Source organism: Terrapene carolina, unplaced genomic scaffold, assembly GCF_002925995.2.
Source record: "Terrapene carolina triunguis isolate 2854851 unplaced genomic scaffold, T_m_triunguis-2.0 Scaffold97, whole genome shotgun sequence".
NCBI classification, from domain to species: Eukaryota; Metazoa; Chordata; order Testudines; family Emydidae; genus Terrapene; species Terrapene triunguis.
Window position 1 is genome coordinate 3,030,344 of NW_020664448.1, and position 72,089 is coordinate 3,102,432.

Sequence of the window (72,089 nt, forward strand, 5' to 3'; positions counted from 1 at the left end):
ACAATGGGGAAGATTGTGGCAGACCTGACATGGGTATGCTGGCGCCCCCCACCCGCACATCTTTGTGTAGCTCGTGCAAGGTTCTGTCACAATTGCAGTCCCTGTGGTTGGTGGGGAGCACAGGGACTTCTTCCTGGGGGTGACCAGGTGTACAGTGCCCCCAGGAGGCAGGGATGAGCTAGTCATGGGCCCATTCCCCTCTGCACCATCTCATGGAGCACTGATCAGTGAGACTATGGCAGTACAATTCCTAGAGCTGTGTGAAAGTGACATTTCAGCAGGATTTGTTCACATTGTTCTGGGCCATTTTGCCCTCTGGAACTCTTGTTCTTCATGTTATGTCTCCAGAATGGCTGCTTCCACGGTGAAAATGTGAGAAAACTTGACATTTTGCACATTGTTGACGCAAACCGATGGTCGTCCATAATAAAACTTCGAATTCCAAACATCAGATGTTGGAAATTGAATTTGGTTTTTGCTCAGAATTAGGCTCCGTTGTTAGTGGAAACAGGCGACTTTTCCCCCAAAGTCTGGTTTCAAAGTGGAAACTACAAAAGTCATTCTTGAAATTGACCCGTTTTTGAAACCTGGAATTGAAATGCAAGGTTTTCAAATTCCATTACACATTTCTCCTCACTTCACCTCCAGCACCCGAAACCCCCAAGGCTGGAAACCTTTTGGCTTGAAAAACAATCAGATTATATTTTAAAACACAATCTTGAGAAGCAATCTGTAACTCCATCCCCCTTTGCCTTGATTGTTGAACTTTCTTCTCTGGGGTCTCCTCAATTACCAACCCTCCTTACTCCAGCATGTACATAAGGCTACTACCTCCCGTCTCACACAGACAGAGCAATCCAGTCCAATCTGCATCACTCCATCTTCAGATAACTCTGTTGGCGTCCCATTCATTTCAAGATTCAGGTCAAAACTGCTTACCTTGGTTTTAAAACCCTGCTTGGACTTGCTTCAGTCTATGTCACAAACTCAAATCAACTCTATGGGCCTGATATTCTTTTTAGTCACTTACATTGGTGCAAAGCAAGGGGAGAGAGGCTGTAAAATGCCACCAGTCTAACTTGATGCCATTTTATAACCCCTTTGTATTCCTGACCGCACACAGTCCAAGGAAGTGGAGAATCAGGCCCAATCTATCTTCCTTTCATCTAGGTATTTATAGCTCTACCACCCCCTTCAGCGCTATCTGAGCGTTTCTCTTCTTTGTACTGAGGCCCACAGCTGCATTACAATGGGCACTTCAGCCCGCTTGCAGCTTGGGGGCAGATCCAGTCCTGTCATTTGCTGGCAGCTCCCCAGCACAGTGCCCCTCCGGGCTCCTGTCCTGGGGCATGCCCAGTTGACCACTCTGTCCCTCCCAGGCTTTGGGCAGGTTCTTCACTCTGTAGAGTCAGGACTAGAACTTGGGTCTCCTAAGTCACTGTCCAGTGCTCTAGACACCCAGAGGGCCACCTCATTAGTTCCTCTGCTCACCTTTGCACCATGGCAGATAATCCTCCATGTTGGGCTCCCCTGCTCACCTCACAGAGTGCCGTGTGGCAGATCAGTGCTGAAAAGACTAGGCCATAGATGTGTTGATTCCTGAAGGGGTGTGTATACACACACTCCCAGAAAGCAACTTCTTCCTCTGTAGGTGAGGAAGGCCAGCTGCCCAAATCACTTAAAAAAGAAGAAGAAAGACAGACTCTTCCAGGCAAGAGAATACTGAGGATTGTGAAAGGATTCTGCAGCTGCTCTTGACAAGCTATAACTATACATCCCTCCTCCTGCTCCCTGAGATGTTGTAATGGAGGGATATGGGCTTCCTGCCATGCCTAAAAGACTGGGAAAGTAGTGGGTTGTCCTCCTCAGCCATTGCTGCAGGTCATCATGCCCTTGTCCAGGTTTATTATTCCCAGCTTCTGTTGCAGGTCACCAAGCCTTGCCTCCACCTCCTCCCCCCGGGAGACGGCTATAGTGACCCAGACATGGAAAACAGTAAGGGGCCTCTTGACTCTCCATTTATTTATTTCTACCTCACCCTTCCCCCAGTCCCAGTGCACTGCAGTCTCTGCCCCACCTTCCCTATATCTCTCCATCTTTTCCACCGCTCTCCAGGACAATACAAAAGATAGGAACAGGAGAGCAACAGTGAGACTGGCTGAAGAGTGTGTGGCTCTCAGGCCTGATTAACCTAGCATTAGATCGGCATAGGTCCCTGTCTCCCAGAGGAGATCTGGTATGGCAAACCAGTCCTGCTCCAGACACATTTAAAATCAACACCTGGTTGAGGGGATTGTGGCTCTCATGGACCCCAAAAGAGAATTCAACAAATAGACCTTATTCTGCTGGCTGATACAAAGTCCATAGTCCACTGTTAAACCAGTGAAACATAGGCTGGAGTTCCTGCAGGAGGGCTTTGTGGTGGGTGTATAAGAGTGCCCAAGCACAACGGGCAAGTCTCTATTGTATAACGTTCTCAGCATGGTCAAGAAAAGGATTTTTTTGAACAAATCCCAGCATGGAACACTTCCATAGGGCATCCACGCTATTGCCACCACACACAGACATACTGGACGACCTTGGAACCTCATCCTGCTTGTTCTAGCCCTGCCCAGATTGAACCCCCATAGGAGGTGTCATTCTACGCCCTATCCATTTGAATGGCATCCAGATGGCTACTATCTCATCTGCACAATTGCCATAGCATTCATTCCCTAAGTAAATCTGGTAGATAGTCCTCCTTTCATTAAGCATCAAAGTCCAATTCTTAGGAGCACTGACAATCTCAGGGCAGAGTAATCCTGTCTTCTGGATATAGTTCACCAAATTCTGCATATCGGTCATCCAGTCTTAGCCAATGCCTTAGTGGAAAAGTCTTTTCCATGCCTTAGTCTCCAGGGGAAGATGGACAAGATATTAATATATCATATACCTAATTTTGAATGCCCATATTTCAAGGATGATCCTGCTGCCCAGCCTGGAGGCACATTGCTATGAAAATCTCATTGTAGTGGATCTCATTGAAGTTAGCATGAAGAATAGGAAACATTTCCTGTGCTTACCTGAAAATGTCCTTTCTTTGAGGAATAAAGTCCACAGATCCAGCCCACCCTGGAGACAAATGGGTCATCCAGAACAGAGATGGAAATGGACATCCAAGGATTCGGGTTTGTTGTCATCAGGTGGAATTTACCATGCTCTGCAGTAGGAGAAATTTTCATGTTTTTCCTCAAAGAATATCTAACACCATCTCTAATTTTGGAAAGCAGATTTGTATCATCCTGGCTGTAAAAATACCTCAGCTGGAGGAAATTTCAGGAGGCAGGTTTTCCCCTGCTGCCAGTACCTGATATATCAGGTTCTCTAATAGGCAGGTTGACGCATCCATTGTCATGGATCTGTGGACCTTATTGCTCAAAGAAAGCAAATTTTCAGGTAAGCCCGGATACATTTTCCGGTTCTCCACGCATCTAGCACTGAGCTCCTCTCTGCACAATCTCACCTTGGGTGGTTAGAGACTTATCTCCAACTCCTGCCACTTTGACCTCCCTACCTGTGGCCCAGTCCTGCCAGGTTTTGAGTGCCTCCTCGGGCTCATTAGGTGCCCTTATCTACCACTGCCTTCTACGGGATTTGAGCTGTCAGTATGTCATAAGAAGCATTCAGCACCTCAAAGTTAAATGACTTGCCCATGGCTCAACAGGGAGCTTGAACCAATATTGCCGGCCAGTGTTTCAACCACAGAACCATCCTTCCTCCCATGTTGCTTAGTTATGTGAAGGAGTTTAGGATATAGTATGTATGAAACATGCTCCATAAAATAAAACTGTATTGATATTGTTTAAAAAAAATTGTCTGTGGCTAATATAGTATCTCAGCTGTGTGCACGTCACAAGACAGACATACTAAAAACACCAAGGGTCAGATCCTTAACAGCTATAAATCTCTCTGCTGATTCTCACCAGCTGAGGGCTGGGCACCAGTTTCCTAATGAAATAGAGTCCTTTGAACAAAACATCCTGAAAAAATAGAGCTCAGAATAATTATCCATCATTAGATTAAGTGTTTCCAAAACAAAGTATTTTTTTATTCAATTTGGGAGTTTGGCTTCTTTCATTTCAGTTTGTGAAGCACAAACTAAATCACTCGGGATGATAACAGGGTGATAAGGAGAGCAGTAAAATTAATTTATTGGGCTGAGTTTATCTGATTCTGGGGAAAGTGAATATTGTTGAATGCAGCTCAGACGGCACTGTTCCTGACAAGACACCCAGTTCAAACGCAAAATTACATTAAGCAGATGTAGCCCATTAAGAAGCGGAGTCTGAAAATGTACTTTAATCTGTCATGGCAAATCCTAGTTGAAAACTTCGGCCCTTTAAAAAAACGTCGTGGGAAGATGTTCTTCCTCTGTTTTTATGACTTTAATCTATTTTCCTGTCAGTCCCAGCTACAGGATGATGATAAATATGGGCTGGATCACTAACATATTGTAGCTGTGTTACCTACCACTGGCTAAAGCTATGCAAAACTCTGCTTGTGAAACCCAGCAGAACTGGTTCTGGATTTCATTGCAATCCAAAGCCTAGGTCAGGTTGCAGTCCAAAATTTGGCCAATGTTTTGAATAAAAACCAGGTGAAACTTTTACGATGTTTCAGCTCTAGACCAGGTGAAATTCAACTTCATTAGGAATTATGGCACAAAAAAGGGCAGCACATCCAACCCATACAATGATGTGTTTCTTTTCCAGTGTAGTATTCAGCCACTGGGAATATTTGCATGCTATATAGCTAGGTTTGGAAAGATTAGGTTTGTATCTGTAACCCTTCTGCCAGGTGGAGCCGGCAGCAACCAGGGCCGGGTTCAATACCCAGGCGTTCCTTTCCAACAACACAACACTGAACGGGCTCGAGCCCCCACTCAGTAACCTGGGGAAATTACACACCACCCTTGGGCACCTCTGAGATGCAATACTTCCCCACTCACCAGCACAGGAACTTTTAATGACAGGAGGGAAGTCACCTGACATTAGCTAGGGAAAATGCCACAAGCAGGATTCATAAACCTAAAACTGTGAGCAGGACACCCACCCCAGAGTGCGTGGGGCAGAGTCTTCTGCCTCATTTTTTTGAGTTCTACAACCAAAAGTTCCTCTACTGTGCCCCCCTCTGCTTGCCCACTCACAGTGGTTGCCCTCAGTCAGCGAGGACCCATGTTTCAGAAGTGTATCTGTGTGAGTTCACGTCCCACCTGGGGAAGAAGACACTGGGCTTGCTCTGCCATCTGAGCACTTGCTGGGGCCCGGCCTCCTGCCAGCCTGAGTCATTTAGGCACTTTGAGATGCCTTCAATGCCTAAGCTTGCTGCTCCAGACTGTTTCAAACGCATTTTCTTTGTGGTTCCCTAGCTCATTCCTGACTTACACTTGGGCTGGTATAAACAGTGGCTAAAGGAGGAACATAAGTGCTTAAGAGTATTAGAAGGGTTTAAGCAACAAGAATGGAGATGAATTTTGAGACTGGCCCAAGGGATCATAGCAAGGGATAAAAGGATGAAATTAGAGGAACATTTCAGCTGACTTTCAGGAAAGGTTTCCAGCTTGTCAAACAGACTCCCAAGGGAAGTGGGGTAACCCCGTCACTATTCCAAACGAGACCAATTAAAGCTCTAGGAAATGTTCTATAATGAACACTCCTGTGCTGGCAGGACTACATAGCTCAATAGGTCTTTTCCGTCTCAGCTTCTGTTATTCAACACCATCAGTTTTATTCTTTGAAGTTTCTTTTGGCTTTTTACAATTCATCATTTGGAATACGCTCTTTGTCCCAGGAGGTAAATGTTTCCCTACTGATTTTGCTACCAGTGTAAACAACAATACAGGAAGGGTTCAGGTAAGACATGACCGGACCACCAGTGGTGCAGAGGTGACTTTGTAGCACCGCTGATATATGCACTACAGAGCTGACTTCACAGTGTCCTGGCCCACCAGCTCAGCTAGAGTAGCTGCACATAGGCACTGGCAGCGTGGTTCTTTCTCGGCAACCAATGGAGGAAAGCCGCGCCTCAACGACCGCTGAGTCTAGTTGGACCCATGAGTGAAGTTTTAAGTATGTAGGGGTCGTGGTGAGACTAAGAGTTCCAGGCCTCCTGAAATCCGGTGATTGTTTGGAACTGTGGGGGTTGATGCATGGATGTGGGTTGCTCATTTTCTTGTGTGTAAATACATAGAAAGTTAACGTGTTTCTATTGTTTTCCCTTTTCCCCAAATAAAAAAAATACTTCCAGTTCCCTATTCCCAATTGCCTGCTGAGTGCTTGCAAGAGGAAGGTGAACAGGGAGGTTGTATTTTAATTTCTTAGAACGAGAATAAAAGTATGGCTCTGGGTAGGTGCTCGAGCCACACTTTTATTTTAGACAAAGGACCCCTAGACAGTTTGAACCTGGCCTTTGTTACTCCCATTGGCGCCTGCCAGAAAGGTTACATAGATAATGCTTTTGAATGAACTTTATATTATTCAAATAGCAAATTGGGCAACAACACTGTTTGATGGAGAATAGCAATTCTTTAATTGTAAGCAGTCGAGATGGGCCGCAACATTGGTTGTGAAACCATCCCTTCCCTCTGCCCCCAACTTACTGAAATTTTGAAGGTATTTGGGTCCAGATTTGTATTTCGCAATGTAGGGCTTGCTTTACGTTGGACCAAATGGGACGCCCAATCTAAATATCCCCACACTCAGAAAATTCAATTGAATCAGATCTGAACTTTGACTTGGGGCCCGACTCTAACATATAGAATGCTAAAAGTCTAGCAGGTTTCCACTTCCAAAGGACAGCATTTACCAACAGTTTCCACTTAAAGAGATCTGAGATATCAGTAATTTCCCCTTGTAGGACTCAATTCTCCAGGGTGCCGACCATAGGCACTGACTCCGTGGGTGCTCCAGGGCTGGAGCACCCACAGAGAAAAATTAGTGGGTGCTTAGCACCCACTGGCAGCCAGCTCCCTTCCTTCCCCCCACTCCTGGCTGCCGGTGGCCCCCATCGATCAACTCCTCCCCCTCCCTCCTAGCACCTCCTGAATGCTGAGGAACAGCTGTTCTGCGGCATGCAGGAGGTGCTATGGGGAAGGGGGAAGAACGGGGACGGGGCGCACTAGGGGGAGGGGGCGAAAAGAGGCAGGGAAGAGGCAGGGCGAGGTGAGCGAGTGCCTTGGGGGAAGGGCTGGGGTGTGGGCGGGGTGGAGCAGGGGTGGGAAACGGCAGGGAGGGGGTGGGGCATTGGGGGAAGAGGTGGAGTGGGGGCCGGGGGCCAGGACTGAGCAGGGGTTGAGCACTCCCCAGTGAAAATTAGAAGCCAGCACCTATGGTGCTGACCACTCTGGCCCTGATACAGCAAAACATTTAAGCACATGCTTAATTTTAATCATATGAATAGTCCCACTTAAATCAATGCTGTCACAGTTAGAACCAGCATAATATAAAAGCAATTTAATCCATTTATTAAGGATGAAATTCATCCTAGTACAGAGGGCAGTACAAGGTCTTGTGTTGCCAGCTGTCACAATTTTGTCACAAGTGTTGTGCTATTTGGTGTTTTTTCTTAAAGTCCCGGCTCTTAGAGTCATGTGGCTATGTGAGAATCTCATCTATCATTTTTATATGGAATTGGAAATTTCCAGCCCTTATGCGTTGTGGAGAAAAGCTTGAAAATGTGAACCCAAAAGGATGAATAACCAGAAGAATACATCGTCTTTCAGGTCAGAAGGGACCATTAGATCAACTAGTCTGACGGCTCGCAGAACACAGGCCATAAAATTTCATTCACTTATTCTTGCATTGAGTTCATGTACAAGACAAATAAAAAGAACCCAAAATGTACTGTAAAAAAACCTCATGGTATTTAAGCTAATCTGATGATTTGGGGGCCTGACTCCGGATTTTTGAATGCTGGCAGTTGGCAGCAATATATGCACCACATAAGTCCTAACGATAGGACTGGTCTTAAGTGGTGTACATATACCTTGCGTTGTTCCCCCTCGACAGGGTGAATTTCATGCTAAATGAATAAACCATAGTTCTGCTGAGATGTTTAATCAATGCCTTCCGAATAATGAAACTGGTCCTAGGGAAGAAACATGCTGTACCTGTTAAAGTCATTCATTCCACATGGATTTCAAGCTTCCTGTTCCACCTCCTGCTTTTTTTTCTTTCTTTCCTAAGTGTGGCCCTCGTTTTTTGTTCTTTGTCCCATTGTTTCAGAGGCCAATGTTTCACATCCTTTGGATCAGGAGATCACAGTAATAAATCGGCAAGCATAGCTACACCGTTGCATGTCCTTCTTCCCAACCAGTGAAATGCAAATGTTGTGTTTGTGGGTCAAATCTGCAGCAAGCCAGCGTGGGGTTTCGTTCCAGCCTTTTGCGATAAAGAGGAGTGCAGGGTGAGATTTTAAGCTGGAAAAAAATGAATCCAGACAGTGCACGAAAGTTCCACTGCACTAAGCTTCATTTCCTGCTTGGATTTTGTTTGATGCCATGAATGATTCCATTAGAAACATATTTGCAACAAGCTCTGAGAGAAAGCAGGAGAGGAGGAGCTGCCTCCATCTCTGCTTTGTATTGCTGCTGCATCGGAAGGTAAAGAAAAAGCACCTGGGGGGTAATACAGAATTGTATTCACCAGTAGCTGGGTCACCACATACCTCCAGAGCTCCCTTTTCAACCTTTTGCTGAGCAGGTAGCAGCAGCAAGAGCAAAGTGGCTGGATGTGTTTTTCAAGCAAGCACCAAACAGTGGTTAACTCAGAAGACATGAGTGGTTGTCTTCAGGGTCTGTTTTCTAACAGGAAACAGGGATGTTCCCTCTGGGACTCTTTTATCACTTTCCTGACAAAGGCATTGTTAATTGTATTCAGATTTTGCCTTTTTTTCCCCCGTCAAAGGCCTTTTGTATTTGGGTGTGGAACACCCTTGCCCTGTCTGCTGTAGTATGATTAAGGCACTTTCCATCTTGCAGTCTAAAATAAACAAGCGGTTGGGAGTTTTCTATAACAAATGTAATCCATGTAGACAAGGAGAGCAGCCTAAATAACCTAAGATGAAAAGGGAGTTGAAAAAACACCACAAATACAGAGCCAGCTGGATGCATGAAAAGAGCTAAACCCCAGGATTTGCACAATAACGTTAAGGACAAATCATTTTATTAAAGCTTGAATAATATTTCAAACAAATGTTATGAAGCCACTGACAAATTTCTTTCCAAAACAGCTTTTTTCACATTCTGAAATAAAAATGTTTGTGAGACTACACTGGATATAGTTATAGATCACGGGCCAGATTCCCAGCTAGGGTTAATCATCATGGCTCCACAGAAGGCAATGGAATGTGACCAATTTACACCAGCTATGAGGAACTGGCTAAATGAGTTATTAGAGGCAGTGCTGGCGGCACAACCTAAAGTTAAGGTTGCTTAACACTTTCCAGTATAAGTCCCTGTTCTCAATTGCTCATTAGTTTGCTGAGCTTGAACCATTTAGGTTGAAATGCCCCACACTGGGTATCTTTAAAAAAAAAAAAAAAAGAGAGTAGGTAAAAATATGTGTTTTGCATATGTTAAAAAAAAATCTTACCACCATTTTGTTGAGAAGCTCTAGTGCCTTCTGTAATATGGAGCAAGGGATTATAAATTTGTGTAGCTGGGGGGGGGGAGCCCTGTTGACAGGGATGTGCATTTTGCTATGCCTGTGAAAAATCCACTGAGATTTGGCAGAGTTATGAACCTCCAAAAATCTCAAAGAGTCCTGTGGCACCTTATAGACTAACAGATGTATTGGAGCATAAGCTTTCGTGGGTGAATACCCACTTCGTCAGACGCAACACCCACGAAAGCTTATGCTCCAATACATCTGTTAGTCTATAAGGTGCCATAGGACTCTTTGTTGCTTTTTACAGATCCAGACTAACACGGCTACCCCTCTGATACAAAAATCTCAGTTCACACACGTTCAGTAGAGACTTGTGTGGCAGCTAAAGTCTCCAACAATTCCATCTGCACTGAGCATGTGTATCCCACACACCTCCTGGTGTGGTGTTCTGTCCCATCTAGGGTGACCAGATGTCCCGATTTTAGGGTCTTTTTCTTATATAGGCTCCTATTACCCCCCACCCCCCTCCCGATTTTTCACACTTGCTGTCTGGTCACCCTAGTCCCATCTAGTGGCGCCGAGACCACTTAGAGAGAGAGAGAAAATAAGTCTGCTCTACAGCCTTTGCTAACAGCAAGTAGGCTCTTAGCTCATACGGTAGACCAGGGGTCAGCAACCTATGGCTCGCATGCCAAAGGCGGCACGCGAGCTGATTTACTGTGGCACACTGCTGACGGCCTGGGGTCCCCGCTGCCGGCCTGGATGGAACCCCTGGCCGGCCGCAGGCTAAGCGGGGCCAGCGGCCGGGACCCCGGCTGTCAGGGGCTGGCAGACGGAACCCCAGACCGGCAGCGGGCTGAGCCACTCAGCCTGCTGCCGGCCTGGGGTCCCAGCCGCCGGTCCGCTCAGCCTGCTGCCAGTCTGGGGTTCCATCCGCTGGCCCCGTAAATGTAAAATGTATTACTGGCACGCAAAAACTTAAATTACCGTGAATAAATGAAGACTTGGCACACCACTTCTGCGGTAGACACTCATACACTAAGCTCCAAGGATTCCTGGTTCAATCCCACCTGCCGATGACTGGGGTTACACGTGCTCCATCCCAAGGCTGCAGGAGCTGAACATTACTTTCCCTTCAATTGCTCTTCTCAGCAGCTGTAGTGCCAGGTACTAGAACTGAGAATAGAAAGATTGTCTGTCTTGTGCTCTCAGAGTTTCCCTCTTGGTTCCCAGGCAGTGTAGAGGAGAGGAGGTAAGAGAAAGTGGAGACAGGCTGCAGGGGGATAACGGCGGAGACTGGCTGTGCGTGGGGCAGAATGCAGTCAACATGGTTCCACATTATAGAGTTTCTTTTTTCAGTTTGTTTTTTTTAAAAACCAAGGAATTACATACCTAAAAAAACTACTTTAATAGAACATTAAGGTTGCAAAGTCCAGTACTCAGACGTTAGGAAATGCCAAAATTAAGGTTGCCTGTGCAACCCTAATTCAGCCCCCTTGTGCATTTGCATTATGATACAGTCTTTAATTACATGATCACATGCTATTTTTCCCATGTGACCCCCTGCCTCATTCAGTACACATAATGGACGGTGCTCTGTGGCTGCATTAAGACTGTGTAGTGAAGGAGGTTTTAGTATCTAGACCTCTGCCTCATTTGTTGCAAGAGTTGGAAGGTGTGCAGTGAATGAGGCATGAGAGTGCAGGGAAAGAGAGGATGGTCTTGTGGTTTAAATGGTTGAATGCCACCCGGAAGCACTGGATTCTCTCCTTGCCTCTGCTACAGAATTCCTATGGGATGCTGGGCAAGTTAATTAAACCAACCTCTTCCCTAGGGCCACTACTTTCATGGGCGGCGGGTATAATAGGCTTGGGGAGGCTAAGTCTCCCCAAACAAGATGCGGTGCCTTTCCCTTTGGAGGCACGCTGCCGGCCTGCTACCTTTGGAGCGCCACTGCCTGGACCGTGGCCCCACCCGGAGGCCCCGCGCCCGCATCCCGCTCTTCTCCGGCGGCCTTGCCAAAAACTGTTCCTCTTCCCATCACCCCTCTGCCTCTTACCCCAAGACCTCCCCCGCCTGCCGCTCATGCTTCTCTGCCCCTTTCCCCTGCGGCCCCCCACGCCTGCCTCTCACAACTCTTCAGCCCCTCCCCTGTGCCTGCCCCTGCTGCTCATGCCTCGTCGCCCCCTGAGAGGTGTGGGCGGTGGGCAGGGGGCCTTTGAGGGAGGGGGCAGAGAGGCATGACGGCAGGGGATCTCTCGGGGTGGGGGCTGAGCAGGAGCAGGGCCTGGGGGAGAGCAGGGAGCAGGGCCACGGTCTCGGTGCTGGTGGGCCCCCCACACACACACTTCTAAGGAGCTTCCAGCGCTCAGGCCCAGCCTCCCCAAATGTGGGAGTCACGAACCTGCCATGACCACTTTTGTGTTCCTCCTTTTCTGGTTACCTGCCTTGAGACACCTACGTAGGTCTACGCAGTAAAAAAAACCTCTACAGCAGCAAGTCTCAGAGGCCAGGTCAACTGACTCGGACTCTCACTGCAAGGCTGAAATAGCAGTGTAGACATTCAGGCTCGGGCTGAACCCGGGGCTCTGAGACCCTCCTCCATCACTGGGTTTCAGAGCCTGAGCTCCAGCCTAATCCCAAATGTCTACACGGCTCTTTTTAGCCCTGTAGTGTGAGCCCGAGTCAGCTGACCTGGGCTCTGAGACTAACTGTTGCAGGGCTTTTTTTTGCTGTGTAGACGTACTCTTGAGGTCTGCTGGGAAGCCCATACAACTGCAAGTGAAGTCAATGGTAACTGTACTCTGAACATACAGCGTGTGAGAAAAATGCTAAGTACTCTGAAAAGTCAGGCCTTAGGTGTTTGAAATTGGCATCCAAAATTAGTGAATGCTTTTGTCAATTTTGGCTTTAATCTCTATGCCTCTGGCCCCAGGTGTAAAACAGGGGTAATAAGATCTCCCTACCTCACAAGAGCATTGTGATGGTAAATTCTTTACATAGAAAAGCCCACGAAGAAATTAATAATTCTGTATTCAATGCCTGGTTTTCAATAAATAAGGCGGGGGCGGGCCCACATCTTGTGATACAAAGAAATATTGAATAGCTAGCCATTCGGTGAGTCCCATCCATCCTCTGCAGTGATTGAGGCAGGGTCCTGTGGAAAAAAACAATATGTGATCATGTAATTAACGACTGTATCATAATGTATGTGCACAAGAGGGCTGAATAAATCTCTTTGAATGCTTTACTTTGCACTTAATTTTGTGTATGTGTGTATATATATAGTCAAACTCTATTATATCTATCTATAATAGAGAGAATTTGACTATCCACTCATTTACTCCATTTTTCATCAGAATAATTCCACTGAAACTGACTTCTGTGGAATTACACCAAGATAAAATTGATGCAATGGAATGGTGAATCAGGCATGATGTGTAACATGTTGACTAATTCCTTGAAATATGGGGCACCTCTAAATTCCTGAGTAGTATTTTTTGGGATGCAAAAAACTGTATTGATAAATGTGCAAACTGGATTTTACTTAAATCTTGGCAAGCCATAGTACATTGACATTGATTCTTCTGAGATGGGAATTACCATTCTAGAAATCCCAAGCAGGGACTGCTGAATTTGGTTTGTCATTAGAGGTGACCTCCGATGCTCTGTGGATGAAATTCATCCCAGTCAAGAAAGCCTGTACAAGGCCTGGTCTACACTAACCCCCCCAATTCGAACTAAGGTACGCAACTTCAGCTACATGACTAACGTAGCTGAAGTGTGAGACACCTACGTAGTCTTAGTTCGAACTTACCGCGGTCCAGACGTGACAGGCAGGCTCCCCCGTCGACTCCGCGTACTCCTCGCGCCGAGCAGGATTACCGGAGTCAACGGCGAGCACTTCTGGGTTCGATTTATTGAGTCCAGACAAGACGCGATAAATCGAACCCAGAAGTTCGATTGCCTGCCGCCGAACCAGCGCGCAAGTCTCTCTGCCGCCAGTGAGTTTTTTCTTAAAGGGCCACACCATCAACTTGACAATTGCATTTCTGTCTGCAAATTTTGTACATGTAACACCTATGGTAGTGAGCAATGAAAGACATTTAGTGGGGGGGAGAAGTGTGGTTCCTTTGTGCACTTGGTGGCGTTTTGTGCATAGTCATTTTCACCTGTCTAGTCAGCTACTTTTTCCCTTTCTGAAAGCCCCTTATAAACATCAACAGAGGAACAGAAAAGCCCTTCTAGACTAAAATCTAAGCAAATGTGTTTGTCTTAAATCAGGACACCCTGTTCATAGGGACACTCTGAGAAAGTGGAATTTTTAAAAATAACTTTAAAAAGTAGTCGAGTCGCCAGTTTAAATCTCAAGTAATGGGCCAAATTCTGGTCCCAGTGAGGCACTGGGGGTCCTGCCATTAAATGCAGCAGGAGCCACATTTGGACATAAGGGCTTCCATGGTTCACAGAGATTTGCATTGGTCCTCCTCGCTGGGGTGAGTTACACCTTTTGTCAATGGGGCTTTGTAGGATGATAACAAAACAACCCAGGGATCAATTCAGCACTCTTTTTTGCCCAACACTGGACTCAATTCTCTGCTGAGGCTAAGCTCTGCTCAGTGCAGCTGAAAAGCAGAGGGCAAAGGTAGCTCAAATCCACCTTTTTAGCTCCCTGCGTCTGCGACATCCCCCTGCCCCGAAGGCTGCTCTAAGTTACGCCAACTGCAATGGTCCTTAAGGGGTTGTCACACCTGCTGGGGATCAGTGAAATGAAGCAGTGCTCCACACATGCTCCCTTTCCCTCCCAGCCATGGCCCCATCTACATGCATGGGGACTGCAAAGAAGGGGCGTCATGTTGGCTGGGCACCACCCAGGGACTCCCCCATGATGGGTGAATTCTCCGCTAGCTGGCCAAGCTGCCTTTACAGCCCCTTTGCACTCCCACTGTGGTGCAAAGGCATGGTAGCATCAACTGCAATCTGGGCGTGGGGCTTCAAGGCATTTAAGAATCCGAAGCATTCACGGGGTTCCCAAAAGACCTCTGTATGTTATGCGTATGATACAGTATTTGACAGTCAGCGAAATTCTGTTGTCCCTCTAAGGGATTTAGAAATTGCATACCACTCAGTTGCAGTGTCTTCCTGAGTCTGGTTTGTAACAGGAAAGGCTGCTGTTTATAGATTCATAGATTTATTTTAGGGACTGTGTGTGTGGTGTATTAATTGCAGGTAGGAAGCCATCTGGGACACTCATGCTGGTACAAAACATTGCAGCGTCTCCTCCCCAATGTGGGCTGCTGAAAGCGCATTGCGCCCATCTTCTGCTCTCTTCTCTGGCCCCTGACAGAACAAAGAGCCATGTTGACGGCCTTAGTCCTTATCGTCAAGCTCTCAATGGCCTGGGCCCAGGATATCTAAGAGATTGACTGAAGCTCCAGGATGAAGACCATTGTGGACAACTCTGCTTCTCAGGCACAATGGAACTTCCTACCATCAGGGGTGCTGGAACAATTTGTATAGCGGGGTGCTGACAGCCATTGAACCAAACTGTAAACCCTGTGTATAATGGAAACCACTTCAAGTCAGGGGTGCTGCAGCACCCCCCGTGCCTCTAGCTCCAGCACCTATGCCTACCATAGAATCATAGAATTGTAAGACTGGAAGGGACCACAAGAGGTCATGTAGTCCAGGCCCCTGCACTTATGGCAGGATAAGAATTATCTAGACCAGTGGTTCTCAAACTTTCTTTTTCATGGACCACTTGAAAATTGCTGAGGGTCTCGGCGGACCACTGGATCTTTCCAAATGTTGTTTGTACCGTTGGTCTCTCCCCCGCCACAGCAGCCACAGAGCTGAGGCTGGGAAGGAGGACTATCTCTCCCTGGCAGCCGCAACCCTGGAGCTGGGGAAAGTCGCCTCTTTCTCTGGCCGCCGCAGCCCCACATGTCCCAAATTCCCCCCAATCCCTCTTCTCACCCCAAGGCCACCACCTCACCTTACATGTGTGTCTTCTCCAGGGTCCAGGCACCTAATTAGTGGAGCCACGCCTGCGCGGCTCCACTAGTTAGGTGGGTGGTCCTTCATTCTCTCGTGTGCGGCCGCCCAGGCGCGCACCTTAGAGGGAACTATCCACGGACCACCTGAATGGAGCTCATGGACCACTAGTGGTCCGCGGACCACAGTTTGAGAACCTCTGATCTAAATCATCCCTGACAGGTGTTTGTCTAGCCTGCTCTTAAAAATTTCCAATGATGGAGATTCCACAACCTCCCTATGCAATTTATTCCAGTGCTTAACCCCCCTGACAGAAAGTTTTTCCTAATGTCCAACCTTAAATCACTCTTGCTGCAATTTAAGCCCATTGCTTCTTGTACTATACTCAGAGATTAAGGAGAACAATTTTTCTCCTTCCTCCTTGTAACAACCTTTTATGTACTTGAAAACTGTTATCCTGTCCCCTCTCAGTCTTCTCTTCTCCAGACTAAACAAACCCATTTTTTTTCAATCTTCGCTCATAGACCTTTAATCATTTTTGTTGCTCTTCTCTGGACTTTCTCCAATTTGTCCACATCTTTCCTGAAATGTGGTGCTCAGAACTGGTCATAATACTCCAGTTGAGTAATCAGAACGGAGTAGAGCGGAAGAATTTCTTCTCGTGTCTTGCTTACAACATTCCTGCTAATACATCCCAGAATGGTGTTTGCTTTTTTTGCAATAGCGTTACACTGTTGACTCATATTTAGCTTGTGATCCACTATGACCCCCAGATCCCTTTCTGCAGTATTCCTTCCTGGGCAGTCACTTCCCATTCTGTATATGTGCAACTGATTGTTCCTTCCTAAGGGGAGTACTTTGCATTTGTCCTTATTGAATTTCATCCTATTTACTTCAGACCATTTCTCCAGTTTGTCCAGATCATTTTGAATTTTAATCTTATCATACAAAGCACTTGCACCCCCTCCCAGCTTAGTATCATTCACAAACTTTATAAGCATGCTCTCTGTGCTATTATCTAAACCACTGATGAAGATATTGAACAAAACCAGACCAGAACTGATCCCTGCAGGACCCCACTCAACATGCCCTTTCAGCATGACTGTGAACCACTGATAACTACTCTCTGGGAACAGTTTTCCAACCAGTTATGCACCCACTTTATAGTAGTTCCAACTAGGTTGTATTTCCCTAGTTACGGTAGTTTATGAGAAGGTCATGCGAGACAGTATCAAAAGCCTTACTAAAGTCAGATATACCACATCTACCACTTCCACCCCATCCACAAGGCTTGTTACTCTATCAAAGAAAGCTATCAGGTTGGTTTGACACAATTTTTTCTTGACATATCCATGCTGACTGTTACTCATCACCTTATTATCTTCTAGGTGTGTGCAAATTAATTACTTAACAGATACTGAAGTTAAGCTGACTGATTTGTAATCCCCCAGGTTGTATTTATTGTCCTTTTAATAGCTTGGCACTATATTTGCCCTCTTCCAGTCCTCTGGAATCTTTCCCATCATCCACGAGTTTTCGAAGATAATCGCTAATGGCTCAGATACCTCCTCAGTCAGCTCCTTGAGTATTCTAGGATGTATTTCATCAGACCCGGGTGACTTGAAGACATCTAATTTGTCTAAGTAATTTTTAACTTGTTGCTTCTCTATTTTAGCTTCTAATCCTACCTCATTTTCACTGGCATTCACTACATTAGACGCCAATCGCTACTAACCTTTTTGGTGAAAACTGAAACAAAAAAGTCATTTAGCACTTTTGCCATTTTCACAGTTCCTGTTATTGTTTTTCCCCCCTCACTGGATAAGGGTAAAGCTCATCTGTGCTGTCCCCAGACTGTGGAACAAAATCCCGCAGGGACTAAGCACCATCCCAGACTCACCACCGTTCACTCCAAATGCCAGATGCACTTCTTCAATCTTGCCTTCTCTAATATAAACACAGAGCAGTGTGTACAATAAAAAAAAAATCAACCCCCCCCAAACAAAACACTCCACGGCATGCACACAATTGTCCCCCGGGAGAGAGGATGTGAAAGAGAACAAACCAGATGGGAAAGATGTTAGACGTGTCGCGTAATGCACTATGTGAAGGCACTCAGGTATTATGGCAATGAGGGTGGTATAAGAAGCTGTTGAAAACAGCATAGTTTCTCTCTCTTCAATTGTGTATGCATCTGTCTCACTCAACTAAATGTTGGTTACTTCTGCTTCAATTAATCTGTGATTAATCTTTTTTAACTGATCATATGTAGGAGGTAATGGACGGGGGAGACGGGGAATGGTGGAACGGAAAATTAGACATCTGTCCAAGCAGAAGACAATGTTATAGATTTAGATATAATAAAATAATAATAATAATAATAATAATAATAAGCTCTTTTCTTTGCACTGTTGAGTAATTTCAGCATTTATTTCATACTATTGTTAAGCTTGTTTATAATAGATATATTTATATATAAAGTAGACTAGAGAAAAGCACAAGATATATTTTATAAATATTTCTGTATGTTCTGCATACAAAATAAAATATGTACATCCACAGATAGTGGTTCTGTGCTGTTGCCACGGCAGGACCATACATTTCATTCACATACTCCGGCTAGGTCTGCTTAGAATAGCTGACATCTCGCCTTGTCTGGAATTTCTAAAGATGTAAACACACCTCCCGCACTGCTGATGTCTTGGCAATTTCTTGGCTCTGAGTTTATAGCTTTGTTGAGGGAGGAGGGATGGTGCCATATTTATGTTCGGACTGGATGGGACAAGGCATCGGAGTAACAGTGAATTAGGGAGTAACATCCAATGGTCGAGAGAGAGGAAAGGGATACACGAGTCGACTTTCCATTTCCATTTTACTTTGACTTCACTGTGTATTTCGTTACGTCCCATGGCTGCTCTCTGGTCACTCAGCCCCTGTGTCCAATGGGCTCCTCTCACTACACCCGGATCACATTGACACTGGGGTCCAATACATTTTTGTGAATACTTGAATTTGACACCTGGCAGCCTACACTAAGTAGGGACAAGACCTCCGGTCCTTAGGTAAAACAATAACTTTAGTCTCAGCCCTGGACAAAAGAAAAGGGTTAAATTGATTTGCATGTGTTTTCGTTTCAGGGGCAGAACCAGGAATGTTTCTGGCTTTATCATGCTGAGTGGATTCTCCCATCCTAAAAATTTAGTCTTTAGAAACAAATACAATGATTGCTTTGAAGCTATAGTGCATCCCTTGTCAGGGATTGTCCTGTAGGCTACTGGAGAATCTAGGCCCTTTGTGGTAGGATGCATGAGCAGATGTTAGCCTGTATTATTTTCAGCCACAGCTGTTTTTCCTCCCCGGGAAAGTTTCTCTTTGTGTCTTACAGTACTAAAGGCACTTGTTAGCTGGATGTCATTGGCAACCATACGGCATGTTTTTGCAAGAAGGTACGATCCAAAATGAGTTTTGGCTTAAGCCTCTTGTCTTCTCAGGAAGGATTTGATTGGTGGGAAAACCTTCCCCTTTTTACATTTTAAAAAACAATGTTATATTTACTGTTGTAATTGAATTATCTTTATAGCATCTCCAAGTCCATGTCTTTGCAAGATAAACGATATCTAGTCCAGGAAAGGTTTCCTCCTCTATGAATAGTGCTTTGGTGCCATTGGCATCTAAGCTCTTTGATTGAGTGGGAGATGTTTCATTTGCACACGTATCTTTCAACAGTCCTCTCGCATTTTTTACAGGTCACGTAGCAGCACCAGTGGTATTTGCAGTGGCATCGCTCCACCACTTTGTCCATGTACGGGTTGTAGCCTCGGCCACAGCACATCAGGTCGCAGCTGTCGCTGCCGTTGGAGGTTTTGTTGCATTGCCTGGAATAAAGGAGATGGGGGAATTAGTGCAAATCATCACAAAGTCTGTTTAGAAATGAAGTAATCGTCTGTGTCTGCAATTGTGGCTTGGCTTGTGCAGATGTGCCAGGCATGGAGGAGGGGCCGTGGGACTGATCTTCAGCTGGGCTAACTGAATGCTTAAGCCACCTGGGGATCTGCCCAAGGAGCACGCCGCACCTGCAAAGAAGCCAGATAAATTCTCAGTCCCTGTGTTCTGGGGCCTGATCCAAAGCCCACTGAAGTCAATTGGGAGTTTAGAATCCCCAACTATGCAAGCGCTGGAGATTCTAGTCCCAACAAGAGCACTAGTAACCCCACAAGGGTGGGGAGGGATGAGACTAGGTCAGTACCCTTGTGCCATTGCCCATATGCCTGCACATTGGCCAGCAGCACCGGGCTAGTGGAGACGACAGCACTGCCGACCCTGGAAAGGGTGCAGAAAGGGCCACGCACTCCCCGAGGCACTGCAGAGGCCAACTGCACAATGCCTGAGACAGGGAAAGTCACCTCCCTGTCTTAAAGCCATGGTCTAGCCACAACTGTGTCAGGTACATTACAGCTAATCGCCCCGGGGTAATACTCTGCACTTCTGTGAGGCCTTCCAAATGAGTATCTCACAGCCGTGTACAAACACCAGGCCGTGCCTGGCTCTGACATTCCATCTCATGGCCGGCCGTGGGGCACATGAGTAGTGCAGAATGATACATGTAGCTTATCATACGGATTTATTCCTTTTCTTTCTTCTGATTTTAATTAAACCCATCCTCCTGAGAGTCAGTCTGTACTTCTGTATGGTTCTCTTGGGTTGTCGGCTGGAATCATTTCACAATGCTGGCTTAAATTTTCAAAAGTAACTGGTGATTTTGGGTGTCACCTTGACACACCTTTAAAAGGGCCTGATTTTCTGAGGGTAGATGCCCAGCCTTTCCTGAAAGCCAGCCCCCACCCCTTAAGGTGTCTTGAGTTGGGCATGCAAACATCACTAGTCACTTCTGAAATGTAGTCCCCCAGGTAGTGGGAAGTTCATGTCCACCTGGTAAAGTGGTGCAAGTTTTGCCTGGCTCTGAGGCTGGCATCAAACACTGCAGTGATAAAGCACCATGGTGAATAAAACCAGCATATGGGGAAAGCTGGTCTTATGGCCACTCAAAAACTTTGCGTTCAACTCCTGTCTCTGCTACAGATTCCCTGTGTGACCTTGGACAAGTTTCTTAATCTCGCTCTGACTCTGGTTCTCATCTGCACAATACCAGTAATGCTTCTTGAGTACTTAGAATGTAAGCTCTTTAGGGGAGAGACTCTGACTACGTGTACTTAGAGCACCCAGCACAACCAGACCCCAGACTTAGCTGCAGCCTCTAGACGCTAATATCAAGTGAGAAGCATTTCCCTAGGAAACTGCTCAGACATCTTTTCTAAATCACATTTTGCTTAGGTTATTTTGGCCAGAAGTATTTTTACATCAGATCGGGGGGAGGCGGGAGAGAGGAGAACGGAGAGTGAGGAGGGAGAATTGGACTCCTGTGCTGAGCACGCCATTAACAGCTGGAAATGAAGCCAAGTGATTTATAGGAATTCCTCATGAGGTAATGCTTTATGAGACGTTATAGGATTAATGAAGTGCTGGGAATTTTGTTCTTGTTCTTCCCTTATTTATTTCTGACTCGGTATGACCTCCTGTTGGTTATTTCTGACCTCCATTCATGGCCAGGTTCCATTTTTAAAGTTTCCCCACTCATTCCCCCACCTTGGGAGTGCGTGTACATACCTACAAACCTCTGGTAGGTTAACCAAAGCCTGCTCATAATTGTTATGACCAACAGTCAAAAGCTCAGTCCATAACCACACTGTGTGTGTTTACCTAACGTTGAACGAGCGGCATTGTCGTATACGCCTGTGACCCTGCGCCCCCTCCAACAGGAAACCTCAGAATGACTCCTCATAAACATATTAGTCAATAAGTTAAATATTTAGAGCAAAGGTTCAAATACATAAATATTAACATTATGGAGGGGCTTTAAAGGCTTAGTCAGCTTTGACGGAGGTTGGGAAGGTTGAAGCCACTGGATTCATTTTGCAAGGCTCATGAGTTCATAACAGGCCATAAAATTCACATGTTTGGGTATGCGATGCATCCATGCCATCTTGTACAATTCAGCGGGAGCTAAGCAGAATTGGGTGGGGCTAGTACTTAGATGGGGCTCTCCAAGACACACACAGCTGCTTCAGGAAGTGGCATGAATGATTTGATGTCACTCTTTCCTCTGAGTCGTTATGGAACCAATACCCTAGTATAGTGTCAGGGACACTGTGTCTTATAGGGACACTCATATGGCTCTGTAGTGAGATATATTTAGCACATTATGATCAAAGTTACCCCCAAACTAGACATGGAGCAAAACTGGTACCATTTATCTAAAATCTTCCCCCTCCTCCTTTCTTCCCACCAAAAGACTGAAGGTTTGGATACAAATGGAATCCAATCCTGTACTGCCTGTAGAGTTAGGGTTTTCCAAAACTAAGTTCACCCCACTTGGCCTCATATAGAGAGAGGGGAAAAGAAAACATTATAAGAGAATGCCAATCTTCCCTTCATTTTGTCATTTTGGATCAAAGAGCTCAGAGCTGAATCATTCTGATTTTGATTTCGCAAAACCTCAGCCTGCTAAGCCCACCTCTGACCCAAACATGCTTTTTGAATGATTTTGTGTCAATACCATTAAACAACTATCTCGGTCTCTGTTGTAAGTGTTGGGATTGGGTGAATAATACCCAAATCTTTTTACAGATTGAAACAGCTGCTGGTACCTATAGTATTTCTTCCGGACCTATGTGTATGAGTAGCTAAAGACGAGCAGGGACAGGACCTACAAGTTTGTTCAAATTAGCAGACAAATCATATTTTATATACAGGAACAATCCTTTGATGTTGGCTTGTCACGGAGCCTGATTCTAATCCTACCCGGCTAGACTAAGCCTTATTTGTACTTGTGTAAATCCAGTGCAATTCCATTGACACCAGTGCAATTCCACTGCAAGTGAGAATCTGGCCTATTGGTTTCGAACCTAGCACTGTAATTCCTAGAAATATTTGCAAAAACAATAGAAAATAATGTACCAGCCTCCTCAGATGAGACATAAAACAAGCCCCAGACCCAACTGTGCTCCTTAAAGATGCCATGACATTTTTTGCAACAAGAGGGGAGGTTAGCCAGTAGCCTAGCCAAATTTCACTCACACTCTGCCCAGCTAAATTTTCCCAGTAGTGCTCTTTACGTCTGTGGCTACTGTTGTGTAGTAGTCCTTGGTTCAGAACAGCTCCATCTGCGTCCCAGAAGTGACTGTATTGCAGTGATGACCTAAGGGACTCTTGAACCCACAGGGTCACAGGTTACACCTACGTGAGTCTTCCCCCAGACAGCAGAGGCTAAGAAATGCCACAAGCACAAACACATGGAGAATCCTCTGAACCATTCACTCTGGGCCCCCTGTGGAACTGGCAGGTGGTTCCACCATGTCAACTCCCTGATGGTCCAAGATCTGTGTGAATCCCAGACCACGCCCAGGGGAAAAGACCATTAGTGTAAAGACCAAATGCTCTACCAGAGCTCCCTCAAGAGCTAGGCTGCCATGTATTCCCTACTAGTGGCCTTGCCGCAAAGGAGGGATTGTAGCTCCTTCAAGGAGTCCCTGCTGATCTTGCACTCAGATTCCCAGTTAGAAATCCAGCCATGCCAGAGGGGAGCATGAGATGGAAAGCAGCTGTGTCTAGCTCCACCCACTCCTAGCCACTCTTGCCCACTCCTCAAACCATGGAACCCTGACCATGTAGAAGGGCTTCTACAGTGTCTAGGGCCCAGGGCAGAGAATGCATCAGAGCCTCAGCTCTCCTCCTAGTTGTGGGTATGCATCTTTTTTAGCCACACCTTGCTGCTCTCTGCCCCATGTTGCAGAGAGTATGTAGCATGTAGCCCAACTTCTTCAAAGCACTTGGGGATGAAAGGTACTATATAAATAATATAAAAGATTATTACTCTTATTATACATGCTAGTCCAGTGAGAACTTGAGCAAGCTCTTCTAAGTCAAATCAAATCATGGCCTGATGGCCCACTGTCCTGCATCATGAAGTTACTCATCTTGTGTCACAAGACTTAGAATAACGCGTTGGGAGCTATCGTGTCCTTTTGTGTAGATATGAATCTGCGGGATGGTGCTCTAGGCACTGCTGTATGCTAGTTTCCGATGACGTATCACACAGGAAACAGGAAACTTAAAATCATGTCACCGTTTTTTAAAAATTGTATAACTCCATATTTTCATGAGTGCTGGAAGGAGCTGTTCTAGTTCATAATGGACTGGAAATAATACAGATGTTTAATATGATATAAATTGTTATTTTATACATCAGGCCAAAGCCAGAGGCCAAAAGAGCCCTTGCAAGATAATTCCACAAGACAATTTGTTTCTCTTACTTTTAGTACTACTGTGACATTGGAGGGAGCGGAGGAGGGGGCAGAGGGTGTGGAGGAAGACATTCGGGTTGAGATTTTCAAAACCATATATGGGATTTAGATACACAATTCCCATAAAAATATAATAGGCACTATGTGTCTCAATCACCTACGCAGCTTTGAAGATCTAAGCCTTGACTCAACTAACCTATAGCCTAATGATTAGCACACTAACCTAGCAGGTGGGACATGCGGGTTCAAATCCCTGCTCTAAATTAGGCAGAGTGGAGATCTGAACACCTGGGTCTCCAACATCTCAAGTGAGTGCTCTAACTGCTGAGCGATCAGAAATAACTAGGAACCACCCCAGTGGTTTGAGCATTGGCCTATTAAACCCAGGGTTGTGAGTTCAATCCTTAAGGGGGACATTTATGGATCTGGGGCAAAAATCTGTCTAGGGATTGGTCCCCCTTTGAGCAGGGGGTTGGACTAGATGACCTCCTGAGGTCCCTTCCAACCCTGATATTCTATGAAGTAGAAACAAAATGGGGTAACTTAGTTTGTACAGCACCTCACACGGTGGGGTCCTGGTCCATGACTAGGGCAACTGAGAACCGTAGTAATACAAATAAATAAATGATATAAGAACAGTATTGTGAGCCGTCATGTTTATCATCTCTAAAGGAGCCCAACTCACATCAGTTCAGTCTACAGGTTATACAGGCAGATCTTTCTAGTTCCAGCTGAGATTTCTCTGTGCCTTATATGATCCATCATCAGCAATACGGACATAACTGACCATTGTGTTGGCAGTAGAATAGGAGTCCTCAAGGGCCTTTGCCATTGCTCTTAATTTTATGTGGAAGGCACTCAGATTGCAGTGATGAGTGGTAGTATCAAATTGACAGAGAGTCAGATCGAGAGAGAGAGGAGCCAGCTAATTCTCCCATCCTTTAGAAGAAGTGAAAACAAATGCAGTCTGGTAAGATGTACAGCAAACCAGGAAGGGATCCCTACGATGTAAGCCTTGCAGGGCAGGGCGACAGGTGACTGGGATGTGGATGGTCGTGCCTAGTGGTTGGAGCAAGAGTCAGGCCTAGAGGGTAGAATGGGAGTCAGCAGCCAGGAACCACAACCCAATTTCAGAGCCAGAGTCAGAGGCCATGTGCCAGAGCAAAGGGTCAGAGACCAAATGCCAGAGCCAGAATCAGAGACTGGAGCCAAGGGTCAGAGCAAGAGGTCAGATGTCAGGACTTAGAGCCAAGGGTCAGAACCGGGTTACCTGCAGTGAGGCAAGGCTGGGAACAAGCAGGCACTGGAGCTATCAGACGAACGCTTTGAGCAGCCCTGAACAACAAGAACAACTGCTGGGCTTATGAGCCAGTCTGTGGCTGACCCTTTCAACCAGTCAGGCAGTGTAGCCAATCAGGCAACCTGCTACAGGCCAGCTGTGCCCATTGGGGGTCATGGACACTGGCTCCGCTGCAGGCTCCGATTTCTGACACAGGGTTCTGTCTACTTAAATTCTTCTAAGACACCATGAACACGTGTAACACTGCATGAATGAACAGAGCCTGTCATCATGCTACTGGTGGGATGCAGAGAGATACTGAATGTATTTAGCAGAACTGGGCTAACTATTCATCACGAATACGATACCCAGTGTATTTTCCCTGTTTGTGAACTTACTCTTTCTGGCCCCAATATATTCATTATTTGCAAAGTATTTGCTCAATAATGCATAGCAGAGCCCAGAGGGCATCCAAGTTCCACTGAGTGAGGTGTATCCAAACCCCCAAGGCAGAACCAAGCCCAATGAACCCAGTAAAGCACATATGTTCATAATCTGAACATCTTAACCGTCTATTGTGAGTGATGTCTCAGGTAGGCTGAACTTGGTAGAGTTTGGGAGAGTATCACTACTTTTATATTTTTCAAATTCTGCCCTGGCTTATACAATCAAATTTCAGCCTCTGGGACGTTTGCAAAATAAGTATGGGTATTCATTGGGTCACGCTTTATGAAAAGTTTATATATATAAACGCATGATATGTTTCTAAAAAGTTTAATAAATGATTAATACAAGTTATAAGCATGTTAGAGGGACAAGTAGTATGGTGCGATTATTAGTTGTGAATGATTGGTCCTCATTACATCCTTTCTGCTTCCTGGTTGGATTACTGAAACAGCTTAAGCAGGACAATAATTAATAACAAGTAGCAAGTGCTGCTGTTCACACACAAATACCCTTGTCCACACACAAATGCTGGTGCTTGTTCTAGAAACAGCCATTCCCCAAACAAGAAAACCTTGTTTGCACTAATGTTCATGAACAGCGGGATGGCACGAGACACAAATGTGACCGAACCAAACAGCTACTCATTCAGAATTCCAGAGAACTTCTGGGCTCTGTTTTACAGCATTCAACCAGCCCTACTGGTTAGCCTCCAGAAAACTGCAGAATGATTTTCTGCTGCCCAGAAACCTCTCCCTCAGCAATGAGAAGTGGCATCCGCTGGGCTCCAAGACCGTTCCGGGACAGATCAGTAATAAACAGCTCACTAATCTTTGTGGGATTCTAGCAGTATAAGACTTCTGTGTGCATGGCAATATTTCCCTTTCAGTCACTTTCTGATGGGACTTAAACCAATATTTGAAATATGAAACATTGCACCCTAATGATAAAGAAAGTGAATGCCTTTGCCTCTTTTCCCACAGGCGGGATCCCAGTTTCATAATCTGGTATAATTTATCTTTGATTTGAAACTGATGATGAATTTTCTGAAATACCTCACTGAAGAGACGTTATAGAGTGTTTTCTCACAAGTACGCCCCGAAACCTTAAACCATCTTTCTCTGTGGTTCAACATGTTCTAGTTATTGACAGCCATAAATTCGGGGACCTGCTTCATGTGTCAGCTGCTCTAGATATTTATTTTCTCTCAAGACCATTTTTCTTTTATATAAAAAATGTGGCAGTGATTCATAGATTAATGTGCTCTGTCTTACGTTGATAAGAACACTGATCCATTGCAAGACAGTTGTTAACAGAAATGGACTCAAGCTGCAAAATTTAGACCCTGCTCCAGATTTTGTACACTTCAAAGGTCTGGGTGTGTTCAGATCTCAGGTTTGGAATGAGGTTTGACGTCTGTGGGTTTTGATCCAACACCATGTCTAGTTTCAACATAAAATAGCCCAGTTTGACTTACAAATGATCCCAGGTTCATTCAAAATAAGGCCTAAGATTTCATTGAAAGTCTTTTGATTAATCCTGGGCTCAGTTCTAAGTGAAACATTTCACACAGCTCTGCTACAAAGAAAGTTGGTTCCCCTGCCACTCCCCAAACTCCATGATTAGTGTAAGCAATGGGAGGGATAACTAGATAACTATAGAAGTTAGAGAAAGAAAAGATCTACGGGGCTATTCACTCCATCCACCTGTCAGCCAGTGCAGTATTGTTCTCTACAGTATATAATGAAATCCAATATTCAGCGCAGTAGAACTTGGGCTATAAACCTCCCATTTTACATGATCAAAACTTGTTCTGATTCACAGGACACTGAGGTACCCGTCTTTTTCTACGTGAGCCAGAAAAGTCCCTCCCCCCTTTTTATATTGAAAATTAATGATCCAATTTAGAAAAAAGATTCCTCATGAATTCTGCACTTAACGGAGTTTTATGAAAATTAGATTCTTTAAAAGCACCGTACATCATGGGATGGTTTTATTTCCCTTTTCCCCCCCTTTCTTTCTGCTTTGCCTTGTTAATTTCACTAGACTCTCAAAGTTAGCAGCACAATTAGCAAATATGTCTTGGGTTAAGGGTTTGGGAATGAGCTCATGTAATGCAATCTAAAATAACAAGAGGGAACACAGAATGCAGGCCTTACTTGTCAAGGGAGCTGCAAGTGTGCCTGTCTCCTCCATGCACTTTTAAACGTAGCCAGCAGATCTGAAAAACTATCTGCCAAAAAAACTTCAGGCTGGAGTTCTCTCAGTTTGTAGCTGGAAAGGGGGTGTGATGTGCTTGGTCATCAGGATGGACTGTGTGTGATGGAGGGGTGTGAGGTAAAGGAGAGGATGCCCTGGCTGCAGTGTGATTATAACACCTCCTGTCTGTTGCTCCATGGAGCGCTGCTGGCAGCACCGCTGAAGGGAAACATTTTTCTTGTTCTAGTGGCCAGAAAAGAGGCCAAAAAGTGAGTGAGAGTGGGTAGGTGCGGAGGAGATGGGAAACAGGCGGAGGGACTTCATTGAAATTCCTTTTAGTTACATTCACTTTCAAGTTCCTTCAAAAAATCAGGCTTGAAGGAAATAGCGAGATCTCCTGAAAGTTAAAGTGTAGAAGGAATAAAATATTAAGATGCCTTTGGGACCCTACTTATCAAATAAACCTTGTTTGGGATATTTCCAAATGAATGTTATACACCTTTGTGTAGTAAATGCAAACTACATATATATATTTCCTGTAGATAACAGCAACTGGTTTTTGCTTCTTTCTCCTCATCTCTGTCACTAGGCACTATCTCTCAGTTACATGCCGGGCTGGAATGGGGCCACCGTATTGAGAAGATATTAAAAGTGTTCTCTTTGAAAGGAAAACTGAAAAAAAAAAGGGGGTCTGGATTAGCTACTGCAAACCCTGAGGGGAACAGCAATGATCTGGAAACGCACTGTGGGGATTTTATACCTATTTCCTTTGCTAATTTAACATAGAAACTGTGCTGCTATAGCAAAGCCTCTATTACATGGTACTTTACATATCCGAGTTCTGAGACACGGGGCTTCTTCTGCAGAAGCAGCGACTAACAACTGTGAAAATTATTTTGTATATACACAGTCAGCTGATAATACTACTTACCACATGCTACACCTACAAGTCTACACTGCAGCCCATCTCTGTCCTCCTCCCACCTGCCTCTGAGTCAACACCAACCTTGCCCTGTCTGTGAACAAAGGGTATCGCTTTACTGGGCTCCCTTCAAAAGTCATCACCTCCTTCCTGCCTTACCACCTTGGCCCTTTGCAGCCTCAACCAATGTCAGTTCCAGTGGATTCTCTTCTTCCACACTCACAATCCCTGCTGTTACTGGACTCATGACAATAGCCCTTGCTTGATCCCTTCCTCACTTGCTAATTACTAGAATCATAGAATCATAGAATATCAGGGTTGGAAGGGACCTCAGGAGGTCATCTAGTTCCACCCCCTTCTCAAAGCAGGCCCAACCGCAACTAAATCATCCATCTTCAACCTGAGGAGTATATGAAACCTTGCATCCCAGCTTGGAAAAGGTAGATGTGGTCTGCCATGCAGCATCGCTTGGATAAGGTACCTTTTCTGGAACTCTGTGAGCTCTCTAGAACATGGACCTCCAGTCCTGGCTATAACTTTCTGTTCCACCAGGCAATATGAAAAGCTAGTTACCGAAAAGTATCAGAAAATCAGACAGATCTTTTCTAAGATCTGCATTACCTAAGCATCTTCTGGTCTGCTCCAGCAGGCCATTGCAGAATTGTTCTGTGCACTAACTGGGTGCTAGGGAATTACCATGGTTCTGGAGAGAGAAGCCATTATAAAACGAATGTCTCCCAATGCCCAGATGTGTATTTCCCCTGTAGTCTCTTCCCTTCTGCAATATGATGCCCATGTACTGGCAGGATATATGTATATAATGTATTTAGTGTCTGTTACAGTAGCATTTCTTTCTACTGAATCCCTCTGGACCAGCTACACAATACACAGTGTATTACATCACCATCAACAATGGTGTTCCTTGAGTAAACAGACTGTGGCCCTGGCCAAAAAAGACACACATCTTGTGTTTATACAGGTTCAGGTGCCTATGAGTGGGAATGTTGCAGTTGTGTAAGCGTGCACAGCAATACTACACAACAGGCCAGGACAGGGAGTGAAGAGGATTATGGTATTTAACGAGGACTGAGATAGGCAGAATGTAATTATCCAGACTAGAATCTAGCCAGGATAGCACTCTTAACTAAAGGGGTCTTGAATGGCTACAAGTGGTCAGGACTTCAGTTTTTATGTCTCATTCGAAAGACAGCACCCCCTGCAGCACATATCTTATAACCTCCTACTGGGGTCTTGGTTCATGTCTGGCTCAGCAGAAATAATATTTCTGTGGAGTGACTAACACCATTTCCCACCGCACTCTGGATACACACACAGGGTACATGTTATCTGGCTAAGGTGTTGCCACTCACTTACCAGTACTCAGACTCCAGTAGCACAGAATTTACGTGGCGTGAGTAGGAAGGCCCAAGCACTCCGCTGTGCCTGATGGAAATGTGAACAGTACTGATGGTGCTCAGTCATTAGTAGTAAAGGGATCCTGCAGTGCCTCCATGAAAGCACAAACAGCAGCTATACACAGGTCACGCTGAGATTTTTCAAAACAAAAAAGGTGGAATCAAAAACCCAAGAGACTTGGCAATAGAGCTCAACGTCTCTGTTGTTAATGTTGCTTGGGAGTGTTGGCATTACACCGAGTCCTACCTGCCCAAAGAGAGGAGCGCTTACACCACAGCAGCTCCCACATGAGCTGTAATTGTCTAGAGCAGATAAGAGGGGCTTAGTGAACCATTAAGCCGGGCGGCTTGATCATCGTCAATTTCCCAAGAGACAAGTTCATCCGTTACAGTCCTGTGGCATTTCAATAAATAAGTCAAATAACACAGGGGTGGGAGTCTACATTCCAAGAGCCCTTTGCATCAAATAAATCTGTTGTAGCTGCCTTCAACTTCAATCCTGCAGAGACTACAGATCCCAGCAGACATTATTCCATTTGATCCCAAACAGCCCTCGGCATGGATCAAGGTTTGAGATGGGTCAGAACCAAAACCCTGGATCTGACCAACCATGAACTTGCAGGCAGTTTGGTGCTGGATCCAAACTGTGCCCATCTATCATCCAGTTGGAGTGCTGCATGCTGGGATCTGTAGTTCCCATTGGCTGTTCCAGTACATTAAAGACTTGGGCAGCTGTGGACCATATTGCCGGTTTCCATGGGTGGCATTAGCCCAGTGAGTGGCACTTCAACCATCCCCGATAGTAAATGCCACCTGCACAGAGATGTTTACGCTCACATCACTGCTTCTATGCACCAGCTGAAAACAAAAGTACAATTAAAATCTGACTTGTGAGTCTTTACCTGTCTTGTGTCCCGTGTGATCCCACTTTTTCATTCTTCATGCAGAAGTCAGGTGAGCTCTGCAGGTAAATCAGCTCTGTCTCTTTAACTGGCCTGATGTCAATATCCTTTGGTACTAATTGCTTGCGTGTGCCCATGGGTCGGTGTACCACCTTTGTGGCTGACAAGTACTTGTTTTTGAGGTCCTGTGCGATGTCTCTCAGTTCTTGAAGACCCTTCCAGCAGGTCTTGATAGAACAGGAACCAGAAACTCCATGACACTTACATTTCATTTCAAGAGAGGCTTTCAGGGCCTATGGAAAAAACAACCACAATGAGTTATGAAGTGGCCTTCTCTTTACTTAAATCTCCCACAGAATTGCTAAGAAATTCATGTCTTAACTGGATTGCAGTAAAGAGTATTCACTACTCTGGTTTCTGCACAACCAGGTTAAAGTACCTACTGTGCAAAGTGAAACACAGCTCACAGCTTGAAGATTGCTGTCAGCCTGGATATTATTTTTACTATGGCACCTGTTAAGGCAGCACACAGAGCGGTGCCACAGTTTTCTATCATATTCCCACAGTGCTGGACACATCCTTTAAACTCCTGAGGAGCTGGAAGTTGAAGTAATTTGCAAATAAATAATCAATATGAAATTTGTGCCTTCCACATATTTATACATTTGATAATGTAGATTTCAAAGCTTAGATTTATCCAACTCCATGTGCAATGACCATATCTCCACATTAGCTGTAATACAGAACTGCTATACTATGCATTATATCGTTTCCTTTGATTTTGCAGTTTGCATAATTCCCAGAAGGCAACAGGAAAGATTCTCTGGGGGTGGGAATCAACAGAGCCGTGTCCCTTTACACCAGACAAGAATTTGCCAAAGGGGCTTAACCTTTAGAATTGAGACATTAAGGAGCGAATAGAAAGAGAGATGTGGTGCAGTGCTGTGAACTCCGCATACAGTGACTCCCTGTGTGGCCATGGACGAGTCTCTCAGGAGCAAATTTTAGGAGACTGGCACTAGCGGGAGTAGCTGGGCCAGCCATTCGGGAAACATGCAGGGGAGGGAGAGAAGATGTTTCTCCCCCAGCCACAGTGGGTATGTCTACACTGGGGCTCTGACTCAGGTTTGAGCCCAAGCCTCATTCTTGTCCACAAACAAATCAGTCTTGGGTCAGCCAGCACTTGGGACCCGGGTTCTAGGACCCTGGCAGGGGAGTGGGTCCGAGCCCGAGTGCCACCGTGACTCGGGTCCACAGACTCGAGTCAGAAGGTCTGCATAGTGCAATGTGGATGCACTGTATGGCTGGGAAACCTGGGGCCGCCATGGTAAGCCCAGGTTTACAATGCAGTGTGGATGTTCGAGAGCGGGCTCGTAAACGAGTCCACGGGTGCGGGTCCCACAGACCCAGGTTTATAATACAGTGTAGACGTGCCCTGAATGGTTACGGAGGTGCGCCACACAGACTGTCCCAGCACAGTGGCTGGAGCAGCCTCCAGAGCCGCCCACAGGGGAGAGAGAGGACAGGAGAATCTGAGTAATGGCAGATCTACCAGCTTTGCCCCTGCCTATCCCCCACCCACTGAGCCCTGCAGCACAGGGAGCCCGGGAGGAGCTGAGCTCCACCCCGCGAAAAGTGGGGGTGCACCCTCGAAGCAGCCAGGCATCCAGCCTCCTCTCGAGCAGTGGAATCCACTGGAAGAGAACTTCTGCAGCCACAGTGACTGGAGCCGGGTTTCCCCTCCAATCTCTCTGAAACCATTTCTCCATTTGCGGAGGGCTGTTGAGGGGATTCGTTTGTTAACATCTGCAAAGCGCCACCTTCATGGTATTGGTTACTTTGCAAGTTAATTTTATTGGAGAAAACTAATCCCTGGGCTCACTCAGGCCTGGTCTACACTAGGAAATTAGGTCGGTATAACTCCGCTGCTCGGGGGTGTGTGAAAAATCGACACCCCTAGGCGATGCAGCTACGTGAACCTAAGCCCCAGGTGGACGGGAGAAAGCTACTGCCTCTCGGGGAGGTGGGGTACCTATTTGGTGGTGTCTGGCGCCGCTGCGGCTTAAGTGTAGACAAGCCTTTAGACACTGCACTCATCACTGACACAACAATTTAAAAGCATCCGCCCTACTGACTCAGCGTACAGCGAGTACTCCTTACCAGTTACATGGCATTTTACATGGGCAAAGTACTTCACAGACATTAACCAATTAGTTCACACAACACATCCTGGGGAAAACATCATCCTCACATTACGGATGATGAAACTGAGAAAGGGAAGTGGCCTGGCCAAGGTCACACAGTGAGTCAGTGGCAGAGCCAGGATTAGCTCTCAGGACCTCCTGACACCCAGCCTGTACTCGTGCTTCCCAACCCATCTGTCATCCAAATGAAGAAACCGAGGCAGAAAGGTTAGGTGATGCACCAGGCTCACAAAGGGAGAGGAAGGATACTTCAGTGGGAGAGGAAGGATGGTCCAATCATTAGGACACTACTCTGGGACTTGGGAGAGCTGGACTGAAAACCCTGCTCTGCCACAGACTTCCTATGTGACCTTGGGCAAGTCACTTAGTCTCTCTGTGCCTCAGTTTCCCAGCTGGACAATGGGGAGAACAGCACTGCCCTATCTCCCAGGGTGTTGTGAGGATAAATTCATTAAAGATTGTGAGGCGCTCCGACACTGTGGTAACAGGGGCCACATAAGTACCTTATACAGACAGTCCAGGCCAGAACTGAGACTTCAGGAGTTCCCGGTGCCCAGCCTAGGATACATGCCCACGCCTTTCTCTCTGCTGCTCATGCCCATGAGTACTTAAAGGAATTTACATTTCTAGAGACTGAATTATATCGTCAATGCTTATACAGGCCACTGGGTAAAGGCCTGCTTCCGTAGCTAGCTGGTAGAGACACTGAACTTTCACAAAGCCATCAACGACTACAGAGGATTGTACAATGACAGTAGCTCTCTTTGGTTTGTTACCTGTCTCCCTACTTCACTGTTGTGCAGATGCATCAGCTTATGGGCTTGTGATCCTGATTTTTTCATCTTCATGGGAGCATCTGAAAATTTGGACCCCATGACAAGACCATAGTTGAGGTTGTCAGCACATCCTCCCCATCGATACCCAGGTCCAGGTGTCTCACCTGGGATGGGACCGCAGGAGCAGCCAGGGAGGTCCCCGGTGGTGCAGGCCCTGGCGATGGTGTGGCTGATGGCTGCAGCAGAGAGGGCATACACAAATGCTGACTCCCTTGTACCTGCAAGACAGAAGAACTGCAACTCAGCCACCGATGCCAACGTGCTGGGTACCTTCCAAAGAGAGGCCTGCACAGCCCCTGCCTCAGAGAAGACACGTCTCAAACACGCAGAGTAGAGAAGCGCGGCTGGAATCTTTTCTGCCGCGCAACCCAAACTTGGTGCTACACAGGAGTACCTTGGAGCTTCGGTTTTATGAGCGAGCGACCCAAGCAGCACAGGAGGAGGTAGGCTGGCCTGAGGGTGCGTGTCACAGGGGGTGTGGGAGGGATATGGGTGAGGCCAGCGCAAGGTTTGGTCTGGCCCTATGTGAGAGTGTTACTCCAGTGATGAGTGCAGGATAAGCATGTGTGCAGACTAGGAAAGAGATGCAGTTCCTTCCCTGCATATAACGAGGGCCCCAGCCCCTCTGCATAGCACGATAAAACTTGCCTCGACCCACACACCTCTGACTCACTTCTCCCTGAGCCCTGCAAAGCCAGCGCCGACGGTTACCTCTCTCCAAATCCAGCAGGTAGTTGGGTGCCAGCTCAATGGAGGAGCAGTTCCACCGCATGTCGGCGAAAGTTCTGCGGCATGTCTTTATCACTTCCCGGGCGGCCTGGATGATGGTTTGCATGAGCTCCAGGTTGCTGCGGCACAGTTGCACTTGGGACACGACCAGGCCTTCTAGCTGCTTGCAGTGCTGGGTCTGATTCAGAGCAAGGACGGAGGGAGTCTTGGACAAAGCTCTGGGAACAAAAACACCGCCAAAGCCATTAGAAAGTTAACCTTCCATTTGGCATTAGTTTCTCCTCTGCCAGGCTGCCCAAGAACCATCTGCAAACACTTTGCCTTTGACACACCGTACCCTCCCACTCCTTTTTAACTAAGGAAAACATTTCAATCCACCCAAAGGCTCTCAGAATGCCACATGGATCGAACAACATAGAGGCTTTGGGAATTCTTTTGGGCATGCCTACCCTGCAGCTAGGAGCGAGCTTCTGTAGAGGGGCTCACACTAGCCAGCCAAGCTCAAGCCAACCCTACCTCCTGTATCTGAGCTCAGGTGGCTAGCCTGAGCCTCCGCTGGTGCTGCAGTGTCCACACAGCTATGTTCCGTGTGCTAGTGCAAGGATCTCCCAAACACTTGGAAAATGACCCACCAGCTCCATAACGGATAGCTAGATCTTCCTTTGGCTTTAAGCAAGCAAGCTACATAGGCACCATCAGTGTTCTGCATTCAGAATCCATCTCACACACCCGCAAAGGATTATGCTAAATGTCCAAGTATGTAATTACAGGGGGGGAAATCCGCTGCTTAGCCTAGAAAAAAACCTATCGAGTTTCCAAAACAGATGCTTCACCATTGAATTAAAGCAAACCGCTCCACCAGTGTAATTACCATTAGGCTTAGATAAGTTAGTGTCAATATCTTCAAAAATCCGGTGCAACAGCAAAATGACAGTAATGGAAAGGCAGCATCCTGGAGAAAGTTGAGAGCTAGTCCAAAAACACCAGCGCAAACATTACCATGAAGCAACATAGAAGGCAACAATACACCATAGACCACTGGCCCACCTACTCTGGTAGCCTACCTCCAGCAGTTGCCAACATTTGATGCATCAAGTGAAAGGAAAACAAGGGAACTGATTATGCCGTGCAGCATCTTTGGGCATGTGATTCATCCCTAGCCACCCACAGGTGGTCAGCTGAAGAACAGAACATGGCTGCCTTTGTATCTTTATGATCTACCTAGTGCAGCTGTAAATATTCTTCCTGATCATGAAACTAGCTTATAACTCACTGCGTCATTAACCGGTGAACAATCCTGCACAGGCTGGCGATATGCTGCCGTAAACCATATTTCCTTCTATCCGTATTTAGCGTGCTGCCTTTCAGTTTCATTCTACACCACCCTGTCCTCCTAGGTGAGTTTTGTTGATTCATGGGCACATTTATTTTATTTACTGCTACCGCAGGTAAGTGATTCACAACTTAAACAAAAAACCCAAAACAGATTTCGAGATGGGCCCAAACCACAACACTTGCTCTTTGCTCCCCACTCTCACGCCCACCCTTGGGGAATTCATATCCGCATTTGAATCTCACGGAACTGGCCCTTACCGCGACTATGAGATGAACCGAACCCGAAAACCCAAACAATGTCTTAAATTCCCTGTTTGTCACAAACTTCCTGTGCGTCCTGGGGCTGGGAGTTTAGTTTTCCTGTCTTCCAGTTCCCTAGTTGTGGAGAATAGCAGTGCCCCACCTCACAGGGATGTTGTGCAGATAAATACATTAAAGAATGTGAGGAGCTCAGATACTATTGCAAGGAAGGCCAGATAAGTTCCCATGGTTGATAGATAGCATTCTGCATCACTTGAAACGTCTGCCTGCTTTTCAAGGGTAAGCCCTAAGCAGAGTGCTTTGCAGAAATCCCTGGTCAGTTTTCACCATGCTCTTCATTATCAGGTTTTGTCTATAACATCCCTATATGCAGCTCTGGAAAATAATCTCATTGCTCCTCACGAGCTGGCAGGAGGAGGAGGAATTTCCTGTTACCTGAGCATCATACTGAGTGATATGGAACTAGGTAACCATGGGTTGACACAACTGATATGGCCTGGCAGCTGGGAAGATAATGCATCACCTCATTATAAGCATATGAACTACTTATAAGGAGGAACTGCCCTGTCTGAAGACTGGCACAGGTAGATCCAGAGTTAAAGTCAATTAGAGCTGCAGGTGCTTAGTAACTTGGAAAATCAGGCCCTTGGGACCAGATCCATCAGCAAAAGATCTGCCACTTGGCGTCTAAAGTTTGGCATCCAAAACCCTTGAAAATTTGACAATCAACAACTCTCAGGAACTGACTCAAAAGCTAGTTAGGCAAGAGGCCAAAACTAGTGTGAGATTCAGGTCACACCTAATCATAAATACAACAAAGGTGATGGCTGCTTGGGAAGCAGTATATTCCAAGCAGCAAAATAAACAAACATATTGGGTACATCTACACTGTGAAAAAACTCCGTGGCAGCGAGTCTCAGAGCCCAGGTCAACTGACTTGGGCTCGCGGGGCTGGTGGTTCGGGGCTAAAAATAGCAGTGTAGACATTCCTGCTCAGGCTGAAGATCCTCCAAAGATCCTCTGAGATCCTCCCCCTCACTCCAGCCCAAGTGGGAACATCTACACTGCTATTTCTAGCCCCATAGCACAAGCCCTACAAGCCTGAGTCAGTTGACTTGGGCTCTGAGACTCGTTGCCTTGTGGGTTTGTTTGGTTTTGGGGTGGGGGGCGGTGTTGTTTGGGGTTTTTTTGCAATGTAGACGTACCCAGTAAGTCTGATCAAGTAAAAGAGTTCTGCCTAGGCTTGCAGAACTAGACTGTCCCAACTGCCCTCGAGAGACTGGGCATGGAAGGTTGGATTCATTTAGAGAGAAAACAGGTGCGTCTGAAATGCTGAAGTTCAGGTTGGGACAATTTAGAACGGATTTGATCTGTTGCTTGATATGGCTGGGAAAACAGGACCACGGAGACATGAAAGGAGCCTGCTGAAATATGGCATGGCTCCAGATAAAGTGGGATTATCACCAGCAGGGAAGAAGCCACATGAGTGAGTATTATGCAACAATGTGGAATAAAGCAAGATGTTTATATGGAAAGGAAGCTAGAGCATTTCAGGGACCCAGCCAGCAGAAATTGAGGTCACTTAGAGGAAGAAATGTTGCAGCCCAGGAGAGGCCCATCAGAAGATGAAGGGAAAACAAAGGAAAGATGGCTGGAAAGCATCACAGGTTATGTCAGTGCTAATGGTGCAGTGGAAGGGAGTGATATGAATAGAGGGGCTCATAGTGAAATGTGGTACCACAGCACTTGCTGATATTGATGGTGAATTTTAAGGATAAAATGTTTCAAAGTGACTGTGCAGTCATAAGAAACTAGGAAGAGTGGAAGGATTTGCAATAAGGCAAAGAGAAAGGGATGCATTATAAATCCAAAGAGAGGAATTCAGGAATTGGAGGCAATCGCTGTTTCTTGTTGAGTAAGTCGCGCTCTAGGGAGCCGACCATGAATAAAACACAGGATGCAGAAATCTATTTTGTGACCATCTCTCATGCTTGAGCTTCATGCCTTAGCTTACGAGAATTTATAATTGGAAACATCTCTGCGTGTCAGGAGGAAAACAAAGAGAGTAATGGAGATGGAAAAGAAAACTCATATTTATTGGAGACACTTGCAAAGAATGAAATACATATTTATAAATCACGTAGATTAGGGATGCAAGAGACACGTTAGGTCATCTAGTGCAATGGTTCTCAACCTTTCTGGGCTCAGGATCCATTTGTAAATGTTTATGGCCTGTTGCAACCCAGTAAACAGCCTGGGGGTGGAGGCCATGGGGTGGCTTCGGTTGGCGTCTACCCCCCCGCCCCCGGGGGGGTTGGGCCATGCCTGGCACTCACCCCACTCTGGCAGCTCCTGCAGTTCCTGTGCTGTGGGGCTGGCTGGGCATGGCTCTCTGCTTCAGGTGTTGCAACCTCTGGGGTTGCAGCCCTGCTCAGGTTTGGCCCCGCCCCTGACTGGACCAAATTTGTGTGAGTGCAGTTGTGACCTGGCCCATGGGGTTGCCGTGCCACTCACTCAAATTTGGCCTGTCATGATGATGGCTGGGCCAGACCTGAGTGGTGCTGGGACCCCAGAGACTGCAGGGTGCAGGGAGGCGAGCGCAGCAGCCAGCCCCATGGGACAGGAGCCGCCACACAACCCTTTGAAACATTCTGGCGACCCCATTTTGGGTCCCGATCCAAGGGTTGAGAAACCCTGATCTAGTGCGTGTCTCGGACATTGCAGGTTTGGTTGATCTCTATTGCGCAGCCACAAGTGGTTTGTCCCCAACCAATCTAATTTTAAATAACTCCAGAAATGATGCATCAGCGCGCTATTTCATAGCATAACTGACATTTTATGCTCCCTATCCTGCTCGTTTACAATGACAGTTGGTGTCATTGGTGGAAAGGCCGGCTGTGCCTTAGACGGATGCTTGTTTGCCATGTTGTTGTAGCTGTGTCGGTCCCAGCATATTAGAGAGACAACGTGGGTGAGGCAATATCTTTCATTGGACCAACTCCTGCTGGTGAGAGAAACAAGCTTTCGAGCTACACAGAGCTCCTCTTTGGGTGACACATATTACCTCACACCCCTGGTCTCTTTAGAAGGACACTTTGAGGTAAGGGAGACCTAAAGAAATAAAACCCACCTTACCTGGCCCTACGAGGAGCCCCCACTGCATAGGGGGAGTCTTTGATGGCAGGGAGTCTCCATAGGAACTCCTCCTCCACCCCCACCCCAGCTGCTGGCAGAGGGAGAATGCCTAGAGAAAGGGGGCATGGAGGGGATTTCCCTGCACCCCATGTAATCCCAGAGGTTGCAACAGACTCTTGTGGGCAGGTGGCCCAGATTAACACAGCCTTTAGGATGCTGGCGTTCACACCAGGGGATGGCCCGAGAATCGGAGGGGCACAAGATTGCGACACAGCCACTATTACCCCCCATTCTCCCACATGGACTTGCACAGAGACTCCAGAGCATGGGGTGTTATCGGATGTTTTCTTTCATAAATGTCACTTTTTACAATTTCATAATTCTAGCTGCCCTTCCCTTTACTACCCTAAACAATCCTTCATTCTCCAGGATGCTGAGGAGGACTGAGGATTTGGGTTTTTTTATTCAACCCTTCCCTTTAAGTAAACAGGTTTCAAACCAAATTTATTCAGCCTTAAATAAAACATACTAAGGCTTTCAGTTGAAGTTATGGCTACTGACAGAAAACCATAAACATAATTACAGGGGAAATATGATGCATGCTCAGATCATGACATTTGTTTATTCTTTTAATTATCTTGGACAGTTTTAATAAATTCATTTTAAAATATGAATAAACTACAGTATTTAATACTTTGGGAAGCATGGGCACAATCCGTCATCCTCTGGCACTACTTGCATGACAAAGAGCAACGCACATGAGTAAGGTTTTTTCAGGATCAGGCTCTATATACAGTACAAAATCTCCATCCCTCCTTTGTTGAAGGTTGTTGCACAATCCCCCCACACACCCCTCCACTCCCGTCCTCACACCTCTGGTCTAATTTTGTTTAAATCTTTTTATTTTAACTGGATTTCGGGAAGATTAAGGTTGGTGGTTTTGTTTTTTTAGAGTCCTCTTAAGCATGGCAAAGAGGAGGTTCTGGGTTTGGTTTAAATCAGCAGCCCCAGTATAGTTTCAGCACAGCCATGTCTTCCTGGATTGTAGGAATGGGGGAATGCTCTCCAGGGAGAACCTGCGGGGAAAGGAGGAATGGAATATCCTTTCACATACTTTCGGATATTTTAGAGCCCCGTGGATACCTGGGCAGCTAAACAAAATTGGACAAAGCCACACTGGCCCTTCTCTGCAATAGATCCACCAAATCACAGCTGGCAGTAACTTCAGAAGGGATTTGGATTTGAAGCCGATGGACTTGTGCTTGCAGTGGCAAACTTGGTTCCAGGTTGGAAAGCACTTCTTATTGTAAGGTTTCACTTTAGGGTTTTTCTTCGTTTTATTTTTTACTCTATAAATGCCACTTGTCTGTCTGAAAAAGCTTTGGTATTCATTTACCCATTGCAACAATGTGCCGAGGGACACGGTGGCTTCTCCTTCACTTACAGGCTTTAAGTCAAGACCAGAGATGTTGCCAAAAGACGTACTATATAGCTCAGCCTCAAACACAAATTACGGGCTTGATTCAGAGATTACTGGGTGAGGTTGTTTGGCCTATGTGATGCAGGCGGTCAGGCTAAATGATCACAACAGTCCCTTCTGGCCTTTAAATCTATGAACCCTTTGTTCCTTCGGGTTAAACGTTTTAAGTGATAGCCAGTGCAAAATCACCAGCCCTCCTTTGCTGAAGTTTGTTGCACCCTTCACCCCTCTCCCACACACACTCCCAGTGTAATTTTATTTAAATCTTTCTATCTTAACTGAATTTCAGGAAGATTAAGGTTGGTGGTTCTGTTTTTTAGAGTTCTAAGCACGGCAAAGAGGAGGTTCCGAGGGCTAGCTCTCTGGCTTTGGTTTAAATCGACAGCCCAGTTGCAGTTGCAGGGCTAAAAAGGGAAGAGCAAACGTCAAAGCAAAACTCCCTCCGAGGGCCCGATCCTGTCGTTTTCCCCCCATGCAACTCACTCGTTGGCATCAACGGTCCTGATTCTCCCTTCGCGTATACCACAGCAGAGCTACTGCTGATTTACATCAGTGGGAGGAGAGAGTCAGGCCCACTGAGAGGAAGAACAAAGTTCTTTTTTCCCCCCCTTCTCTCTTGAAAGAAATGTTCATCTGAAAATCCTGGAAGGTGATTAAACTAACCTGTTTGCAGCAGATGAAAAGGGCCCGATTCTGCAGTCCTTACTTGTACTCAGTCTGGGGTGAAATCCTCGCCCCACTGAAACCAATGGGAGTTTTGCCACTGACTTTGATGGGGGCCGGATTTTACCCTGAGAGTTGTACAGGAGTGAGGAGTGCAGAATCAGGCCCAAGGCACCAACATTTTAAATAACTAAAACGTGGGATACCAGGGAGCTTGAGTCAGAGATAAATTAGTCAGAGATAACAGGAGAGTGTGAAAACAGGTCTTTGTAAGAGAAAACCTCAGAGAACTTGGGAAGTCGCAATGCCAACAAAACACATCTTTGTGTCACAACAACTCCATTTACTGTGTGGCAATCAGTCTCCCGAGTGAACAGGTTGTCAAGAGCCTATTTAAACATCACACCCATTAAGAAGAAAATATGGTTGGGCCTGAATCTGCAGCTGTTTTGTAAGCCCTGATTTCAGCGCAAGTGTCACATGCAAAATGAACGCAGGATTGGGCCTCTATACTAGTTCTTTCATTAGGGTGAAATTCACCCCTCGGCAGAGGCACAACAGAAAGGCTAGACACCACTTAATTCTCACACAAGGGTGAATGTTCTAATTCGGAAACGTGGGTGATATGTTTTGCTGCTTTCAGCAGACTCAGTGCACCTTGTTCAATGCATTTGCGAGCGTTACCTGTCTTAAGCCTGTGCAATGCAACATGTGCAGTTGCACAGAGCGCCCTCTAGTGCTCCCCTCACTTGTCACAGTCATGAACAAGTAGCTTGCCTGCAAATTGGTGCCCCCTAGGCAACTTTCACACTGCCCTGGAAAAATTGGAAGGCTTGATCACAAATCACGTCAATAAAGCCCTGGTGCAGGATGGCCCCTTGCAACTCTGCTCTCGCAGATCGTTCATATATTTAGGGCTTCTATGCTACGTTTGTACATCTGTAAATTAAAAAAAAAATAATAATAAAGGAAAATGCAGTAGAACATGAAAGGTAGCTATTTATTTTAAATTATTCTAAGTATATGTATGGGGACTGTGGGCCAGATACTCAGCAAGACAATGCACACAGCTTCTCTGATGATATCTTATTTTGCAAAAAAAAAAACAAAAAAAACCCCAAAAAACAACAACCTTCCCTCAGTCTAAAGAATCTATCGGGAAAAACAAATTCATCAAACAAAAATTCCCCTATGGGTGTATTAGAGAGACAAGGTGGGTGAGGTAATATCTTTTAATGGACCAACTTCTGTGGGCGAGAGAGACAAGCTAACAGCTCTGTGTAAGCCTGAAAGCTTGTCTCTCTCACTAACAGAAGTTGGTCCAATGAAAGATATTACCTCCCCCACCTTCTCTCCCTAATATCCTGGGACCGACACAGCTACAACAACACTGCATACAACCTGTGGGTTTATAACAGTTTCTGAAAAGGCTGCACCGTAATTAAAGATCTGATCCTGTAAACACCCATGCTGGTGTAAATAGCTTTACACACACGAGTAATCCTCTTCAGGTCAATGGGACTCCTCCCAAGCACAAAGTTTCTCATGCAAGTAACTGTTCTGCAAGGTCCAGGCTTTATACATATAGGACCAGATCCTCAGCTGGTGTAAAATGGCAGAACCCCAAGTCAGTGGACCTGTGCTGATATATGCCATCTGAGTATCTGGCCCACAGTACCCATAAATATAATTAGAATAATTTAAAATAAATAGCTACCTTTCATGTTCTACTGCATTTTCCTCTTTCTTTCTTTTTTTAATTTACAGATGTACAAACGTAGCATAGAAGCTCTAAATAGTTTATCACAAAGCTTTGATTCCCCCCCCCTTACATCACGTTTTAAATCAAAATGCACAATCACAATCAACTCCAAGTAATTTAGGGCTCAGCCCTGCAGTCACTGGAAAGGAAGGAAATCCCACTGGCTTCACTGGGAGTGGCCCTTTAGGTCTAAAACAATTCTCATTGACACCAGTGTAAATCAGGAGTGACTCCATGGAGTTACACCAGCATAACTGAGCACAAATTGCCCCATCCTGGGATTGGGAATGGCTGAGCCATTACACACATTGAATCTATTTCCCCAAGTTAAGTATCCTCACACCTTCTTGTCAAACTGTCTGAAATGGTCCATCTTGATTATCACTACAAACGTTTTTTTTCTCCTGCTGATAATTGCTCATAATTAATTACATGCATCCAACAAAGTGGGCATTCACCCACGAAAGCTTATGCTCCAATACATCTGTTAGTCTTAAAGGTGCCACAGGGCTCTCTGTTGCTTTTTACAGATCCAGACTAACACGGCTACCCCTCTGATACTTGACATAATTAATTAGCCTCTTAGAGTTGGTAGGGCAACTCCCACCTTTTCATGTTCTCTGTATGAGTATATATATCTCCTTACTATATGTTCCATTCTATGCATCCGATGAAGAGGGCTGTAGCCCATGAAAGCTTATGCTCAAATAAATTTGTTAGTCTCCGAGGTGCCACAAGTACTCCTGTTCTTTTTTGGGGGGAGGGGGGGTGAAGAAGGAGAGTGAAAATAACTTAAATAAAAAAATTAGTTCTTTCTAAAATCGCAGCTGGCTGCCCTCCACTTATGAAAAGTGCACTCAGACAGTTAGTGCAGATTTCCACCGGGTTTCGAACAGGTGTGACTGGCGCACAGCAGGGCATCTGGAGGTAGTTCATACTTCAAATGTCACTTTAATCTTAACTTTCATCTTCCGTACTAAAATTCAGATAGGGGGACACATTTGGCGGGGAAAGGCCATTCCTTAGATTGATTTTTTTCCTCCCACAAAAACTAAAAGTTTAATAACATAAATGCTGAAAGCCTTTTTTTTTTTTTTGGCAGAGCTATTTCAGACCCCTCAAGCCTTCCTGGTGTGTTGATCTGATTACAGTGCTGCAACTGAACTTCCCTGAAACCAACCTAAATCTTGCCTTTCGGAGGGCTGATTTCAGCACTCGCTCCACACTCTTTTCTCAGGCAACACTCCCAATGCAATTGTTGAGTGTATTGCTTTGGGCTTTGCTTTAGCAGATCACTTAACATTAAGCACATAAGGATTACCATTGACAGTCAAAGCTTAAAGTTAAGGACGTGCTTAAGTGGTTAATCAGGGCCTCAATAAGCAGTGAGCCAGTCGTACTGCATAGATAAGTGACGTTTGATACTATTAAAACCTAATTTTCAATATTAATATGTATTATTGCACCCTGAATTTTAGTTGCATTACAATCATGCCTAAGGCCCCCCTGGGACTGGGGCCCCATTGTGCTAGCCTGTGTGCATACATGTAGCAAGAGTCAGTCTCTTCACTGCATCCGAAGAAGTGGGTTGTAGCCCACGAAAGCTTATGCTCTAATAAATTTGTTAGTCTCTAAGGTGCCACAAGTACTCCTGTTCTTTTTGCGGATACAGACTAACACGGCTGCTACTCTGAAACCTCTCTTCACTGAAGAGCTTACAGTCTAGACAAGACAAAAGGATGGGAGAAAGAAAGGATTATTAGCCCCATTTTACAGGTGTGGAACTGAGGCACAGAAACTAACTGAGTTGCCTGTGGCAGAGCCAAGAATTGAACGCTGATCTCTTGAGTCCCCATCCAGTGCTGTAACCACAAACACCCAGCCTCAAACATCTTATGTTCTGAATACAGACTATTTACCTGGCAACAATTTCATTGCATTTCATTTTACATTTTATTTTACAAAAGATCATTCGGGACTAACCTGCATCATTTAATCTCTGCATGGCCTTACATTCTATAAAAACAAGAGATCATTCACCAGCCACATAGAGGGTGAAACCAGATGACTGTTCTAGCGGTTTGTTTGTTTGTTTTGTGATAATCAGCTAATTGATTGTTTATTTAAGTGGAGAAATATGTCAATGATCTTTTGCTGTTTGCACACTGAGCCAGGCTATTACACTGGGGCGAAACCCAATCCAGACTTTACAGCTCTAGCCGGTTTACAGTCAGTACTCTGCTCTCAAAATCCTAAGGGTAAAGGGTTCACAAAAACATGTTATCTGTCAGCTATTCCTTTGGCTAGAGATTGGCAGCATTATCTTAACAGCCTGCCCTATCACGCCTAGTTTGTGCTCCGCCTGATACAGTGCCTTGTGGGAAAGTGTTCGGTAGAAGTTGACATTAAATGCTTCATTAAGTGGGTCAGGCTAGTCCAATTCTTCCTTTGATGTAAATGAGGGGAGAGCTGGGCTCAAAGGATGTACATTTTAGAAATAAAGCATATACATATTGTTGTAGTAGATCTGATCCTGCATTCCTTGAAATCAGGTTTCAGAGTAGCAGCCGTGTTAGTCTGTATCCGCAAAAAGAACAGGAGTACTTGTGGCACCTTAGAGACTAACAAATTTATTAGAGCATAAGCTTTCGTGGGCTACAGCCCACTTCTTCGGATGCATATAGAGTCCTTGAAATCAGTGAGACTTTTGGTGCCCTAAGGAATGCAGGATCAGTCTTGAAATGTTTTTCCAGTGTGTCCAAAGCCAATAGTGCTCTACTTGAAGCTATGACTGTAATACAACAGCAAATATGACAAGCTTTTTAAAAAATAACGTGTTGCTCGTAAAAATGTAGAGAGAGAGAGATACTTACAGCCATTTTATTCCAGAGCAAATCCCAGTCTGTAAAATGAAAGACAGAAATATTGCAAGACTGAGCTTCATTTTTCCACAGCCACCCACTTTCAGAAGGAAATCAACTCTTAAAAGGGGATCTTCCCAATTTTCTGAACAATGTATTTCCTTCAGTTTAGATGTGGTTCCTTCGTGGAGCACAGCAACCTGAAATCAGGGAGAAAGCACAAAGAGATGGTTAACACTCAAGTGTTGTGAATCCTGGTGACAGAGAAATTTATCATCCAAATTGCAAAGGAGTGGTTTATGAATCATGAAAAAGTTCAGATTCCCTTCCCCCCAATTCTTGATAGAACCTTTACAGTCAACAGACAGACAACACGTATGGCTTGAATTATGACTTGAGTTATAGTCTGATTGTATGTTTCTGGTTAACCCGGCATATGGCAAGACTTCATTCCCTGTTTCAATTCCTCTCCCCACCCCAGGTTCTGTAAATCTGCTTGGGGAGGGAAGAAATACAAATCTCAGGTCTCTGTTTTAGCTAATCCTCTTCATAGATAGATAGATAGATAGATAGATAGATAGATAGATAGATAGATAGATAGATAGATAGATAGATATTTCTGAAAAAAGACACATTAAACATACATGTGTTGACTAACGGAGGTGCTCTTGCTCTGCACATGTTTCCGTCTGTCTGATCTGTTACAAACAACTGTGTTTTGTTCCTTCCCTCCTGCTTTCATTCTCACCTCATTAACTTTGCTTCTCGCTTCTTCCAAATACACGAGCAGCTGGAACGCAAGGAAGAGCCCGCCACTCTGGCCCCACACTAAACATTACAATCAAAATGGTCTCAAAGAAGCGTCCGGCAGCAAACAGAAGATCTCAAGGATCCTCCTTTCTTTGCTTTTTATTAAACAAACAAGGCACATGACTCCTAAATTCTCACGAGTCCCCCCTTTCCCAGACAGGGGCTAGCCCTGCTCCCTGTAACAACGGGAGTAATAAAGCAATCGGGATGTTCTCCCATCACTCGTTCTAGACAACAGTGAGGGTCTTCTTTTCTTCTTAACCTCCAGTGGTTTTTCTCAAGTGTGCCAGATTCTGCTCCTCTTAAAGTCAACGGGCAAGGTTTCAAAAGTGGCTAGTGAATTTGGATGCCCAAATTAGGCCCTTCATACACATTAGAGGGGGATCTGGTTTTCAGTAATTACTGAGCACTAGTGCACTTTCTCATCAGGCCTCTTGAAGGTGTCTCAAGTCAGCCACCCCCCAAACTGGACGAGCCGGTATCACCAGTCACTTCGGAAAACCTTGGCCAATGGCATTCAATAGAATAGGAGGAAGGATCATGTCCTTCATGTTGATAATTCAATGCCTGCCTGACCCCCAGGTCTGGGGCTGCCTGAAGCTCTCTTCCAAACTGCGCTCTTTGAAGGGTCAACTCTTTAATCCCCTTGGAGAGGACTCCACTTTGGAAACCCGTTTAAACGTGCGAGTTCCCCCCTCCCCCCCCCGGGAACTTTGGGTTTTCCTTCAGGGTGTCCCCATTGGTGTAAGAACCCGGTCCCTGAAACACTGTTGTCGGGAAAGTGACATTGTACCACTAGATCAGGATTTCACCCGCCTCGATTTTTATTCCCTTTCTTATTAAGTGGCAAGCAGCGGTCGCGCCGCTTCTGCGGAGAGGCGTGCTCCCTGGTCTCCTGCGTCTGCACGGCGAGAGATTTATTCCGGGGTCTTTTATCTTTCTTTCAAAACAAGGACACACTTGAAGCCTTCACCCTTGAATCCTGACCGTGCATTGGGCGGTCTGGGGGCTATTTCAGACCCCTTATCTGTCTCTCCCGAAGTTGCTTCACAGCACAGACTTCAGTGTGACATTTCTTACCGCGTCCCTGAAAGGGAGGGAGCGATCTAACCCGGCTTTGCAGAATTCCCCCAGCCCAGACCGGACACTGTCCGAACCAGAACTCCGGTCCAGCCTGTATCATTACCACCGGATTTCCAGCCTCTAGCTCCGGAACAGGTTAAATTTACAAATTCAGGAGAAACTGGCAAGGGGGGAAACAGTTATTCAAGCCGTCAAACGTGTTGTTTACAAGGGCGAAGAGCCCGAGGTCACAGATCAAGCCAGCAGCAGGGGGCTTGTTGTCTAAACCCGACCTGTTTTATCCTAAAAGTCCTGCTTTGCTTTGCCCGTGTATGTTTCAGACCAGCTGCCTTGGGCAGCCGCTTCCTCGGTTGCGTACGTCCGCGCTGAAGAAAATTCGCTCAACAGAAAACCGATAATGATGATAACAACTAACACCACAAACCCCTCACGTACCTTTTCCTCTCCCTAAAACTCACATCACAGCTTGTCCGCCAAGAGGGAAAGAGAAACATCCCGGGTCATTCTTAATCGTCCCATTCATTCCAACCCAGGGACCGGGCTTCAAATTCCAGGGCGTGTGATTGTGTGTCACGTATGCTACAGCACAGATCCTCTACATTACAGCCGAGCTGATCGCTATGTGATGTGTACACACACACACACGTTAAAGGTAAACACGCTGCAAAGCGATGAACCAGCTAGGCAAGGGGTGGGGATGTGTGTATAATAATGATGGCTTTGCTCTGTATTTTCCATCTCCATTGACAACCCCTTAACAATTCGGGTTTGTGGAACACATTAACAACCCCCCGCCTTGCACCCAGGCAAACACACACCCGCCCGTCCCTTGTTAATGGCACCTGAACATTGGCAGCAAACTTTCACCAACATGTCCCAGGCTCTGAATCTCTTCTTTCTTTTCGCAGCGCTCATCACCCCAGACGGGATCCCAGCTAGACCATCCTATGCCCAGCTCGGGGCTGGTTAGAGCTTTGGGAAGTTAGAGGGTTTTTCTCCCCTAGCTCTGACACTGTTGCGTCCTTCGTGGGAACATTTCTTAAGTCCTCGCCTTCTGAGGACGCCAAACCTGCGTCTCCCGGGCAGCAGTGAAAAATAATCCACTCGGGGATCTGGTTCCCTCTGACCCTCTGCCCCTGACCAGGTTTAACGGTGAGGGATTAGACAGGAATCAATCGATACCCACCAGCAAGAATCCCCTTCCTTACCTTTCCCGGCAAAGCTGCACCAGCTCCCCTTCGCCTTGACCCCTTCTCCCAGCAAACACAAAGTTTTGCAGCAGCAGACAAAATACTGTAGATACAGATCCCAACACTGGAGGTCAGCCGGAGGTAAAAGCGGTTAAACTCCGCTAAGGGTGGACAGAGAAGGGGAGGGGAAGGGAAGAGCGACAAAAGTGAAAGGCTGCGTGAAGATGCAGCGGATAATGTGTGTTTGTCTGTGTGTGTGTGTGTGTGTCATGAGCACATTGCCAGCTGCGCGTCTGCCTCTGCCCTCTCTGCCTTAAGAACCTGCTTATATGGGGTCCCAGTGGCTTTGATCTGTGGAGTGATGTCAGACTGTATTAGCATAACAAAGCACTCCGGATTTACTGCTTAAAACAGGACAAATGACTGTTTGATCTATTCAGAAAAAAGAACGTGTATTTTCCAGTGTTCTCAGCAATCATCCCCCCCAAACGCACACTCCTTTCCCCCTCCTGGTAAATAAAAGATTAAGACCAGACGGCAGGTAGTTTCAGGATCTTGAAAACAGAGAAGGGACTTTAAAGTTCCTTGTAAGGGAGTTCTGTAGGGCTGATCCCACTTCATTTTCTCAGCAAGGCAAATCAGACCAACATGGAAATGTTTACTTTATAAAAGCATCCTAGTCATCTGCCTGGAAAGCCCTACAAAACAAGGACTAAGTACAACATTATGGTAAAGATAGGAGTGTTGGGGGACTGGCAAAACAAGAGTTACTAGCATAAGTTTCAGCTAAAGTCAGGAGGAAAGAAATGAATGAGCCTCTCAATTATGATTGGGAATTAGGTTCTGACTAGTTTGACTATTGTGTTTCCAAAGTCTCTCTTTTCTCCAGATTTCTGCACATGTATTGCACCAAACAGTAGCCCTGCTCAATGCAATTTGTCACAGAAAAGTCATAGTACAATTGCTACTCCAGTGATACAATCATTCCTAATAATAAACAGTTCATTATACATTTGAAGTTCAATTTAAAGAAAACCCACAACACATTTTAGTTTGAATTGTCATAGTTTCCCTGAGATTAAAGGGTCGATTTCCCAACGGAAAGATTGGGTGTATGGAGCTGGTAACTTCCTTTATTTTTATTCCGATCTACTTGTTCTAATGAATTGTTTATCTATTTGTTTTTCATATAACCTAGGTGATGCACAAAATGATAAAGCTCACACAATATTTTAGTGGTATATACTTTGCAGTAGTATTTTTTGCATTGAAAATTAACTGCCTCTACAAATATATGTTCTAAGAACTACAAAGAAATAATACTAAGATTGCTATTACATTATTATAATGAATAGTTAATGATTAGCAACAATAACTAGTTAATATTTTAACCGGAAACCTTAAATGTTACCTTTACAAAGGGTGACCAGTGTTTACTTGTCTTTACGGCTGACTTCCCAAATAAAACCAAACCACATTTTTCATTTGGTTGTTCTGAACAGGTCTGTTAACTGGATTTCCTGTTCTGATAAAGCTAAGAAGTTGCAATTTGACAGCTGGAATAAAAAGCATATTATGTGCCCTGCTTTATTGAATCATACTGTCAACCTTTAGCTTTCATGATGCTCCGCTTATTTGATCTTTCTTTAATCAATGGCAAGTTCAATTTTTTTTTACATCAGGTTCTTTTTCTTTCAAGATAGTCTCAGCAAATGAGGGTTTAAGATTACTGCGTACTTCAAACGGGCCTCAAGTGCCTCCAGAACAGGACAAATCTGGATTTAGGAACCCCCATGTCTGCCATGAATTCAGAACAAATTGGTACAAAAAGGCTCTCAACCGTTGTAATATCCATGCCCTTTTGCTCAATCAGTCTAATTGTGCGTTCCAGGTGAATGAGGAGGGGTAGGAATACTTAACAACACATTGCATGGGGTCTTAGGACCAAAAGTTTGAGTTTTAAAGTAGGATGAGAAGAGTGTCCTAGAGGTATACCTTGAGAAAAGGCTTTTGTATGTGATGATGCTTTTACCAGGCTTTATCTTAGGAAAAAATACAGCATTTAAACACATATTATCACTATCAATTTTTGCTACCTGACTTATAAAGCATCTGGAATCTGTGCTCCAAACTTTCCAAAGCTGCCCTATTATTTATTTATTATGCCACCAGCTTTACAAAGTGTCTGTTTTTGTTTGTTTAAATGTTTTGGAGGGAATGGGTGGTAGCTGCAGGTGGGCACTAGGACAGATGGAGACTCCTAATTTTTCTAACTTCCTGGCATTCTGCTGTCCTCTAAAACTGTGCAGATCTTCAGATCTAATTGTCAACAAGTTGGTGTTCTGGATTCTCCACAGGGCAATTGTGCGGGGTAGCTATTGCAGAGTAGCTTCCAGAATAAGACTGCTGTTCTCTGATTTAGCTTACCCCAGGGAATAATAATGCTGGAATAAGTGTTCACATGGGGAACTATTCTGGAGTAGGTCTTGCACTTTAAATTCACACCCCACCTTATTCTGGAACAACTTTCCTGTGAGGACCAGCTCTCTAGATCCTGATTCAACAAAGCATTTAAGCATGTGTTTAAACGGACTTCAGTGAGACTCAGGCATGTGCTTTAAATGCTTTTCTGAATCAGGGCCATTATTACCAAAATATTGAAGTTCTTTAAGTCCTGCTTTTCTCAGGTAGATTTGGACCTCATTTGGGCCATATGGTTTTCAATGGAATAATATGGATTCTCTTCAGATGTGTAGCCAATAGAGAGCTACCTGGATAAATGTTTGTGTTTTTAATGTCTTCAAGCTGTACAAAGCTATCATGAAGATCTCTGACATTTCCTAGAAGCCTTAGGGCCACAAACAGATGTGGAAGGGACCTTGATTCAATATTTTCCATAGGTTTTTCAGAAAAGGATCCATGATAGAATTGATCCAAGGGAGTCGGACACCCCACTCCTATAGAAACTCAATGGGATTTGGACACCTAACCCCAGTGTGTTGTATATTGTATATCTGGAAAGTATTTATTTTTTGCTCTAAAAATTATTAGCACAGAGGTAAGTAGGACAAATATTCTCTTGAATGCATATCCTGGTAAATATATACGTTAGTCCCAAAGGGTTGGCTGGGAAGTGGGGAACAGCGTCAGTTTACTGTGAATTTTCAGATTCATTTTTATGCATTTTTTAAAAAAAAAGTACACAGGAAAGTTGCTGGATTGGAAACCGAATTTGTCTGGTCATCCATTAGCGCAAGTGCAACAGCAGCGCAAGCTGCTGCCCACACTACTCTGTCCCCCTGCCTCAAACCTATTATGGAGAGTGGCATTTAGTCCTTGACCCCTTGTGCAGACTGTCATCAAAGATCCTAATCATTTTGCAGAGAGTTGTTTTTCATGTGAATCCCTGACTACCAGAACTGAACTGAGATCACCAAACAGCCAATAACAGACCGTGACAACTTTTAGTTACTACTGAGCTGGGTTGAATTAGAACCAGCAATGCACATGTGGAAGGCTCTATAGTTCATCACACGCAGACACACACATGCCACCTAAAAACAAACACTCAATGGGATTACTCGCATGGATAAAGTTAAACATGTGCATAAGAATTTGCAGAATTGTGACCTATGAGTGTGAACTCTTCCAGAGCAGAGACCATGTCCTTGTTTTAAAATCTCCAAAGTGCTGTGCCAAATCATGGCACAGTGTAAATGTTTATTAATATGACATAGTTATGTATACTGTGATGGTGTGGTAGAATGGTTTTATCAGCATGCATGGAAGATGCTGTTTGCTACAAGTGAGGTCATTGCACACGAGGGCCAGTAAAACATTTCTTCTATTTCTATTGTGTGTTCTGCATATGGCATTAAAAAAAGTGATTTTGAAAATATTTCAGAGTTTGACTTTTTAATGGAGCTATTTTTTCATATCCCTCCACCTGTAAAGCCAGGTGACATGGTTACTATGGGTGTAATTCTCATGTACACCAAGGCCCCTATACACTGCTGGAGTGGTGTAAAGAGGCCTTAATGTAAATGAGAATTAGACCCATCAATCCAACTGCACAGTCCCCTGAAGGAGAGAAAAATGAATGATTATTAAATGTTAAAATCTTTTACAAAAGTACTTAAAATAGGTACAATACAAACGTCATGACTTCAAAGTCCAATATCTTATGCTGTTCCAGGACGAGAAACAAGTGTCCAGTTAGGGAGCATGCCCTTTAGCACAACATATAGCACCTATTTCTATCCTTAAGGGCTCATGAGATATCAGACTTTTAAAACTGTCACTGGTACCAGACTGAATACTGCTCATTCTGGCTTCTGCCAGTGTAACTTGTGGGGAGAAATTCCACATTTGTGGGGGAAGGAGGAGACATTTTTGTGACGGGATTATTCATATTTTGTAATGCTGGCTGTTGTGAAGTTGCTCAGTGGGCTAGCATGTTAGAATAAGTCCTGGCAGAGACTGATTTGTAAGCAGAGTGAAGGGGAGGTGGACAAAGGTGTGTGATAAATGCAATTTATGAAATAGATATAACCCCACATGATAATATTATTACATGCGGAATGTTGATTTTACTCTTATTATTTCTACAGTGCCTTGTGTACACATGACAGGTACCACCAAATAAGGAAAAGGTTTCCTGTTCCCAAGAATTTACAGCTAGAGCTGGTCAAAAACTAGAAACATTTTTCGGAAACTTTTCATGAAAATACCTTTATTTTATTTTTTTCTTAGCTGAATTTCAAATTTTGCCAACCAACTCTAGAGTTGGTTGGAAAAACAGATGATTTTTTTTTTAAATTCTTCCTCCCCCATCACAAAATCTGAAAACTTCAACCAGCTCTATTATTGTAATCTATAATCACAAACACTGGGGAGGAGAAGAAAAGGAAGATGATTGTGACTCTGATGCCTTAGATGGTGAGGATGACATGAGAGGTTTAGAGGGTGTTTCTGGTTGTTCTTAGAATCATAGAATCATAGAATATCAGGGTTGGAAGGGACCTCAGGAGGTCATCTAGTCCAACCCCCTGCTCAAAGCAGGACCAATCCCCAACTAAATCATCCCAGCCAGGGCTTTGTCAAGCCTGACCTTAAAAACCTCCTAGGTAACCCATTCCAGTGCTTCACCACCCTCCTAGTGAAAAAGTTTTTCCTAATATCCAACCTAAACCTCCCGCACTGCAACTTGAGACCATTGCTCCTTGTTCTGTCATCTGCTACCACTGAGAACAGTCTAGATCCATCCTCTTTGGAACCCCCTTTCAGGTAGTTGAAAGCAGCTAGTCAGGTAGTTGAAAGCATGCTGACAGCAGCATGCAGAGGGCATGTTAATGTTTTATTATGTGTGAGATAACACTTAAGAAAGAGCATCCCTGGAAGATGTGTGTTTTGAGGAGGAGGAAAGGGTGGAAGCAAGGCAGACTAGACCAGGAAGAGGATTCTGGATGTAAGAGGTTACATGGAAACCACAGCAGTAAGAGTGGAAGAAGGATGAGAAGTGAGTGGGTTAGATACACAGCTTAGCCAGACAGGTCAGAGAGGGTTAAGTGGTGCAAGGTCTGAAAGGGAGGCAATTGAATTTCAATGTGATGCAGAAGTCAAGAGAAAACCAGCAAGGGGGTGTGAGGAGGAGTTGGATGTGGTCAGAGCAGTGAGCAAGGAAGATGGTTCTCATAGCTGCTGGTGGATCAGGTGAGACTCAGGGGGCTAGACAGGAGGGGGAGCTGAACAGGACCGGAACCAGGACTGTGCTAGTGGGAATGGAGAGGAACCAGCTGATTGTGGAGATGAGGTAGAGAAATAACAATCAAGTTTCTCACAGCAACCATGATGGGAGGGTAGAAAGAGAGAGAAACAAATCCATGAGGACATGAGAGAGGGAGGGTAGTGGAGTTGTTGACAACAATGGAAGTGGGCTTTGGGAAGAGATCAGGGCCAATCGGGGCAGGGGGAAGGCAGGAGGGCCATTTGGCCTGGGCCTCAAGCTCAAAGGGGGCCTCAAATTTAGACATTTGTTAATTGATTGGCATTTGATAAGTTTCACAACTTGTTTTTATGCGCATCCCTATCAGACCAAAATGTGACACACTCTCTCAGCTTAGAGCTGCAAATTTAAGCAAATAAGAGATGTGATTTAGTAAAAGATAATTTTTGTTATTTTTATTATGGCTCGAGGCCTCAGAAGCTGGAAGTGGCCCGGGCCTCTCGGGACCTCTGAGAGGGCCTGGAAGAGATCATCGTGCTGAGTTTGATTTGGTGGCCGGTGATCCAGGGGAAGATGGCTGAGGTGGGAGAGGGAGGTCTCACACACGAGAATGTTACATAAAGCACAAGCATGGTGAGTATAACAGCAGTGGAAATACTTGAGCAAGAAGATGGGGGGAAAAGTAGATGAGAGCCCCAAGAAGGGCTGGTAATTGTTAAGCACCTTCACGGGGAACAGTGGAGAGCTCAGTAGTTCTGACTATAGTAAGTATGCCACCCAGCAATTACCATAGTATCCAAGCACCTCACAACCTTTTATGTATTTATCCTCACAACACCACTGTGAGGTAGGGCAGGGTCATTATCTCAATGTTATAGATGGGGAACACCACAGGGGCGTACAAGCAAGGGGCCTTGAACTCGAAGACAGGTGATCCCAGCTCGACCTGTCCTTTCAGTGGAGCAGTTGGTGAGAATGTCTACACACAGAGGACCCAGCATGGCAGTCCTTCCTCAGGCAAAACTCCCACTCTGCCTGAGGCTTGCTTTACCAAACACGCAGCTGTGCCCAAGAAAAGAGGACCGCAGAAAGAAAAGAACTTCCTTAATTTTTTTTTTAATATCTAATTTTTAACACTCCACAAAGGCCTTATTAAAAGACATTTCACCTTTTAGGGTGAAAAACAAGGCTTTTGGTTGGTCCCCTGGGTGACGTACTCATTTTGGCTGCGCTTCTTGAGAATGAGGCGGCTGCAGCACCTCATGAAAATAAACAGCATCTTACACCTCGTGAGGCGATGGGTGGTGTTTTCTCCCCCTCCTCCCCCCACTCACATGCCCTGGAATAGTGAAAACAAAATTAAAATACAGAAATTCACAGTCAGTATTAAACCTCCTAGAACTAAGCCCAACATGGAGGTGAAAGATCATGTCAGAAATCCACAAGCTGCCTAGATTTTGAAGGTTGAGGACCTGATTCTATTCTCACATTGGTTATACACTGAGTTCAACAGAGTTATTACAGTTTCCACCAGTGTGTGTGATAAGAGAATTGAGCCCTTAGTCCTTAACTCTAAAAAGTCTGAATTTTTTTTTCTGGGTGTGGTCCTTCCCTTATTATTATTAATAGTTATTATTTGGATTGTGGCAGTGCCTAGTCAAAGACCTGGACCCCATTGTGCGCGGTGCTGTACAAACACAGAACAAAAAGGCAGTCCTTGCCCCAAAGAACTTACAGCCTAAGTATGAGACACGAGACAACGTCAGGTGGCTACAGACAGACAGACGGGCGAGCACAAGGAAACAATGAGACTGCCACTATTTTCCACAGTCTTTGAACTGGGACAGAGCTAGCATAGCTGTTCAGCAGCCAATCAGAAGCCAGGACTCTTGGGTTCAGTTCCAGACTATACCACTGGTTCACTGTGAGCAAGAAATGTAACCTTACTGAGCCTCAGTTTACCCAATCTGTGAAATGGCTACAATAATACTTCTATAACAAGAAAACCACCAAAGGCTTAGCAGTGGAAATATGGGATTACCAATCAGCAAGAGTCAAGAAGGCTTTTGAAGGAAACAAAACCAAGTCAAACCTCATAAATCTTGGATAGCAGATGCTTCTATGATATAAAGATTGTTATCTTTTATATAACACCCTCTCCGCCCACCCACCCCCTTCCTTTTGCCCTTAAATAATAGTTTTCCTGAGTTTTTTGTGCACTGGTAGTTGTTTACTAAAGGGATGCTATGATGAGACATAGCATCAACTCCTGCCCCCAGCACACAGCTTGGGGAACAATGCTGAGAATACTGGGAATCTCCTTCAAGGCTGGAGAGAGGAGGGACCATCCGCCCAGAAAGCCTGGGAAGTCAGGGGATTTCTGCAGCTCCTCTCTGCAGGGTCTGGAGGCAAGGATGGCTGATGGATCCCATCACTGAGCGAACCCCTGTGGAAGCAGGCTCTGCAGCATACACAATCCCCCAAATCCTCCCCCTGCCCACTCACTGCAATAGAGCCATGCTGTTTCCCCAGTGGGCAGGGCCCTCAACGTCGGTGGGGGACGACGACAGGAATTGACCTTGAATGGTCCACAGAAGTGTCCACACACCAAGATATACTGTAGTTGTGGGGTTTTACTCTAGAGTCCCCGTGAGAGGGATGACTAAACTTTCAGCAATCAGGCCTGGTTCCCCAGGGGTGCTACACCACCAGCCCCCTAATGTAGATTAATGCTCTTCTCATTCACACCAGTGCAATACCACTGACTTCAGGGATGTGAGGGGGAATCAAGCCCAGCCTCTTTAAAGCTCTGTGCCATCGGGCTGCAGATCGGGCCAGCAAAGGACCTTTCAGCCTGGAGTCTGTGGAGTGCATATTCCTCCCATGAAGCAAAGATCTCATCCGTGCCCCAAACACTGCCTTCTAGAGGCCTCCTTCCTTAATAAAAAACTCACTGTCAGGCCCTCTCTCCAAGGGGCAGAACCTGAACAGCCCCTCCAAGGCGGGACAAGGAATTTTTCCTGCAGTACAATGAATCACCCTTCTTTCTTTGCTGGGGTGCAGCGGGCACATTGACCCCACCACAGGGTGTCCGTCAAGCAGCTTGAGATGCTTGGACAACAGACGTGCACAACCCCGCCCCCCTCCAAAGTGAACTTCTGGGTGGTTAAAAAATGACTGAGCCATTGAATATCATTTTGCCACCATGACTAGAAAATCAGATAAAAGAATGAGACTGTGCCGTTACGCTCATCCATGAAAATATTACCTGTCTGATGTACAATCCTGTGTGAATGACAGGTGAGACCGTACAATGCGTCTGCTCAGGACACATTGGTTAAGCTTCGTTATCACTGCTAGTTTCTCTTTCAGGCCCCGATTCTCCACCTTGTCCCATGTGGCTGGATCCATGCATCTCGGTGGAGCAACAATGACTTCTGCCTGCACAAAACTGCAAGAGCTGGGCCTTAAGGGTCAGAATAGCCTAAAGGCCAGATTTTCCGGAGAGCTCAGCTCCTGTTTATCTATGTAAGGGACAGCTTTTCAAAACAGCTCCACACCAAACACGCTGGGCTCCTGTGAAAATCTGGTTACTCAGTTTGTTGCCTAACTGGGAGCTGAGCTCTTCTGCAACTCTGGCCCTGATGGTGGAGGCTGAGCACATCTGGCCCCTGAAATGACGAGCTCCATTTAGGAAATAATTTTCCAGTTAGAACAAAAGTACATTTGGGAAAAAAAATCAATTTTTTTTTAACTTGGAAATCATAATAGCTTTTTAAAATAGCTTGGTTAAATCTAAAGCCAGTTTTTCTGGCAGAATAAACCACTCCCCTTCTCTCCCCCCCCCCCCCCCCCCAAAAAGACATTTAAATATTAGAACTCGTGACAGAATCTTTATTCTAATCGCTTGAGCAGGCCCCTGAAGAATACACATATAAATGTTACAAGTGCATGTTATTAATGATGGTTCTGATCTTGCTGTGGGCTCCATGAGGGCTTTTCATTATAGGATTGGGGCCCATATTTCTCATGGGCGGGGTGGCACAGTTGGCTGCATCTTCTATTTCTGAAATGTAAAACATACAGCACCAAGGTGGGGGAATTACAAAGTGGTCCAGCGTTTTCCTGCCTCAACAAAACATTTCTCTGTGTAGCCTACAGGGAATCCTGTATATTCTGGTGGAGGTAGGTGGGGGAGGTTAATGGAGATCACCATCAACATATAACTTAAGGTAACAATAACTGTTAAATGTGAACAAAACACTGTAATTTAAAACTAAATTTAGAACATTTTGGACTAGGAAATCCTTTATCAGCTACACCCTTGGCTATGTAACCATATACTGTACAAGATAGAGTTAGGTTTTTATTTGGTCTTCCTTTGTAAAACTTGCTTCAATTTGTTAGGCGTTAGCTTATATTCCCCCCCACCCCCGTGCTGTTTGAGGCTCTCACCGCTGCCCATTAGACCCCTCCTACTCACATTGAGGTCAATGGCAAAACTCCTGCTGACCCCAGCAAGAACAGGTTTTCAAGCACTCCTCACACACAGTCAGGGCCAGATTTTCCACAAATAAGGGGCCAGTTTTTCAGCTGAGCTGACCCCTTTTGGAAACATGGCCTGAAGCTGCTGGGCGGTGAGCACCTTTGAAAACATGCCCCCAATTGCAGGTGTTGGGCCTCTGAAAATCAGGCCCCACACTTTAAAGGCTAAAACACATCGGTCCTGATTCCCATTGATCTGACCCAGTATGGTCATTCTTATGTTCTTCTCTGCATGCCCCTAATCCTCTGACTGCCAGAAGCTGGGAGTGGAGGACAGGGGATGGGTGACTCAATAATTGCCCTGTTTTGTTCATTCCCCCTGCGGCATCTGGAATTGGCCATTGTCAGAAGACAGGATACTGGGCTAGATGGACCATTGGTCTGACCCAACATGGCCGTTCTTATGTTCTCTATAGGAAATAATGAAGACAAGCTGTTTCCAAGTAACACCAACCATACTTTCACTGTTAGACAAAACTACCCGGAAAATTTTGGAGGCAGATTCTTTTAATGACAGCTCAGATTTTTCTCAGAAGCTGCATATGTTCTACTACCTGATTTCAATTTGACTGTTTAGTTAATGTTCCTGTTTACTTACAAAAATCTGATTATGCTGTTTGGTTCATCCTATAAACATCTGAGTTACACACCTCGACATATACATATGAACACTGCCATAGAATCCCTCTTGGATTATTCAGACACTCACACACCTCTTTCTAAACTAACCAACCAGAAAGTGAAACGGAATATTGATGTTCATGTACGTCTGTGACATCATAACCAAGTGTGTAACTAACTATTTGTGTCCGAACAATAAGGAATGCCGTGACGGATTTCATTGTTCTTCTGCATGCCAAACGTTTTCAAAACAGGAACACACCAAAGCATAACATTTCTGTGGGCAATTTAAAGTTTCGGGGCCTAATTCACCACTGTGTTACTCCAGATTTGCCCCTCCTTGTAGCGCTGCTATGCTACCACTTGAACACCTTCTCGCTCTCAGGCAACCCAGGCTATTACGTATCAACGTATTCACTTAATTGTGTGGAATCTGCAGGACAAATATTCATTTTAACTAAGGAAATCTACAGGGTAAATATTCATGACGCTTATTCTCTCTTAGATGAAGTGCAACGGTGTTTGAAATCCATCATCACGTCCCTTAAAAAGAAGAGAGCTTGACAGGAAAATTATAGGTAATTCATCAAGGTAACATTCTGAGAAAAAAAGATACGGGCCCTCTTTAGCTCTCCTTACTAGGCAACATTCCCCTCTTCCCTCCCTCCCAGCCACCACTGAGGTCAATGGGCATGTTGCTGGGGGAGGGAGTGCTGACTGAGGTCCTATGGGAGAGGGAGAGAGAAAAGGCTTCCAAGATTTCTGAGGTAAATCAAGAATGAAAAATAATGGTGTGCTTTTCTTATGTGCCAAACTCTGTAATATGTCTCTGGAAGTCTCTGAAGACCTCAGCCTTGAATGGAGAGGCTGAGAAGGTAGCGTATTGCAAGCATGTAAAGCTCAAAACAGCTCTAAAACCTGTCTGAAAATGTGAAAGGTGTGGACAGACCCTACCCACTGGACCTGATCCTCCAGCCCTGCTGCATGCACTGAAGGATTTCTGTTGGTGTTTGACCTGAATAACGACTGCAGCAAGGATCAACCCTTAGTAACCTACACTTAATTTTAGAAATGCCGTGGCCAGGCCTTGGATCCTGTGACCTGCTTGTGGTGAGCGCCTACAAGCATGGATCTCACCCCTTCTGTGCAGAAAGGGGGGTTGGGTATCTCCATGGCACCATCCCTCCTCTCCCCTGTAGGGGGCTCGCCACGAAGTCCGGTGTCTCTCCATGAGGCGGTGGGGGAACAGGAGAGGATGTCATCTTCCCACCAGCCCCGTGAAACTTCCCTGGAACAGTTCATAGAGCCCTGACTCATATTCACTGTTCTATGGGTGTCTGCCCTCCCCCCCCCCCCACACACACCCTTTGCCCCGGAAGAAGCCACAGCCAGATACAGCTCTACTGGGGTTACAGTAGCAAGTACTTAGGTAGCAGGGCTTCTGTGCAGATGGCACTGGCCTCCTGCAGATGCCTGGAATCCTCTGAGCCACCCACCCTTTGTGGCTGCACCTCTGTAAGGAAATCATTGTAGCATCTTCCCCAGAAAGAAATGCCCTTTCACTGCAGGAATGGACAAACTGCGCCAGTTATTGTGATCGTCCGCTGCAATAAGCAAAGAAGGAGCTCTCCACTTTCAGAACTAAATGGAAAATTCATTCCTTGGGCGGATGCCCAGTCTGCATTAAGGAAAGTCACGCCAGCGTAATAACATCATAGATTCCAAGGCCAGAAGGGCCACTGTGATCAACGGCCCGATCTCCTGTATAACACAGGCCATATGTCGGTAAGAATTACACTGCTGCAAACCCCTAATGGACGCACGCCCACTTTTGGTACATGAGTGGGTTAACCTGCATCGGTATAAGTCTCACTGTGTACCAGGTTGGTGCATCTGCTGTAGGCGTTTGCAGCAGTTCAAATTTCCTTAGACAGGGCCTTAGCTTTCCCTCAATTAATTCTTCACAAATATGTAGAGCCAACACAGCCACCTGTAAACCAACCAACCAATCAAGCTATAGCTCCTACAGACTGTTATCATAAGCATAGTGTAACTGAGAAGAACAGTCTAGTGAGCAGAGCCCTGGGCTAGCCCTCAGGAAACTGGTGTTCTAGTTCTCCTGGGCAACAAAAATGATTAGGGGGCTGGAGCATATGACTTATGAGGAGAGGCTGAGGGGACTGGGATTCTTTAGTCTGCAGAAGAGAAGAATGAGTGGGGATTTGATAGCTGCTTTCAACTACCTGAAAGGAGGTTCCAAAGAGGATGGATCTAGACTGTTCTCAGTGGTACCTGATAACAGAACAAGGAGCAATGGTCTCAAGTTGCAGTGCGGGAGGTTTAGGTTGGATATTAGGAAAAACTTTTTCACTAGGAGGGTGGTGAAACACTGGAATGGGTTACCTAGGGAGGTGGTGGAATCTCCTTCCTTAGAGGTTTTTAAGGTCAGGCTTGACAAAGCCCTGGCTGGGATGATTTAGTTGGGAATTGGTCCTGCTTTGAGCAGGGGGTTGGACTAGATGACCTCCTGAGGTCCCTTCCAACCCTGATATTCTATGATGCTATGATTTCTCTGTTTCCTCTTTCACTACTTGTCTATTTAGACTGTAAACTCTTTGGGGCAGGGACTGTCTCCATGTGTATGTACAGCACCTAGCACACCAGGGCCCTGATCATTACTGAGACTTTAAGCGCTAGCAAAATATAAATAATCATTTCTATCTTTAAATACTTATCACACAGATACCATGGGGTCAGGGATCATAGAATTACCTATTATTGCATATTTTGTTGCTGTTACATCTAAACGGAATGCGTGTATACAGATGATTTGAAACAAGTAATTTGTCTTTTACTGCCCATCATCTCTAAAGGCTTGATCCTGATAAGATGTTTCCAAAAGACATGCCACAGCTCAAAGAGACGTTATGGGCTTGGTGCATTAATTACTTGGTTAGGGTTCTTGGGCCTGAGTGGTGCAGGTCAGACGAGATGATCACAGTGGTCCTTCTGCCCTGAACATCTAGGAATCCTGTACTCACTGAAGTCAATGGTAAAGAACCACTGACTTCCATCGGCAGGATCAGGCACTAAAAGTTGATTCAGAGTCACACTCTGAGGTTTACATCAGCTGAGAATCTGACCCTACCTCTAGTCTCCCCTCCCCACCTCCGAGACATGCGATAACAGCAGTGGTTTATGACCTGATGCTAACAACGTCCCTAAATGTGCCACTTTATTATTTTTTTTTAAGTAGATAACTGAGTCATCCTAATATTTTGCAGGACAACTCCCATGTTTTTCCAGTTAATAATGTTTGTGTTACCCACTTTCATGTGATCTTATTCTCACCGGTGCAAAAATAATGTGTAATTGCTCCATGTTTGTTTTTGTTTTGTTTTAGAAAGCTATGGGGGCGGGAGGAGGAGGAGGACCAAATGTTTGTTTGAGAAACAGAATGCATTTGAGACAGACACTGAAGTGACAAGCCAGACATGCTCAAAGCACATGTGGGAGAAAGCATCTTTAAACTCAAAAAGAGAGAGAGAGAGAGAGGCAGAAAGTTCTTGTTCATTCCACCAAGCCAAAAAAAAAAAAAGGTCTGGCAAGGAACAATCTGAGAAAAGTGTCTAAAGAGTTGGAAAAAGGTTCTACATCACATGTAGGAGCCAAAAATGTGTTTGGCCACAAACAGTGTGTGATGCATTGCAAAATGTTTCGCTAGGAGATATTGAGAGGGTGGGATGGCTGGCATGAAGAGTAAAAAAGGGGAGGTTCGTTACGGGAGGAATATCTTGAGTCTTCAAACAACAGCTACTAAAATATCTTGAATGCTGTGTCTCCCCGGAGGGGCTGAGCTTTAAAAGCCTTGCATGGAAAAGCTTTTTTGGGGAACCAGAACCTAATTTTAAATTCTTGTGGAGTTAGGCTGCCGCACTAGTGTTGGTAGTAATTTTTTGTTAAAAGCCAAGATAAGGCCTGATTCAAAGCTCACTGAAGTCAGTGGACTTTGGAGCAGGTCTATGCTGCATATAAAAGCCTTTAAAGCGAGCCATCAATAAAGTCTCTTCCATTAACGTATATATATTTGTTTTAATTTATTTAATTGGGAAAGTCAATTGAAACCCATATTTTCCTCTGTAATAAGGATGTGCCAGCCAAGACAGCAGCAGATAAAGCCTGGAGCAGCATAAATCCTAGCTCCCATAAGTCATTTTCAAGAAATCATCGGCGAATAAGCCAATAAAATTTGACCATTTATTTATGTTATCATTTGCTGCATTCAATTTCTGCCAGAGCCACAGTAAATTCAGCTCTGTATTATTTAAGTCAGGGGGAGGCAACCTATGGCACGTGTGCCGAAGGCGGCACGCAAGCTGATTTTCAGTGGCACCCACACTGCCCGGGTCCTGGCCATCGGTCCGGGGGGCTCTGCATTTTAATTTAATTTTAAATGAAGCATCTTAAACATTTTAAAAACCTTATTTACTTTACATACAACAATAGTTTAGTTATATATTATAGACTTATAGAAAGAGACCTTCTAAAAACGTTAACATGTATGACTGGCACACGAAACCTTAAATAAGAGTGAATAAATGAAGACTCGGCACACCACTTCTGAAAGGTTGCCGACCCCTGATTTAAGTGATCCTAGAGGGGGCAGATGAACCTAATTTGGTCACCTAGAATAGACCCTAAGTTTGGAACCTGAGGGTTGTGAACAGGTCCCTTTCTTTATGGCTTGGTGGGAGAGTGGGAGCCCTGAACCTTTTTTCTCTTATAACATTGGATCGCGGTATGGAAACGTTAACAACCACTGACCTAGGCCATCTCCCTTGGGGTCAGCACAGAACTGTTCTCTACGATACACACGGTGTCATTTTGTACAGTTTAACTTGAGTTGATCAATGTATACCTGGCGTCACTTTGTATTTGTCCTACGCATTTATTTTCCCTTTCTCAGGGCTGCAAAAAGGCTTTATCCAGACACTGACCTTAAATCCTGCTCCTATGCAGAGATGGGATTTGACAGTGGGTTGAAGGGGATAAATTTTTTTAAACAAAATTTGTTTTGGCAGACAGCCTTTTCCTCCTCCAATGGAGGCCCCAACCTGTACTGATATTTGGTGGTGCAGACCACGGCAGCAGCCTTTTTTCTTTTATAATACCCTGCAGGATAATGCCAGTTTATAAGTATATTACAATGGCGCGGTTCCTGCTACTACGATTAAGAGTCTGTCATAATTTCCATTATAAACCCCTTTTTCTGGGGTCTATAATTCAGCCATAAAAACTCACTCTGGGCTGAAATTCAGCTGCAAGGTCTTGGATGAAAACCAAATTTGATTTAACCCTCAGAATACCGAGCAGCTCTCAGGTGGATGATTCCTGGGAACGAAATGCTTTAAGTGCTGGGAGGCCAGACTGCTGCGTGCGCTAGTGAGGGAGATCAGGCAGGGTTTCTGGGCATTCTGGATCCTTTGTCTAGAGGGCACGGTCCTGCTCAGCAACACTGCCTCCCACCTGCCTGAAACCTTTCCGGATCCCCCACACTAGGCACCCAGATGACCTGCCTTGTCACTAGCTGGAAATACTCCTCATCCTACCAGATGAATGACCCTCTGAGCTGTCAGTTCCTAAGTTCTTTGTTCCTGAATTCTTTTACCTAGCTATGAACCTGCTGACCTTAAAAAAAAAAAAAAAAAAAAATCTACAACTGGTTCACTCCACAGCTGTCGGTTCAGCAACCCAGGCCACCCAAGAACACACTGCCCCATGCTCCACTCTATCCTGGCCTCCCTGTTGAATACCAAACCAGATTCAAGTCCTCATTTACAAATCTCTCCATGGATCGGTCCAACTTCCCTGCAGGGACAGATTCACCTTGCAGGACTCTGGCCTCCCCGGCAGCTACATCCCACTGAAACAATAGAACTGTCAACTTAGAAGGGTGCAACTCATATGTTCAATCTTTGGGGCTTTATTACCATGTCAGACAGCTGCTTTATGAAACCAGCATCACTCAGTTACTAGTTTTTAATAGTTACATTACAGTAGTATCCAGAGGCCAGGGATCCACTGTTCTAAGCACTGAACGAACATATAAAAAGAGACAGCATCTCCTGCAGCAATTCAGTTTTCCTTGTAGGCTTCCAATCTAAGTACTGACCTGGCCTTGCGTTGACTGCAGCCAGCCTACATTAGGAAGGTCTTGCTGGTGTGGCTATACCAACAAAGCAGTCACAGTGCGCGGGTATATCAGCAAAACCGCACTTTTCCCTGGATAGCCCGCACCATTCCAGCCCGCAGCTCCCACACAAATGAAATAAGCTATACTGCCAAAGCAAAGTTTTGCCGGTATAACTGTATCTACACTAGGGATTTTGCCAGCCCAGCTTTGTCAGTCAGGGATCCCACCGTGTCACAGCTATGCCAGCAAAAGTTCATAGTGCAGAGCTTTCTTCGAACGCCAACGAGAATACAGGATGGTCCAGTGGTTAGGGTGCTAGGTTAGGACACGTGTTTAATTCCTGGCGGTGACCTTAGGCAAGTCACTTAGCCTCTCTGGGCCTCCGTTACCCATCTGTACAATGGGGGTAATAGCATTGCCTTGCCTCACAGGAGGCTTGTGAGGATAAATACATTCAAGATTGTGAGGTGCTGATATTGGAAGTGGGAGCCACATAAGTGCCTAACATAGATAGTACAAGGTGGCATGGCTGAATACATTTACAATCTATCAAATCAATACTCTGCAGAATAAAGCTGCCTAACAATGCACTCACCCAACAGATGGTAACTGAGTTAGGATGTATTCTGCCAACAGTTCTTAAGAAAGGGGTATTAAGTGAATTTACTGACAAAGCAGATTCACAGCTCAGGACAGTGACCCTGAAGAGGTTAGGAATGGCACATTCTTCTGTTGGGGCCTTTAGTAATAAAACTTAAAAAAATAAGTAGAAGCTACACTAAAGCTCAAGTGAAAGTAATATTGAAGCGGGGTTTTACTCAGAAAAGTGACTATACAAATGGCATTGTGGGATTCTGTGTTTATTATGTCTCAATGACATCATAGCAACTTTGCTCAGTTTACAAGGAAAAAGTTGCCTTTTCTAACTGCCCACACTACAAGTTCAACCTGGGATCTGTGATATCCAGATGTGTTCTTTCTGGCTCATGTATCATCTCCAGTAACATGGAGGGCCTGATCCTCCGCACTGCACAGGCTTGCTGTGATTCTTCGCTGGCTGAAAAAAATCCAGAGAGGTTTCTATGAAGTGAAACACAAACCATATAGTGTTTGACTCTGAAGTGCCGATCAGTGGACTGAACACTAGCTGAGGCGTCAGGCTACCTGGTTCTACTCCCAGCTCTGACACTGAGCTGCTACGTGGCAGTGGGACAGTGACTTCATCACTCTGTACCTTGATACCTCTTTAGTACTTATATAGCCCCCATTACTGTAGTATCTGGTGCCTCTGTTTCCCCACTTCCCTTCATCTGTCGTTGTCTATTAAGATGATAAAGTCTTTGGGGCAGGAACTGTCTCTCAGGCCAAGTCTGCATTAGAACCTCTGCCAGTAAAGCAATGTTGGTAAGGGGTGTGATTTTTGGCGGCATTTCTATGCCAGCAAAAGCCCTAGTGTAGACACAGTTATCACCAGTATAAAAGTGTTTTTGCTAGAATAGCTTATTTCACTTGGGGAACGAGTATACAGTATACCACAAATGCACTCTTTTGCTGGTGTAAATTATGCCTCCGCTAGGAGGGTTTGCTGGTACAGCTATACAGGCAAACCTTTTCCAGTGTAGGCTTGGCTTCAGTATGCGTATATACAGTGCCTAGCACAGAAGAGCCCAGATCTCAGTTAGGATCGTTTGGGGCTGTTATAATATCAACAATAATACGTATTGTCTTTCTCAGCCAATAAAATGGCAGAAGTGTTGTCAGAAAAGCGTGGAAGTATATAAGCAAAACACAGGAAACACAATAATCAAGGACCCAACCTTAATAGCTAACTAGGTACCCCACTCTTTTGTTTCCATCCTTAGATACGGATACACTTTTACCAACTTACTTGCATTTTCAGCATCTAGCCTGTTACAAATTTCTGACTGACTCAATCGGAATGTGCTAAAACCCCAGTTGGCTGATGCTGAGCTGACTGGATGGTAATAATGCAAGCCTACTAAAAAGTGTCCAAATTCAGATTTCAAATAACCTGTTTTCTATTATTTTACTTCCATGATCATGCTCCATCTTGATGCTGTGAACTGTAACACAACTGCCTTTGCAACAAGACATACTGTTTCATAGGCGCCGACTTTCTAACGTGCCGGAGGTTGCTCCCCTTGGCTCCTCCCCTTCCCTGCCCCTCCCCCGAGTGTGCCCCCCCTCGCTCCTCCCTCTCCCCCCCCCAGCCTCCTGCATACTGCGGAACAGCTGATCCACGGCAGGCGGGAGGTGCTGGGAGGGAGGGGCAGGCGCTGATCGGTGGGGCTGCTAGTGGGTGCTCAGCACCCACCATTTTTTTCTATGGGTGCTCCAATCAGTGCCTTTGTACTGTTTTACAGGCCAGAAGGATAGGAATGAACTCAGGATTACAGTCCACCAACAGCATTTAAGTTCTTCCTCCTGGTCTGGGCTCAACTTCCGACCTCTGTATTTGCAATCGGTCATGTTGATTTAAGCCTGGTCGACACACAGTTTTTGTACAACTATGTTGATTAGGGGTGTGATATTTTACCAATACGGTTATACCAGTACAATAACTAGTGTGGACACAGTTATACCCCTATAGAGATGCCTTATACCAGTATAGCTTATTCCCCTTTCCATATAGCAATAGCTATACCAGCATAAATCCTTTTATACCCACATACCCGTGTCCACCCTTAGGGGGGATTGTACTGCTTTAACAATACCAGCATATTTAAAGCAGGGCAACTTGTGTGTGTGGACGAGGCCTAAATTATAGAGATTCTATAGCTCCAATGTTGGCCGTGTGTGATTCCAAGCCAGATTTCCACTGAGCCTGCAACAGTAGTAATACCAACCTGCAATCCATTGAGTCGCTCAAAAAAAAAAAAAAAATCTACTAGTGAGTTACGCAGTGATGGACCACACAAGGACTCAGCTGGCGAAACTTGTCACTCGGGTGTTTTTTCCACACCCCGAGTGACATAAATTTTGCTGATGTAAATGGTAGTGCAGACAAGCCGCAAGCGAAGTTACAATATGCTCCTATCCTCCGCATCAACATATTTACTCTGGTGTAGGAACCACATCTTCAGCTGGTGTAAATCAGCATCACGCCACTGCTGATTTACACCAACTGATGATCAGGCTCCTAATTCTTAGGTTATACAGAAAGCTGTGTGTGCCACCATTTTTAACCACAATTCTTTTGGAACCTAGGGAGTTCTGCTTAAAAACCAATGGTACAATATGGCCCTCTGTTTTTAGCCTTCCAGTACACAGTGGAAGAAGCATTTCTGAAATCCCTCCAGCATTTAGAACAGTGACTGGAATGTTTACAGGACTGAAACTAAATGGACACACATATATATATTTGGCCTTGAGAAAGTCTGGACTCAAAGGTCTAGTATTAACGGACTTTATGTTTGTGCATGATAGGAAGAGCCGAATAACTTGTGATATATTTTGTCTCTTGGGAACAAAATCACTCAAAAATTATCTGAGACCTAATTCAATAACATTTTGTTCTGTTATTTTGCCAAGCGCCCTAGAAATCTTTACAACAGCAGCTAACCTTGTAACTATCACCACAGGAGTTGTTCATTTAGCCCCTGTGCCATCTCAGGCCCCTGGTCTTCCAGAACAAACTGCCAAAAGAAATGTTTTTAGAAAAACACATGTGGTCTTTTCTAAGAAGTCTTGAAGGCATCTGGAATATAAATTTGTTGTAGCGTGTGGCATTGTTTATTTATTTGCACATTTTTTGGTGTGGCTTGTTTAAATAGCTGGAAAGGCAGAATGCACACTTATTATTTTATTAGAGATCACATTCATTTTTCACTAGTGTAACTCCATTGACTTGAGTAGGTAACTCCTGATTTACTCTTTGCCCTGAGGAGCTGACAATCGAAACTGAAGGCAGGAAAAATAATGCGGAAATGTTACTTGTAATAGCAAAGGAGCAATGACAATGCTGCAGCCACAACTGAAAATGTGCAAGATGATCTTAAAGCCCAAGCAAGGCAAAACTCACCTTAGTTCAGAGTGGAGGTGTGTATAAAGTTGAAACTCTGACTCACTGAAACATTTGCTCTAGTTCACCAGCTCTGATCAAGTCTCAAGTTGGCCTGGGTCCCATTTACAGCTGCAGGTGGAAGCCATGCTAAACTCATAGTTTCAACTCACAATCAAGCAAAATTTGGAAGTTTTGGTTGAGTTTCTCTTTGAGTTTTTGTTTTCTGTTGAACCCAAAATTCAGAATGAAACATGGAGGGTCTAAACTGAAATTGGGGGGAAAAACCAGGTTTTCATAGGCCCATGGCTAACAAGCTTTGCACAGTCCCAAACTTGACTAAACAAAACTATTTCCCCCAACCCATTTCTTTTACCAGTTGTAAAAGTTACTGTCAGTGATGGCGTAAACAGACTGTCTGTTTTCCCCCAGCCACACAGTACTGCCAATTCAGTTTGCTTAGAGCAGGGGGCTGGGAGTCAGGACTCCTAGGTTCTATTCCTGGCTGTGCCATTGACTTGCTGTGAGATTTGCTGAAAGTTCCTCCCTTAACCTCCTGTTCCTCAGTTTAACCCCTTCTCTGTAAAAAGGGGACAATAATGCAGTTGTGAGAATTAATGCTTCTGGAGCATTTGAGGATCTTGGGAGGAGAGGTGCCACAGAAAGGCTGTTCATTACCATGCACCACAGTCTTGAAATAGAAGCAGAAAGGAGCCTTTTAAGCATTTTCAATTTTATCTATCCATATCCACCCAAAAATTTGATTAAAGCTAATGTTAAAAATAATATGTAATACATAGGTTGAGAAAAGAGTGTCTGTACATCTGGGTATAGAGCTTAGATTAAATACCCAAATACTACAACTAAAACTAACCCAATTCATCTGAAGATAAGGCTTTACAACACTTTAAAAGAAGAATAAAGATTACTTGTTACCTGAGACCAAGGAGCTGGGTTTGCAGGAGTTGTGTATAGACTCCACAGTCTAACATCACCTGAGGTGCTTGACTTTCCAAACAACAAAAGAGACCCAACTGTGGTATAAATAAGCAAGTGTGAATAGGCAGCTGTATATGAATGGGAACTTACTGAACTTAACTGCAAAAGCTTTCTAACCTTAAAGAACAGCAAACAACCATTGAGAAGAAAAGAGGTGTCAATGACACTATTTAGTTAACTAACATAGCTTTCTCCTGTTGGCAAGTCTGCTTTGCTACTTCCTGTACACAAAAGCCATACACTTTTTTTTTGTTGTGTGTGCATGTGATAAAGGCAGACCCATTGACACATTGAGTTCAGCATTGTGTGGGTGGGTGGGATTATTTCCCAGCCTTCTCAAGAAGTCATTTCCACAATCACTTTTGTCTTTTAAAAACATTTTTATTGAGATATTTTCTTACAGCAAATGCTCCAAGCTAAATATCTATCGTTATGAGCTCCGGAGCCCCAACTAGGGTGGGATTTTGGGAAGTGCCC

The 72,089-nt window shown here is 45.1% G+C and overlaps 1 protein-coding gene across 3 annotated transcripts; it reads right to left on the reverse strand.

Annotated features, from left to right (window-relative positions):
• Window positions 1–18,059: 18,059 nt before the first annotated feature.
• WNT11 (Wnt family member 11) lies at window positions 18,060–49,865 on the reverse strand. 3 transcript variants are annotated; one of them, XM_024205021.3, is made up of 6 exons: window positions 49,527–49,865; window positions 46,438–46,625; window positions 34,911–35,146; window positions 34,140–34,417; window positions 31,160–31,452; window positions 18,060–19,513 (listed from the first exon to the last, which is right to left on the reverse strand). In XM_024205021.3, exons 2-6 carry the CDS (start codon window positions 46,506–46,508, stop codon window positions 19,339–19,341), a joined length of 1,053 nt encoding a protein of 350 aa, XP_024060789.1. In that variant the 5' UTR covers window positions 46,509–46,625; window positions 49,527–49,865; the 3' UTR covers window positions 18,060–19,338. The 3 variants fall into 3 exon arrangements, with proteins under 3 accessions (XP_024060789.1, XP_024060797.1, XP_024060806.1); XM_024205029.3 differs by lacking the exon at window positions 49,527–49,865 and adding an exon at window positions 48,754–48,851; XM_024205038.3 differs by lacking the exon at window positions 49,527–49,865 and adding an exon at window positions 47,174–47,187.
• Between the last annotated feature and the right edge of the window lie 22,224 nt (window positions 49,866–72,089).

Excerpts from the sequence above, each read along its gene's own strand:
- WNT11 (XM_024205021.3), bottom strand. The coding sequence starts at position 46,508 with ATGAAGCTCAGTCTTGCAATATTTCTGTCTTTCATTTTACAGACTGGG. Across the intron at positions 35,147-46,437 it reads TGCTCTGGAATAAAATGGCT|AGCTTTGTCCAAGACTCCCT; the intron begins GTAAGTATCTCT and ends TTTTGTTCCCAG. Across the intron at positions 34,418-34,910 it reads CCTGCTGGATTTGGAGAGAG|GTACAAGGGAGTCAGCATTT; the intron begins GTAACCGTCGGC and ends TCTGTCTTGCAG.